Raw genomic sequence first — 72,089 nt, 5'->3', positions numbered from 1 at the left:
ACCAACTACACTATCTTTCCTTATATTTAGTGTTGCATTAATTCTATTGTGTATTTAGACAGAGACTTTATTTACCACTTTAGGCTGCATGCACACGGAGTTACGCCGGGCTTGTAAAAATCCTCATTCACAGCCGTACACGCGAGCGTAATTGAAGTGAATATGTGTCTGATGCATTTTACTCCAAAACAGAGTCTTGTGTGACACATTAACCATTTGCACAAGAAATTCAAGCTGCTTGCAACATGACAAGTGGGTGTGGCTTGCCGCTTAACCAGGATTTACTAATATTTAAGAAGTATGATAACGTTGGCAAAATTTCAAATAATTTGCTACATTTTTGCATAATCTCGCTCCACTAGGAGAGTAATGTTAGAAGGAAAGAAGAATCTGCAGTCATATGTAAAAATGCAGAAAATTGTATCAACATCTTGTGATATTTTGATAAACCGAAATATTGCATCCTCAATTTACAAGCCCCTTTTTCCTCTTTGAGTGCCCTGAGCAGATTTTGGTAGTGTAAAATCCTAAGTACCTCTAAAATGGCAGAATGTAGATGTGTAGAATTAGTGACGAGCCAAACAGTTTATGAGGAATATGACGGAGACATTCATTGACATCTGGAGATAACTACTTCACAGTAAATTAGGATTTATGTGGAGGTTGCTCGCAATGATTTAATGATTGTTGGTTCAGACAATTGCGAAGAGAATCAACAAACTTGACTCTATTTTTTATAGTACATTACCTTTGTTTTGGAATTAGACTCAAGGCTTCTAGGATTATAATGAAAAGTACACAAATTTCTGCTCAATTTAACTTGACAAAATTATTACCCTCGTAAAACATGTTTTATGATGGTAGTGGCATGAAATGTAAATATATCAAATGCACTTCCATTTACCACCTCTAGATGGCCCACTTACATCTTCAAAACACTCAAACTGCATGCTTTATCTACAGAAACATGGGGAAGGTGCAGCTCAGGATATTAGTATGTGGATCCTTGGGATATTAGTGAAGAAGGTGCTTGTAAGATTATTTACATAAGCTGTACATTTGGGGCAGCCTGTTTAAGTTACAGCAAAATTGTAGAGGTGAAAATATTTTCTTAAATAAAGGTAACTCCATTTAGTCTATGATAAGTGTTTGCATGTATAATTTTATGTCTATGGAGACAATAGAATTCATTCAACTCAACTCATTCCTATCCCTTTCCTGATTTCCTGCAAGTGCCATTGCACCACCAGAATCTGTACAAGTGTGGCTACTCACCTCTTATATTGGGAATTAGCAGAAGATCTGTGACTGGCCAGGGATCAAGTGGACAGTTTTAAAGGGATGTCTGTTCTTTTTGAACCCCACAGAGAGGGGTTAAAATAACATTCACTAGATACTCACCTTTCCCTTCGGCCACGGATCCAGCAGAGAGTCTCCATTATGGTCTTTTTTATCTCCTGGCATTTGAAAAGAGCATCATTGCCAGTGGCGTAACTAACGTTTTGTGTGCCCCTGTGAAATATTTTGTCCAAGATCCCCTACTTCATCCCTACAGCAAGTTCTTGATGGTGATGGTTATGAGTGCTAAGGAGCTTAATCCACCTTAGTGTGGTTTGGGTAACCTGTGGGTCTCCTTGGCTTATGGGCCAGATGGAAGCTGCAATCTTAATACTGATGCCGATGCCAGTGGTTATGGCTCCTGGGCTCCAATGAGACTGCACCCCCTCAAGTTACGCCCCTGATCATTGCTGAGATTGGCTGACCTGCTCCTATGCAAGCTAAAGGTCAGGAAGACTGGGGACTCAAGTAGGAACTCTCCACTAGATCCCTGGACAAGGTGAGTTTGGAAAGGACATTTAAGTATACAGTACACAGTCTCCCTATGGGGTAAAAAAGAACTGCAACACCACTTTAATCTTATAACCGCTTCCTTGCATACACCCATACAGGACTGGGACAAAGGGTAGTCGGACTAAGCAGTATCTAAAAGATAAAATTCAAGGAGAGGAGAACAAATTGTATTTGCTGTTAAATATTTTTGTACAGGCAAATGAAGATTAAGGTAAGAAATGTGGCAAAAGGAAATGGGGGGTATGTATTATAATAATAATAGTAATAATAATAATATTAATACATTTTATTTAAATAGCGCCAACATATTCCGCAGCGCTGTACAATTTGTAGGGTTCAAATACAGACAGAAAGATGCATTACAAAGAAAGTCATTTCATACAATGGGATTGAGGGCCCTGCTTGCAAGAGCTTACAATCTATGAGGTAGAAGGGGTGACACAAGAGGTATTATATATATATAAGAGCTCTAAGAATTGGCAAGAAAGGGAAAGGAGGTGCAATAAGGCAGTTATCATTGTGAAGTTAATTGTATGAGGGTTGTGAGGTACAGTATGAAATCCATACCTTGTGCTCCAAGAGAGCGTGTCTCCCTGTAATATATTGTGTTTATAGCCATAGACCTCTTTGTGTAGAAGAATCATACACAGACCATTTTGATTTAAAAAAAAAAAAAAAAGATCTGCTGGATTGGTTGTTTGGACAGCTCCAGTTCTGGATTGAGCTCTATTGTTTCCATGATACTGGGAAATTGTTAAAATTTTGCAGACAGTTGAAGAGTTTGCATTGGCTGCCATTGATGCTGTTGGGATATGTTTATTGTGTACCTATGCTAGCTCGCTGCATAGAAAGCACTGTACCATCACCAGAACTAATGTAGGTTAGCATGGTTAGATGATCATATGAACATCTGTCCTTCAACCTCTCCAGGGCTCCAGATACACATGGATGGATAGAAGATTAATATAGGCCATGATATGGTTAGACAAAATGGGTCAGATGCTAAGATGTTTTTAAGCACCACTGTTTCTGTACATGAGGAATACTATTCCTGATCACAATCATTTTAAGATGTATTTTCCAGTTTCTTCATGTGAAGTCTCCATCTCAAATTTTCAGTTTCCTTGACCTCAGTTCTAGAGTATGCAGAGACTTCTCTGATGTCACCCATATACCATACATAGAGAAGGAGCAAGTCATACTCCCTTATATCTTGGTATCAGATGTAGGAGCAATATGAAGGATGTTATAAATCAGCACTAGAGATGAGCGAACAGTAAAATGTTTGAGGTTCAATATTCGTTTCGAGTAGCCCCTCAATATTCGAGTACTTGAATCGAATATCGAACCCTATTATAGTCTATGGGGGGAAAATGCTCGTTTCAGGAGTAGGCAACGTTCGATCAAATTATACTTATCAAGTCCACGAGTGAGGGTCGGGCTGGATCCTCCGAGAAGTCTTCTACGTGCAGCGTCCCCGCGGTGTCTTCCGGCTCTGAATTCACGAATTCATGAAGCAGCAGTGTTTATGTGTGTCTATCTTCCTCTTCAGCAGCACTTTCCTCATCCTCTCCATAGACTTCTAGAGATGGCAGATGTGGCTGACAATCTATCTCATCTTTGCCTCTCAAAAGATGGATTTTATCAGTAAATTTAGAATAAGTGATTGATAAATTAGGCAAAGGAGTGAGAAGAAGGCTTTTGATAAATGGAGAAAGAAGCATTGTTCTGAATAATGTAGCAAAAAATTATTTAACAGACATTTACGCTATAAGCAGTCTACCTGTACAATTGTAGAGCCATAAGTAAGTTGAGGCAACAGCACTTTCTTATGTGTGTGAACCTAATGACTATTTGGCACTAAAACAGGTTCACACCAACGTTTGGCTCTCCGTCAATGGAAACCCACAGACATCCGCATATCCCATAAACCATAATGTGCAGCAGAAACTTCTATGGAGACTCCAACACAGATGTGAACCTAGTCTTATCGGTGGAACATTGCATTCTTACATGAGTCCGAGGAATCCGCTATGGCCAGTACCAATACCACAGATCTACATAGTATTATATTTATATACAAGCTGTTTTTCTGTAACAAAGCAGGGGATAACATCAATATGTAATGAAATTATAACTACAACCCCCCTTCCCGGTATCTCTCACCATCTTACAAACTGACTAGTCAATAGAAGTCTATTTGGTAGCAACTTAAGATTGGATACTTAATATGTGAGAATGTCTATGGAAGGAACAGGTGGAAAGTGTTATAAAGAAGCCAAGAAAAGAATCTAGTAAGATACCGTAGGTACAGGTACTTTTGCGTCTATACAAGACTGTACTAGTAGGTTTTGTACAAGTTTTCCAGTCAAACAATACCTGCGAACCCCACCGATCAATTCTCAGCAGCCGATATAAGGAGAACAAAGCTGAAAGCAGATAGCTTTATTCTTTGTGTGATTACTGTAGCTGAGCTGCTATACAAGTGAATGGGACCTGGGCTGTACGAACTCAGCATAGCTTCTATACTGAGAACAGGGCTATCCGTATAGCTGCTGCATTGTACAGCTGATCGGTGGGGGTCCCAAGTGGCGCACTCTCGCGCATCTGATATTGATATCCTATCCTAAGGAATAAAGTTTGTAAAGAAACCCCATTTAATATGTGTGTGTGTGTGCGGCTAAAGAGAGAAAATTAGATTGTGAGCCTCAATGGTTAATAAGGACTGATGTGAATGGTAAATCTTTGTACAACATTGTGGAATATGTTGGTATTATGTAAACAACAATAAGGAAATAAACGCAATCACATAATCTTTAAGTAACCTAATGCTAGCTGTACTTTATATCTGTATGATATAATGATATTACACTTATGGCAAACCACCTCTGTAGTTATTGTAGGTCGTCCCCTGAGAATTCGCACTTTAGGCTGCCATTTTATCACATGCCGTAGTATAAGTCTGAATCACAGCCCTGCAGCGCTTCAGACTGGAGAATTGTGACAATTTACATTTCCATTTACAGACCAATATTTCAATAATAGCTGTTTCAACAAACTAATCCCAATGTCATCCGTTGCTTTGGCAAAGAAAGAACAAACACACAAAGGAGGGCGAAGTCACACACAGAGAAAATGTATTGATTTTTGTCCAATCCGGGCCGCGTGAGTCACCAACTGTGGGTATATGGCTTTGTTATTCTGTCTGCCATGAAGCATTTCCAGGTGTAGTAAGTGCTGCGGGGTAACTGATGTCAGTGACAGCCATCATAATACTAGATGACAACAATTCCTCTAAATAATGAACAGGATATTTTCCTGAAAGAATTGCCATTTCTGTGCTTTATTTGTATGTAATCCGCAATCGCTGTTGGGAATTAGCCAGAACATTAATAATTCCAAGGTAATGATAAGCAAGTATTAGTATATGTATAGGATCTGTCATCATGGCGATATTATTATTATTATTATTATTATTATTATTATTATTATTATTATCATGTCTGGTTTCTGGTTCACCCTTTACTGAGACACTGGTAGTTATGATTTTATGGTCCGATAGATATCATTGTTGTCCTTTGCGCCTTTCACAAATGTATATTAGTAATGACTGAAATCCTTTCTATGGATGTCTTTCTGCAATATGGGTGTAAGTATTATCTCACTGACTGAAGCACATAAACCTGGCTGAAATCCCAAGTACAGCAGTCTCGCTGACCTTTGGCATGGCACGTTTATCTTCTGTGGCTCTTGAATACTCTTTAGGGCAGGGATTCATTGTGCCTGTAAATCAGTCCTGGGCGTCTTGTCAGCACCACACAAAAAGTTGAAAATGACTTGTAGAGAAAATTACATTAGCCGGTGTTTCAGAATCTCACTATGACTGTCATATAATGTACAAGTGACCTTGTGTGTCCTTGATCTCTGTGCTCCTTAAGACTGAGATGTGTCTCAAGCAGGAATCTTTCCCCCTATTTTAGTTTTTATAATATTTTCCACATCTGTAATATATACCGTAGTTGTATTTTGTTGCAATGTTTTTGTTTGTCTGATTTTCCTTATATTCTGCCCCATGACAATAGAGAATGCTCACCAATATGTACATACCATAGATACTTCTGCCTGTATAAGAACACCTTCTGGATGATACCTACCTGATGTACCGTCCTGCAACTTTATCACTAGGATCAATGCATGGAGGCAGAGATAGGAGAAAATATATAATAACAAGGTTACTTGCTGATTGCTACTTATGGGGTATCATGTTAGGACGGTATATAACCAATGTTAACTAATCTACCACATTGTATGCTCATATAGCATTTGGCAACATCATAATTGACGCTGACAGTGACTTTTCCTAAAATATCGCCCTTTACAGCCCTAGTATGGTTGTTGATCTAGGCCCAATGGTGACAAAACAAAGGTTCTACAAGTTAAGAACTGAAACTCATAACTGGAATGGCTGAAAACAGGTAGTCCATACTGAAAGTGTGATGCATCCATTATATAGCTACATAATGGGCAATAACAGAAAAGATGTAAAATCGCAAGGGCTGACTGCACTACTAAAGGGGAGTTCTCAAGGATATGAGCTAATAAAGACATCATTGGGGTTGGTGACATCACTGAAGCAAGGAAATAACAGGGACAATGACAACATAATGACTAATAGTGACATTGCCTGGCATTACACATGGGAGCCTGGTGAGAGGTAAGGCGACAAGACGTGTCAGTCCTACGAGCTGCATGCTGAGACTCAAAGCTTCCAGAGAATCATAATGTAATTTTGCACTAAGGTTGGCATATGAATGAGACTCATTAAAGGCTCCAGTAGGGGACGCTACAGGTGTGGTCAGAAGTGCTTTGGTAATGGCTAATTTCATCTTGGTTAGAGTTATCGTGGACATTGACTAGTGGGGACTTTTTAGACCACAAAGTGCATATGATGAATGATGTCATGTTGGAAGTGACATGTTACGAAAGAAGATGTCACATGAGTAATTAGAGATGAGCGAATTGAAGCTAACAAAGTGGCATTCGATCCGAATTTGAAAAAATATTCTATTTGCATTGAATCCGTATTTCTGCACGCTTCATGGTAACGAATCACATTTTTTCATAAAATGGCTGCTGCATGTTAGGACATGGGGCAAGGAACTCTGGGAATGCAGGATCACCCACAATGCCATGCGTGCAGCCAATCAGCAGCCAGCCCTGTGATGTCACAGCCCTTTAACCCCTTCGCCACATTGAAAGCACGTGTTAGCTGTAACTGACAGTTAACATCCTGCTCCATAACCCATGGCCAGAGCACAGCTTCAATTGTGGGTTTTAACCCCTCAGATGCTGCGGTCAAACATGACTTCAGTATCCAAGGGGTTCTGCCATGCTACATGTCCCCCTCAGGTCTCCCCTGTGGTGAGGTTGGGGGTTGACGATATGCATATTCTACAGCCCAGGATGGCTAGTGATCCTGGGCTGCTAGTAGCCCCCAGTACCTGGGTGATCCTGCCCAGAAGTGAAGATGTCAGCCTATGAGTCTGCTGAGTCCGACACAGTTGGAGTTTATCTAGTCCCCACCATTCCTGAACAATCAGTGCAGTTAGTTTTGGTGACTGTCAGGTGGGTAATGTCAGACAGGAGCAGGAAAGGGAGCATAATTCACAGCTCCAATCAGTGCGCTGTGTCAGGGCTCAGAATCACACCACTTGCCTGCTAATGCTGATGCTCACCTGACAGTAGAGTGTCTAAATGGCATATCAGGCACAAAAACTAACTGCACTGATCGGGGATGATGAGCACGAGAGAAAAAAAAACCAACTGAGCCGTCAATAACGTCATATATTATTTATTATGCTTACTTATATAGTGCTATCATATTCCGCAGTGCTTTACAGATATTGTCAGTCACTGTCCCATATAGGGCTCACAATCTACATTAGCTATCAGTATGTCTTTAGTGTGTGGGAGGAAACCGGAGTACCCGGTGGAAACCCACACAAACACAGGGAGAACATACAAACTCCTTGCAGATGTTGCCCTTGGCAGGATTTGAACCTAGAACTCAAGCACTGAGCCACAGTGCTGCTCGATGTATGGTATTTTTTTATCATACTTTGAGTTATACCATATATTGGATGAGTTTTTGCAATCGTGGATAATTGAGCAACATCACATGGCAAACCTATATCCTTACCTTGGCTTAGCAGAGGCACAAAATTAACTGTGCCATACTATGGAAACTTAATATATCCTAGTGTGATCATCCATGTAGCTATACCTATAGTGGCTAAATGGTCTTTTTTTTTTTTTTTTTTTTGTTCAAAATGGGCATTTAGAGCTATAGCCATAGGATATATCATAAATGCCTGATATATTAGTGAATGAAAGAGGGATGCACACGCACATATCTCCATTCAGCTGTATGGACCTTCGTACATTAGCCAAGCAGGTAGTCTTGACTATTTGTGGAAGTTCTGTACAAGAGAATGGAGAGACTTGTCCATGCACGGCCCTCTCTCATTCACATGCAGCCATGTATGGGGCCACTTCTCCAGATAGATCCCAGAGGTGGGTATTTATGGTATATTCTATGTTCAGTACAGTGCAAAAGGTTTAAGCAGTTGTGAAAAAGCCATAAATGTTGAGATGTGAATACCCCTTTAATAAAACAGTTCAGTAAGCTTACTAAACCAAGGACATGCGATGTGCACATTGCACTAATTCAGGATTGGATTCTACATCTGAGGACCTAGACTTTCTAAGGTAATATTACAGCATCAGATAAGTAAGGACAATGTCAGCTCTGCACTGTATGTACTGATCATAGAGATAAAAACCTTGATCTCAGCAGTATGGGCTTATTCAGTAACACACACAAAATATTTATAATCTTGATCATCTGTTACCAGTGGTTACATCTTAGAGAATAATTCTTTTTCTCCTTCTCCTTCTTCTCCTTCTTCTTCTTCTTTTCAGATTTGCTTTGTACTTTTATTTTATAGTTATATACAATGTAGTTGTTTTTGATTCTGAGATATTCATGTGTTATAAAATAATTCCTACATCTTACAGTTTTATTGCTAGCACATTATAAAGCCAATCATTGACTCATTATGTAACAGAATGTGAGGTCAAGATATTTATTCTGAAAACATTAAAGGGGTTGTCCCATCTTAAGGATCCTATCTATACTGGTAGCTTATGTAAATTGAAGACTTTTCCTAAATATATTGCTTTAGAAATGCTGCTGTGTTTGCCTGCTATGTGACCTTATTCCTTCCATTGTTTACACAGTGTTGCTATAACCACGGACCTGGGAGATAGGACAAGTGACATTACCTACTGCTCTTGCAGGCAGGACTATCATCTCAGCTAATTGCACTTTGCTGATAAAGCCTGGTCTGTTATCTCTCTCTCATAGATAACACTTCTGTACAATCATGTGTATATTATATGCTCTGCATAAGTATTGTGATACCTCAGTGTCTGTTCAGCAAGGGGAGGGGTGGGGAGAAATTGAGGAAGTAAGAAGAAGAGACAACAGACAGTCTGCTGAAACAAGGAGATGGGAAAACCCCTGTAAAGGGGTATTCCACAAATCCCTTTCCTGGTATAGTATCCTGCACTGCTGAATAAAGTTTTCAGATAGCACTTTTTTTTTTTTTTTTTTTTTTTTTAATTCGACATTTCTCCCTTTTCCCCCAGAAATCCCCATGGTACAATTACTTTGCGCCTACCTGGCTAGCAGTTAATTTTATCTAGCTTGAGCATGTTTGTTAATACCTAGTATTCCTCCATAACATAGTGGCTTAAAAAATAACAGTGGGGCCCCATAGAAAAACTTGTTATGGGGCACGACTCTCTCATCACTACCCTAAGAAGAGGGCCTTTCCCCACCTTCACCAATTCATGTTCTTAACATCTGTTAATAGGCACTGCTCCACTGATTCCAGCACAGTTGGAATTTTCTCTCACCCCCACCATTCCCGAGCAACAAGTGCAGGTAGTTTTGATGCCTGATGTACTATTTAACATAACGTAACATAACAGTACAGATAATTCATATAGTGATATCACAGTGCAAGGATAACACATATAGTCATGTCATAGCTAAGGAATAATGCACACAGTGATATCAATGACAATGTCCACTATGATTATAGCATGAGCATAAATCGCGGACAAAAAGATCACTGCTCCACAGTATTTTACAGGAGTGTCCAATGTTGAAGTACATTGGAGAGTACAAGGTGTTTCTAAAAAATGTCATTTCCAACAAGCAGATAGCAGCCATATAGGTAATGCAGAAGCACAGCCTACTTGACACTGAGAAGAGAAATACAGTCACATGAGGATCAGGAGACGGAATAGTAGCAGGAAATTACCTACTAAGTATTTTAGGCATGTTTGGGTAACTATATATATATATATATATATATATATATATATATATATATATATATATATGCGCTTATACTCCCATTGAAAACACCTGTAAGAAGATAGGATTGATGTAATTGTTAGATGTACAGTAAAGTAAGTGAGAAAAGTTAAGATTTTGGAGAAGTTCATCTCATATGTATGAGGCATTGGAGACAGAGTCAACCATGTTATAACTCCCTCTCTCTTTATTGCTAAGGAAGGTACGGTAAGAAGTGCAAGCATGGCTGAGCTGAAAGCGCATGTGATATCATGCAGAATAGCTGACAGCCAAACAAGCATTCAGTAGACAGCTGTGTAAAGTCTATGAGTGCCTTTAGACCATGGATGATACAAAGGCACAAGGAGTCCCTGAGACATGGTGATTGACTGTACCACATTAGGATATGTTCACACAGAGTTTTTTGCAAGCTGAAAAAATCTGCTTCAGGAATTAGAAAACTTTTTTTGATGCAGTTTTTAAATGAGGTGTTTTTTGATACTTTTTTTTTTATATGAGGTGTTTTTAGTTTTATTTGCTCCATCATACTGTATGGACCTGGAAACTTCTCTTCAAAATCTGTGTCAAAAACCGTGTAAAAAAAAGACTAAAAAGGCGTAACTTTTTTTCCGCCTCCCATTGACTTCAATGGGTGTTTCCAGGCGGAATCTGCCTGAACATAGATCATGTCACTTTTTTCTGCTAGCTGAATAAAAAAAAAAAAATGCTAGAGGAAAAAAACTGCTAGTGACTCCCATTCAAGAGATAATCTTCTGTAGGGCTAGTTCACACGAGGCAAGTTGGCAGCGAATTTTGAGGTGGAATCTGCCTCAAAATCCGCTTGCAAACAACTGTGTGAACTAGTCCTGAGTTAGAGGCACTGCTTTGTAGGGAGAAAACCTATAGAACTCCTAATGGATCATTGCATTATTTTATACATTTGTATGGAATAAGAGACAGAAATAGCTACAATAGGGTGTTATACACTTTTACTAGAATGTTAGTACTAAGACCTTAGGCCCGGTACACATGATGTTTGAGTATTATGTTCAGCTTCCATGCATGTTTGAGGAGTTTCCCTAAACCTGGGGTGCTCACACTTTTTCAGCATGTGAGCTACTTTAGAAACTGACCAAGGGATAAGATCTACTACCCACTTCTTGTGGGCGGGGGTGGGGCATGTGGGCGGGGCAGAGTGTGAGAGCAGGAGACAGCTCTCCGGTGTCTGCTTGTTCACAAAGCAGGCTGAGAATCATCTCCGGACACTTGCAGGCGGGGCCGCCGCAGCCCTGACTGCGAACGAGTGCAAGGCCCCGGCCTGCCAGTGTCCGGAGATGATTCTCAGCCTGCGCTGTCAACAAGCAGACACCGATCCCGCGATCGACCCATACGTCCTTCGCGATCGACCGGTAGATCGCGATCGACGTATTTGACACCCCTGCTCTAAACAGATTGCCTTATATAGATGCATATGTATGAAACTTCTTGTTATATGCCTGTATACTTTTCCATTTGCTGGTTGACTACATGTTTTAGTATTGCAATATCACAACTGTAATGTGAGTAGATCTTTATACAACTTTAGTCATTAGGTGAGGATAGTTGCAGATGTCAATCACACAATCAATTAATATGACATTTGGTGTCCGTTTAGTATCATTAGTTATATGATACACTAAAAAGGGTCAGAAAATCAATATTGTACAAGAAATTGTTAAATGTACAGTAATGCACAGCTATGATCTGTATTATATGCTATATTCTGTATCCTGCACTGACAAGATAAATGATACATGCACTGAGCATTAAGAGCCAGCATATAAATGTATTTTTTGCTTGGGCATGACCTATGGTTGAGCAATGTACTTAACCATATGTATGAATTATGTCTCTTGCTGTATGGAATGGTTCCAGAGGAGATTGGCGGTAAGTAATAGCAAGCATTTTATTTATCACATTTATGTATATTGCTTGACTCTGATAAGATCATGTATCTCGCTCCTCATACTTGTGCTGCTGTTTTGTCTGGCAAATGACCAGGAGTAGACTTGAGAAAAACTTTGGAACTTCATCTAGGTTTTAGCAAATTTACAGTGCTTGGTTCTATTTATGGTGATATAACAAATCAAGGCTTAAAGGAGTATTCCAACAACAGCAATTATATTTCATATAGAAATACAAAGTGGAGGAGAAAAGTCACATTACCGGTACTAGGGGACACAGTACTTAGAAATGTAGATTTTAGGGGGCATTCACACAAAGTAACATGGCGCTGATTCTTGCATGATAACTTGCGTAAGAATCAGCGCTGCAAAACAGAATCCCATTGAGTTCAATGGGTTCCGTTTACTGCTCGTAACACATTGAAATCAATGGGTTAAAAAACCTATCATTGATCAATGTGTTAAACAGAACCCATTGAACGCAATAGGATTCTGTTCTGCAGCGCTGATTCTTACGCGAGTTATCGTGCAAGAATCAGCGCTGCATTACTCTGCTGAATGCCCCTTAGTTGTTGGAGAGTTGGAGGCTTCTATGCAGCCATCAGAACCTTGCCTTGGTGATGTGTAGTGTCCTGAAATGGGGTTCAAAAATGGCTGGTGTGATTCAGGGTTGCCTGTCAACAAAAATATTAGACTTTATTTCACTGAATGCTAGAGCCAAAAAAAATTACCACTATGTAGAAAAACAGTTCATTCAGCACGAGCGTAGCTAGAATAAGATAGGATTTTCTGTGACTTGTAGACAATTGCACAAGACTGCCCATACCAGTGCTTGCAGTGGTCACATGAATAATGTACGTCATCACTGGGGGATTCACCGGGTAAGTATTGGTTCATTTGTTGTTTTATACCATTGCCTGCTCTCAGTTAGGTTTCTGAAAACCCTTGAAACCCATTTTTTAATGCACTTGGGATACATTTGTTATTAAGCCTGTTTTGTTATTATTTCAACTAAGGGTTTCTGCAGGCAACTTGTCACATTGAACATGCTGTCTGATCTGCGGGAAGAAGGTTACGGAACAAAAGGAGCTGCGCGGATTGATGTAGAGTTTTGTGGGAACATTTGCAACATTTCCTGAACACATAAAGATAGATGTCAATGTCATTTAGTAGATCCACCTACTGGTGGGCCAAAATGTGCAGAGCTTGAGATCAAGAAATGTCAAGTTATACATATCTTTTCCTCAAAATCATAGAATATAATGTATCAATCTACTCTGCTTGTCCTGCTCTACAACCTGCTATCTGCAGTTCGGACTGCGTTTGTTACATTTCTTCTTTATTTCTCAAATTGCAGACATAGACTGCACAAAATGGCATTTTAGTCAAACATTTTAGAAAGCATAACAATGATAAAACCAAGAAGGAGAAATCATGAATCTGTTTAGTTGCACCTACTTGCCAAAAATTAGTGAGAGGAATTTATTAAGACTGGTGTTCTGTATGCCTAGAAACCTGTACAGCAGTCTTAATGAAGTTATCAGCTGGTGCTAACTACACCTAAGGGTAAGTTCACACAGGTTTTTTTGGACCAGAACCTGAGGTGGAGGCCGCCTCAGGTTCCAGTCCAAAAACTGGGTAGCTGCAACTGTAAGCCGGTGCACTGCACCGGCATCCAGCCACGCACTCCGCTCTAGATTAGGCCCAATGAATGCCTAGTACGTAGGAGGGTATGTCTTTAGGCCAAATTGTGAGGTGACTCGGCCTGAAGAATGAGCATCTCGCTTCTTTTTTCCAGGAGCCGGAAGAAACGGCTCCCGGAAAAAAACTCCTGAGCGGTTCCCATTGATTTCAATGGGAGCCCTCTTTTTCGTCATGATTTTGAGGCGGATACAGCAGATACTTACCCTCAGAGTCCCCAGTCTCTTAATAATTCAGTTGCACTCCAGTGTGCCAGAATGGAAATCTACACCAGTAAAGAATTACATATACTGTATTTCCTATATAACTCACATGAGGCTTAAATAATAGTAAATTTGTCTGGACAGGGCATCCCTGCTCAGCCCACCTTGCTGAAACTCAGCTTGACCCACTTTCAGAGCACAGAAAAAGGAAAATGGCGCATCTTTGGTGCAAAAAGGTTATGCACCAAAGATGCAGCATAACTATACCCCATCTACAGCAGTTTTCTGGCGTAGGGTGAATAGTAAATTCCCCTATTCCTCCTATTGCAACGATTTGGATAGAATTGCTGAGGAGACAAGCACTAATGACTGATAGGAAACAGATGAGAAGTAGGTACAAGAGGGGCAACCTCCAAACCTAAGACACACTTAAGACACCAAACCTAAACCAGATGTAAGATGGAATGTTTGGTCCTAGATATCCAGTGTGAATTTCTTCAGACCTGTAGATTTGATCCACTTTATTTATCCGTTGTTCGAGTGAAAGGCTGTCCAGGGATAACTGGTGTTGAGGTATTACAAGTGACAGGTGTCTAATTTCTTCCAAAAGATCAACTCTCCATATTCAAGATGAATATTTTCCAGCCCTGGTCCATGACGTTATTTTCTATAGTGTAGATATGAGCATCTCGGATTCCATTCATTTGTTCCAGACATCTTATACTTTCTGGCCAAAGTCTTCAACTCCTCTCATAGAAATTATGATGTGTTACCCTGGTGTTATAATGCTGACAAAATGATGAATATCTACAACAATGAGTATACAGTAAAATCTCCCTAGCAACGTCACTGATGGATACAAACTGTGTCTAATACACTGACAACTAGCAAAATACTATAAGAAAACGTCAATGTGCTTTTCTGCTTCATTAGATGTGTGTCTACAAAGAAATCTATCCGGTTATTAGCTTTAGCGAGAAGGTGTTTCCAAGAAATGCTCACTGACAGCCATTGAACAAGGATATGCCACACTGATGAGAATATATGAGGGAAATAGTCAAATACCTTTTAGTGAAGAATTATATCCAGCCTCCGGCAATTGGGGAGAGCTGTCTATTAAAATCCGATAATTACGACAACGATATAACCAATGCAGCAAATCCAACAGCAGGATTGTGCAATGTGATGTTTCTACGGGAACAAGTTGAAGCTTTTAGCATTATCTTGTCACATTATTAAATGCTACAGGTTTTCCATTTGCCCTGTGAGAATATATTTGTATTTTGATTATAGGTTCTTCTTACATTTACTACGTTCCTGGAAGTTTATGTAAAACATCTGGAAGAAGACACATCAAAAGCTGCAGGAAAAGCTAAAGTTACTCGTTGTAAAAATAAGATTCCTGTGTCTTATACTAATGTAAAGTTTATCTACTTATGCTGTGTCATTCTGCTGGATTTCTCTACAATAATTAGAATAAAAAGAGGGAATGGGATCACAACCTCACAAAATAATCAATATTCTAAATATACCCCTGCTCCAGCGTTGCTTTCCATGGTTCTGGAGAGTGTTTGTGTTAGGAACCTAGTGCAATATACAGTCCTATGAAAAAGTTTGGGCACCCCTATTAATCTTAATCATTTTTAGTTCTAAATATTTTGGTGTTTATAACAGCCATTTCAGTTTGATATAGCTAATAACTGATGGACACAGTAATATTTCAGGATTGAAATGAGGTTTATTGTACTAACAGAAAATGTGCAATATGCATTAAACCAAAATTTGACTGGTGCAAAAGTATGGGCACCTCAACAGAAAAGTGACATTAATATTTAGTAGATCCTCCTTTTGCAAAGATAACAGCCTCTAGTCGCTTCCTGTAGCTTTTAATCAGTTCCTGGATCCTGGATAAAGGTATTTTGGACAAACAATTCAAGTTCAGTTAAGTTAGATGGTCGCCGAGCATGGACAGCCCGCTTCAAATCATCCCACAGATGTTCAATGATATTCAGGTCTGGGGACTGGGATGGCCATTCCAGAACATTGTAATTGTTCCTCTGCATGAATGCCTGAGTCGATTTGGAGCGGTGTTTTGGCTCCTTGTCTTGCTGAAATATCCATCCCCGGCGTAACTTCAACTTCGTCACTGATTCTTGAACATTATTCTCAAGAATCTGCTGATACTGAGTGAAATCCATGCGACTCTCAACTTTAACAAGATTCCCGATGCCGGCATTGGTCACACAGCCCCAAAGCATGATGGAACCTCCACCAAATTTTACAGTGGGTAGCATGTGTTTTTCTTGGAATGCTGTTTCTTTTTGGACGTCATGCATAACGCCTTTTTTTATAACCAAACAACTCATTTTTTGTTTCCAAAATGAAGCTGCCTTGTCCAAATGTGCTTTTTCATACCTCAGGCAACTCTATTTGTGGCGTACGTGCAGAAACGGCTTCTTTCTCATCACTCTCCCATACAGCTTCTATTTGAGCAAAGTGCGCTGTATAGTTGACCGATGCACAGTGACACCATCTGCAGCAAGATGATGCTGCAGCTCTTTGGAGGTGGTCTGTGGATTGTCCTTGACTGTTCTCACCATTCTTCTTCTCTGCCTTTCTGATATTTTTCTTGGCCTGCCACTTCTGGGCTTAACAAGAACTGTCCCTGTGGTCTTCCATTTCCTTACTATGTTCCTCACAGTGGAAACTGACAGGTTAAATCTCTGAGACAACTTTTTGTATCCTTCCCCTGAACAACTATGTTGAACAATCTTTGTTTTCAGATCATTTGAGAGTTGTTTTGAGTAGCCCATGATGCCACTCTTCAGAGGAGATTCAAATAGGAGATCAACTTGCAATTGGCCACTTTAAATACCTTTTCTTATGATTGGATACATCTGGCTATGAAGTTCAAAGCTCACTGAGGTTACAAAACCAATTTTGTGCTTCAGTAAGTCAGTAAAAAGTAGTTAGGGGAATTCAAATCAATAAAATGATAAGGGTGCCCATACTTTTGCACCGGTCAAATTTTGGTTTAATGCATATTGCACATTTTCTGTTAGTACAATAAACCTCATTTCAATCCTGAAATATTACTGTGTCCATCAGTTATTAGATATATCAAACTGAAATGGCTGTTGCAAACACCAAAAGATTTAGAACAAAAAATGATTAAGATTAATAGGGGTGCCCAAACTTTTTCATAGGACTGTATATAATAGACAGTCCCGGGCAACCAGACTTCCCTGCACACCAAGGCAAAACAGCACTGAGTATCCAAACTCTGCAATCCAGAGCAGAACCAGGCCCCAGAGGTCTTTGCTAGAGCTCCTAATGCTGGAGATGGACTGGTAAATCCTGGGACCCTGAATCACAGCCGCCTGTAGAGCGTCACCCCAAGTACAGTTGAACCAGAAAACCTGAAAACCACTCACCTAAGTGGGTGAAGAAACTGATGAAGCTGGTCAGCAGGGTTGAGTGCAGTAACAGATGATCACAAAGAGATGGCGGGAGCACCGCAGGGTAGTCATACAGACTAGGTCGGTATTCAGGAGGTCAAATAGTATCCAGGGCTAGTCAGGACGTAGTTGAACTAGCCGGGTCATACACCGGAGGTCACGAGATATCAGAACGTTCAGCAGAAGAGTAATCAGACAGGCCGGGTCATACACTGGAGGACACGAGGTACCAAGTCGCAGTTCAAGGAGAGGTAGTCTTCAGGCAAGCCGGGTCATATACTGGGCGGTCACGAGGTATCCGAATCATAGGTCAAGAACAGGTGATCTAGGAAGCAAGCAGGGTCATACACGGAGGCCAGAACAGGAACACAACAGAAAGGCAGGACAGGCAAAAACAAGAATGCAGGATGAGCTGATCCCCAGGAGAACTTAATAACCAGCGACAGGCCGGAGCCAGAATAAGGCCTAAATAGCCTGTCGCTGACCGTGACCCTAGAAGTGCTGGTTCTAGTCCCAGGAGGAGACCAAGAACCCCTGCAGACTAATAACACAGAGGGAAGAGCGGGCCGTCAGCCTTCGTGCACCACAGCGGAGGCTCCAGCCCAAGACCTAAAACTTTGTTTTTCCCATATACATGAATTGGTGAGGATCCCTGGAGTGTCAAGGTATTTGGCAGGTAAGTATCAACTGTCCTGCTATGCAATTCCCTACTTTTAGGGAATTTTTTTATTAACATGGAAATCCCATTAAATTTTTGCTGTATAGTTTTAGATAATGTGTTTAGATTTTGTTTTTACCCAGAGAACTTTGTTTTTTTGGATAAAGTTTGTGTACAGCCAAAGGCTACCAAAATGACTTAGATTTTGCATGTGTAAGTAAAGATATCTGGGAAATAACAGCTGGGCTCCAGGTGCTCATTACAAACATGGTCTGATCCTTACCAATCCATGACATCAGGAAAAAAACAAACACAATTTCTACTTTACTATGTTTATTCGAGCTGTGTATGGTCCATTTTTGACATTCGGACCTTGAAGAACCACAGTTTCTTTTGTCAGGGATCATCTTGTCTCAGTAAATAACAATTTAAGAACATTGCGGAAGTACCACATATAATAATGCCAGGGATCTCTCTTTGGAGAATTCCAGTCAAAACAGCCATAATGTTAAAGATATTCATTTAGGTCAGGAAAAAAATAGAAAAGAAATATTTAGCACAGAATTATACAGGACTGTCAAAAATGCTATATAATATTACTGGCAAAATTGGTGGGTTCAGTCAACTTTCATCTAAAGTATATGGACACCTACACATTAAATGGTGACCTTACTGACCTTACTGATATACTAATGATGAATATCAGGTTCTGAATGGTTAGTATGGCAGCAGTTTATTTCTATCTTACCAATTAAACCCAACGTGAATGATTATTTTTAATAGTATCTAAACTAGATATCGAAAATACAGTATATCTTTGATGTCTGGGTTGTCTAGTTATAAGTACAGAAACACGGATGATGTATTAAAATGTATTTTTGGTTACTAGTGCTTCCCTGTATTAACTGTGCCTCCAACTACAGAAAACTAACCAACACTAGAGATGAGTGAACAGTAAAATGTTCGAGGTTCGATATTCGTTTCGAGTAGCCCCTCAATATTCGACTACTCGAATCGAATATCAAACCCTATTATAGTCAATGGGGGGAAAATGCTCGTTTCAGGGGTAGGCAACATTCGATCAAATTATACTTACCAAGTCCACGAGTGAGGGTCGGGCTGGATCCTCCGAGAAGTCTTCTCCTTGCAGCATCCCCGCGGCATCTTCTGGCTCTGAATTCACTCTGCCAGGCATCGGATCTGGGCAGAGATGACTGTGCATGCCCGCACTACAAGCGGACATGCGCAGTCGACTCTGCCCTGGCCCGATGCCTGGCAGAGTGAATGAAGAGACGGAAGATGCCGCGGGGAAGCTGCACAGAGAAGACTTCTAAAGGTAGGAGAAGAACCAGCATTGATTGGCCGACTGTATAGCATTCTGCCAATCAATGCTGGTTCTGCATCGAACTTTTACATTCGAATAGTGAGTGATTCTCGAGTACGAGTATTTCGAATACCATAGTATTTGATCGAATACCTACTCGATCCAGTACTACTCGCTCATCTCTAACCAACACCCAATGTTCTTATATGGTAGATCTGATACAAGTAGCCTTTCAATGTCAAATTAATTGAAATATGGAATTCTGACTTTGAGAGATCTCAGATGTAGACCAATCAATCCATTCAGTCTTGTTCCACATTACAGATCACCAGTCTCTTGGCAACTACAGTTTTCATAGAGAGTTCTCTTCTAACCTTGGAAGGATCCACTGAAATTTTTTCTATAGAGTTTTCATAGAGAGTTCTCTTCTAACCTCGGAAGGATCCACTGAAACTTTTTCTATAAAAAATTTGAAGCATTAGTACCAAATACAGTATCTGTACCAAATACATTAGAGATGGTGCAGACCTAGTTTGGATGGAATTTGTTGTCAAAGGGATAACCTATTTGGTAGATCCTCTTTTTTAGTGTTCTTCCTTCAAGAACTGAGCAACACTAGATTTACGTACAGTACTTTGATATCTGAATGTCTAAGTTTTGGTTGGAATTTTGCTTTGAGTCATTTGTGATAAATAAACTGTGGCTACACTTGGTTTCCCTAAATTATCCATGGGCGGTATCTGTCAATGTGGTTCAGACTTCATTACAAAAGAGAGATAATCTGCAATACCAGACATGCGTATGGAAAGACGTGTGCTGTTTCTGGAAAAAATAGCTTTTCCAGTCCTGGGCAAGCCCACTATGACATTTCTAATCATTCGGTTTCATATAATATTTGTAATATACTTGTCATATTTGTCACATTGGTGGAGATTTGTTTTACTTACTCCGGTTGCACATATTGTTTTAGTAATATTTTTGGCTCTTGCATGTGATTGCTGTAACCACTAGAATTTATTATTCTTGATATGATTTTAGTATACTCTGCCTCCAGTTTACTTACTTGGATTTACTAGACTTCTCCCATACAGTAATGTAATCTGTAGCAATTTGTATTCAGCGTATCTATTGCATGTTCCATAAACCTGATAAACATTCATTTATTTATCAGACCACTGGGAGTTTTCCCCTTGCTGGTAATTAATGATTATGATTTGGATTCTTTGAAGAATGGCAGTAAATTACACAGCTAAGTGTTGCGAGTTTCAGCGCTCTTGCATATTTAGATTGGCGGAATATATAAATAACATGGCTAGAAATCCACTTAGCTGCCATTACTTCAGCACAAAGAAAAACGTTCAGGATCGGATGGTTGAGTGGTTTCGGGTCAAGTGTTAATACTATAGTTGTAGCTGTTGTGATAACATTATATTTGCAAAGTCTTATACGGTAGCTAGTAGCATGATCATGTTACATAACTGTCTTTAAAAATGAAATGTCTCAGCTACTGTAATAACAATAATAATATCATTTGTCTATATGGCTGCTCTTTTATGTAACGTTTATGCCCTTTGCACACATCTGTCATGTAGTCATGCTCTTTCTTAGTGATGAATTAAATACTTAAGATAAAATAACACATAGGTGTAACATAGTTCCATTAATGGTTTCCAATATACAGATTCATTTATTTAATCCAGAACATCGGAAAAAATACATAATTTGTTTCCAGATCAGAACTGCAAAATAATCTGGATTCCATTAGGAAATTCATCAAATAGAAAAATAAATTCTTAAAAAAAAAAAAAAGCATAGGGACCTGATGAAGTCCTCACCAGCTGTAAATATACAATCTTATAAATGATCTTTAGGTCCCTTGTAGATTTTATGTTTCTTCGGTCCACATATGCAATATGAGGACATGAGAATAAGGCCTTCCTAGATAGTTTTATATAGTTTTCTATGACCATCTGCAAATCTAGAATATTAGATAATCTAATTTTTTTTGCACATTCATTTGTTTTGGAGTAAAAGAATTTTAAAGTAGAAAAAAAAGATTGTAGCTGAATTTTTAAGCCCCTCGTAAATGTTGCAGACATCCGACATTATATGGGATTTAAATCATTATTGAGCCACTACTATTGTACAAATGGATTATAGTTCAAGGTTTTTTTTAGGACAACCAGTATGGTCATAAAAATATCAGAGGATTTCCTGTTCACAGATTAAGTTAAGAGACAAGAAAGACACAACTTGTATATTCTTAAGGACTAGAGATGTGCGAGTAGTACTCGATTGACTAGGTATTTGATCGAATACTACGGTATTCGAAATACTCGTACTCGATCGAGTACCACTCGCTATTCGAATGGAAAAGTTCGATACAGAACCAGCATTGATTGTCCGAGTGCTATACAGTCGGCCAATCAACGCTGGCTCTTCTCCTACCTTTAGAAGTCTTCTCCGTGCAGCTTCCCCGCGGCGTCTTCCGGCTCTGAATTCACTCTGCCCGGCATCGGGCCTGGGCAGAGCTGACTGCGCATGTCCGTTTGTAGTGCGGGCATGCGCAGTCGGCTCCGCCCAGGCCCGATGCCTGGCAGAGTGAATTCAGAGCCGGAAGATGCCGCGGGGATGCTGCAAGGAGAAGACTTCTCAGAGGATCCAGCCCGACCCTCACTCGTGGACTTGGTAAGTATAATTTGATCGAATGTTGCCTACCCCTGAAACGAGCATTTTCCCCCCATTGACTATAATAGGGTTCGATATTCGATTCGAGTAGTCGAATATTGAGGGGCTACTCGAAACGAATATCGAACCTCGAACATTTTACTGTTCGCTCATCTCTATTAAGGACAAATGTGTTAGTTATCTACTGTAATGGCAATCTACCATAGATTGCTTGTCAGGGATCGGAGCAATCCCCCAGCCACACAAGTATGTGTGATCCTGGATGTGCCCTTCGGAGTATGCCTCTGCTTCTACATTCACATCCACACTCAACTGTCACACTAGGCTACAAAAAGATGAAGCACCCCAATATCCGCACAGTTAGCTGCCATTACTTAAATTAGATAAATCCTTGCTATGTGCCAAAACCACTCACTCCTGTGCTCTTTGGCACCACACTGAATCTCTAGCACACTGGCACAAAAACAGTAACAAAGCTAAGCAGTATTTTCCTTCTACAGGATTGTGGGGACGTTTTATAGCCATAAACAATTTTACCACATTGTAAGATATAAAAAAGATGCAGTGCTTACAGTTACAAAAGAAAAAAATGTAATAAAAAGACAAAAATAAAAAAATAAAAGGGATTTACATAAAGAAACATTTTTCTAAGCCTGACTATAGAGATCTGCAAATAAGGCAGACAGACTACAAGCTTGGTTGTATCTCTAGGTATCTGACAGAGATTCATGTCCATGACCAAAATTGGTGGTCTCCCACTTGTGACAAAGACTGGCTAACTACATGCACCAAATCCACAGAAATATGACTTATTTTGTGAATATGCCATAATTCTGTACAGATACCTCATCTAGGGATGATATGCCAGGGAAGCTATGATGCTTTTACAAGATTAGGCATACCAAACATGTGAACTCTTAATCCCTTCAGTAGAAATGTCATTGAGACTGGTTTGGAAGGTTATCAGTCCATGCATTTGAAGTTATTGAAGTGTCAGTGTTTCTCAACCATATTTCTTTATTCAGGTGGTTATGAAACATGAGTTATGATATCCATGTTTTTGAAATTATGTTTTTCCTTTATTCCATATAGATTTTACAGTTTTCAGGCTGAGAAAAGTAATTGTGATGTCTGTTTTAACCCCTTTGCAAAGGCATTTGGCTTCTTGGCATTTACCTGTAATTGACTGTTTATAATTGAATTAACATTTTGGATGTAATTAATTACTTGCATCCTGGGATGTGTATTGTGGATTGAGCTAACATAGACAGAAGACACACTCAGGCTTAAAACCAAGCATAACTACAACAATGAACGTTATTCATGCCTAGACACGATACAGTGTATACACTATACATTACTATTATCTATTGTCTAATACTGTGGCCACTTTACTTGGGTTGTTTTTGTTTGGTATTACATATTCTTTGTTGATTAGAATCATCTTTCTGCGGCAATTATGTAATAATAATTAGTAACTACTATTCATATCACTGTAGACATAACAATGATCTTACGACGGAGGGGGGGGGGGGATAAACTGTCCTACTTGTCATTACACTATGATTTTAAAATAGCTTAAAAATAAGTAATAATGAATTAGCCCACTCAACGATGCTTACTATTAGTCTACTATTAGCGTTATACTGTTTCTCTTATTATCTAGTTCTGACCTTTACTTTTCTCTTTGACTATTCTTCTGGTTCTTACTTTGTACTTCGCTGTCCAATTGGTAATGACCCCTGGCTCTCTTGATTACCTATTGCTGTTTGTTTGTCTTGTCTGGGTTTTCTGTATTCACTTGTATTATAGGAAGGGACCGTTGCCCAGTTGTCCTTTATGGCCTAGGGAAGTTGAGGCAAGTAGGTAGGGACCGGGGGTGGGTCAAGTATTAGGACTCACTTTCTCCGTCACACTCCTTGAACTCAGGTTCCAGCAGCAGCTACTGGGGAATTGCTTAACTGGCAATTCTCTGAGAGCCTCTCTTTAAAACTGCATTAAAACATTATCCCTCCTGCTTCCACAAAATTTTCATACTACACATTACATACATTCTACATATTGGTGTTTTTTTTTTACACTTCCCCAGTTGCCACTTGGCATTGCACATGGTTATGTGTGCATCTGTTCAGCCATGGAAACCTAAACCATGAAGCAACTAAATATATTCCTGTACTAACAATGCTTGCAGAGGGAATTTACAACAAAGTAATGACTGTTTCAACCTCACTCCTGGAAACCTGGCCCAAAATCATGGAAAAACATTGTTATAAACATTTGTACAGACAATTTGAGAATCTAAAAAATACAGTAAATGTTGAAGCAATATACAAAGAGGTAAATTGAAGATCCAGAACCCTAGTGCGGAAGCTGTAATAGGGCCCTCCACCTACCATATAGTATTTGTAATACAAGTATTCTCTTATTTGGGATAAGGGAATTTCAGCGCTGTGTGCGAATGTTACCACTATACCCCTATTAACTCTAGTCCTTGTTACATACACAGTCCAGTCATATTATTGTGACCACCATCTACTTTTGACATCAACGTTAAATAACCAATCACAGAAGGCACATGTCAACAGCCTTCTGGGTGCACTCATTATTGTTGAAGTCACAATGGATCAACACAGGTATGCATCAATCCTTGCGGACCATGTTCACCCCTACATGTGAATTGTTTTTCCTCAGGATGATGGCATCTACCAGAAGGACAATGCAACATGTCATAAAGCTCACAGTGTACGTGCGTGGTTCGAGGAACACCAGGAGGAGTTTACCGTACTCCCTTGGCCTGCAAATTTCCCGGACTTGAACCTCGATCGGGTTGTTCGCGCCATGGATGCTCAACCGCGTAACCTAGCGCAGCTGGACACGGCACTGAGTCGGCATGGCTCAACATCCCATTGACCATCATCACAACATCCCCTCTCTTCCTGCACATCTTGCAATGGTCCGCTCTGCAAATGGTAGTTATTCTGGATTTTGACAGGTGGTCACATTAATGTGACTGGACTGTGTATATGTAAATTAGACTACTAATATGAACATGGCTCATAAACATCATATGCTCTCTACTGATGAGGGTCACATTTGGTTACATTTTTAGATAACGTTACAGGGGCATCTATGATTAGTATGGCATATATACAAGGAAACATAATGTAACACAATTAGAGATAATTCATTTTCCAGGTTTGATCATTCAATTTAATCACATAGATTTGGCTTCTGAAGAATTCTTGGGGAATAAAAGTTTCAATATTTTTCAATTCTCCAGTAAGAGCAGAAATTGTATATGGATGCAAAATACCGGTGAAAATGTAGCCCTGTTATCATAGTAACTTTCTATATCCATTTGCTTATTCATGCTTCATAAGCTAAAACATTGTATTTATTTATTGCATGTATTTTATCACCAATGATGGTGACTAATAGAATGTATTCCTTCAGTGTATACTATAATGTATCTCTTACTCTAGGTACATAGTCTTAATGATTGCCGCTCCTTTATACTTTTGCTTTAAGTGCTTTATTCGTTGAATGTTCCTTTTACTGGATACATTTAACAAAAGGAAGTTTCAGTTTTCCCATTTGGCATTTTATGTGGCTGTTTGTTCTTGGGACTTACAGTACACTGGGACTCAGTCAATAGGATCTACCCTGTAGGCACCAAAGAACTATAGAAAACTGAAGTATCATCAAAGTGAATTACACACAAGCACTTGAAGAGAAAAATACGTATTTTGTTACTATAAAGTGTCAGCTATTTTCTTTATAGCTCTGGTGATTGAAAATGTTGCACAACTGTAAACTCCTGCCCAGTGGAGTCAAGTCAAATAAATATATCACAAGCGGGTTATTGTTCTTACTTCTAAATGGGAAATGATCCTGGAACTCTTTTATTTATCCAACGTGCGAAGATAGAAAGAAATATAAATAGTAAGGATGGATAGAAGGATGGATCAGTTGTATAGATAGATAGATAGATAGATAGATAGATAGATAGATAGATAGATAGATAGATAGATAGATAGATAGATAGATAGATGGATAGCTAGATAGATAGGTAAGTAGGATAGGTAGATAGATAGATAGATAGATAGATAGATAGATAGATAGATAGATAGATAGATACATAGATAGATAGACAACCTCTTCAACATTATAGACTGAGACTGAAAGAGAAATGCATTATTCAGCTGCTGCAGAAACTCTTTGTTAAAAGAAGGGGAGCTTCATGTCATTCAGTTTTAATTATCAAACAGTTTTCCAGTAGCCTGGATGTATTGGATGTATGTAAGGATATATTATAGGATACATTTCCTCAACGGCTTCAGAATCTCTTTCAAAACAGAAGGATGTAGGGCTAGATGAGCAAGAATTAGGAATTGGGAATGCCATGGAAGCCAACAAAGTTATACAATAGTTGTACATCAGCATGTGACATTTATACAGATTATCTCTATATTTGTATCAAATAGACTCAAAGTATTAAACAGGGTCTTTCCTCACCTCCAGTTCTTGACATCTATTAATTGGCATGGCTCCATTGATTCCAGTGCAGTTAGTTTTGGTGCCTGACTTCCTATTCATGCTCTGTACTGTCAGGTGGGCGGTGTCAGGAGGGGGAGACAAGGGGGCTGATTCAGAGCTCCAAATAGAATCAGAGCCTGTTTTTGGCTGACACTGCCTACCTGACAGTACAGAGCCTAGATAGCACCAGCATCAAATCTAAAAGCACTTATTGCTTGGGAACAGTGGGGGCTAGAGGAAATGTTCAATTGTGCCAGAATCAGAGATGTAGAGCCTATTAAATGATGCAAAGAGCTACACAGCAGAGGTGGTGATTGGAGGAGACATAAATAGCAATGTATCGTTACTTACTGTGTCATTTTCTGTAAAAAAAAAAAAAAAAAAAGAACTGAAAAGTTCAGACTTTTTAATAGTTTATTTGTTAGTATTATTAATAGTGTTTATTATCCAATTAGCTAGACAAGAACAATGTTTCCTATAAGGACTTGTACACATGCTTGTACAGTCTCTCATGCTCATCTGGGGGTGACCACATGGCCAGTGATCAGGATCAGCTGTTCTGAAGCATCCAGGAGCCCTGGAGCCAGGACATGATTCAATGCTGTATTTTTAGTCATGCTGCATGAACTGAAAATTGCCACAGCATATCTGTGGTGTTACTAGGCTCCACCAGTCCCTGGTATGCATCCATTGAATAAATGCTACACATAAGCAGAAATAAGCTGAAAATCATTTTTTACACTTCATCACTTCCACATATGGCCAGAAAACATGGATTGTCAAAATAACACAGCTGGATGTCTCCACCAAACATACCCATACTGTGACCATGTCTTATTTCTTCTAGACAGCAGAAGAGATTGTTTTCCAGACAAGGAAAGATATAAATGGGAGAGTATCTGGAAATGAGAAGTCTATGGAGTGGATACACAGTATTAGTACATGTATACATTAATATTCATATGTATCAAATGTTTGAATGTGCTTTGCAAACTTGCCAATCCAATGTCAATTACATGGTAAATGATGGCATAATGCCTTTGTTCAAAGTACTGTAACCTTTAGATTTTTAGTGTTAAGTGTTCCATAATATATATTAAAGAAAAGTATTCATGGAAAAGAATATTGAATACTGTAAAAAATCCATGAAATAATTTTTCATACCTTACTGATTAAGACATTGGGGCAGGTAGAAAGATACTGGCATATTGTATGTCAGTCTTAATAAACGGCCTGACTATTGCAGGGACTGAGAGATTTAGGAAGAGGTTGTCATCTCTTCATGAATCAATAAAACATCCCTGCAGCAGAACGGAAGTATATGCTGGTTATGCATCCCCATCATGATGCTCACTCTGATCGACCTTCATTTGCTCATGGTGGTGGGTGAGTGGTGAATTGGGACTTGTGTCATATGCTGGACACAAGAAAGGGACTTGCACCAAATGGGCACCATTTCCAGGGAGTGGGACCAGTGTAATGTTCCATTGTGAACATCTCTTCATAGTTTTGTCCATATGGTCTCCAGACCAATTCCTGTTACTATTGCGTTCGAAACAAAAGCAGGACTCATTACTGAAGAGGACAGTCCTCCATTCCAGCCTCCATTGCCATCTTTCTCTGTACCATGATAGCCTTTGAGAATGATGGCATGAAGTCAGTGGAACCTTTCCAACAGCAGGCATTTTTCGATTTTCATTTTGTACTCACTGCCTTTCAAAACCAAAACTTTTTTTTCTGTTCACGGAACCATATGAGGGCTTTATTTTTACAGGACAAATTGAACGTCATATTGGTACCATTTAATATTTTATACAATGTACCTGGGAAAGCTGGGAAAAAATTCAGAATGGGTTGGAATTGGACAAAAGCTGCATTTGCGCAACTTTCTTATGGGCTTGATTTTTCTTTTCTTTTTCTTTTCTTTTCTTATGGTAGAGTTGGAAGGGACCTCAAGGGCCATCGGGTCCAACCCCCTGCGAGTGCAGGTTTTCCTAAATCATCCCAGCTATATGTTTATCCAGATTCCGCTTGAAGATTTCCATTGATGGAGCGCCCACCACCTCCCGTGGCAGCCTATTCCACTCTCTCACTACCCTCACTGTCAGAAAGTTTTTCCTAATGTCTAATCTGTATCTCTTTCCCTTTAGTTTCATCCCATTGCTTCTTGTACTTCCTTGTGCTAATGAGAATAGGGTAGATCCCTCTGCACTGTGACTACCTTTCAGATATTTGTAGACTGCTATTAAATCTCCCCTCAGCCTTCTCTTCTGCAAACTAAACAATCCCAATTCTTTTAGCCGCTCCTCATAGGACATGGTTTGCAGACCTTCCACCATTTTGGTTGCTCTTCTCTGGACTTGCTCCAATATATCGATGTCTTTCTTGAATTGAGGCGCCCAGAACTGTACACAGTATTCCAGGTGTGGTCTGACCAGGGAAGAGTACAGCGGAATAATGACCTCTCTTGATCTAGATTCAATGCTTGTCTTAATATATCCCAGAATTTTATTAGCCTTTTTTGCAGCAGCACCGCACTGTTGGCTCATGTTGAATTTGTGATCTACTATTATGCCCAAGTCCTTTTCCCCTATGCTATCACTTAGTTCTATTCCTCCCATACTATATATGTTTTTTACATTTCTGTTACCCAGATGTAGAATTTTGCATTTGTCCCTGTTAAATACCATTTTGTTGGCCTCAGCCCATTGTTCCAGTGTGTCTAAGTCCTTTTGAATACACTCTCTCTCCTCTCTAGTGTTGGCTATTTTTACAGTGTTCAGTATTCAAGCAGAATGATATGTCACCTGTATTCTATGGGTCACTACAACACTAAATTTTTTATATTTCTGTGCACGGAAGGTGTCTTTTATTACGGTACTCGCCATATGGAAAAAATTTGTATAAAAGTTTGTATACTAGTTGATTTTGGACATCAGGATACCTAAAGTTTGGGTGTTACATATTTTTATGTAGTTTTATATGTGTTTTGGGAAAAGGGGGTTGATTTAATTTTTTATTTCTGATAGAGTAATAAACCAAGATCTCATAGTTCAAGGATTCTGTACCTCTCAGGTAATAAATGGCACCTCAACGAACAGAAGGTATCGTACAATCCCACAACACTTGATCAGATTTTTGAGACTTTTCTTCCATTCTGGTTTTGATGCCCATCCCACGTGCCACAGATTGGAGCTAGGTGATTGAAAATGTGATCATCTGCTCTATGTGCATAACCTTACGGTTTGTCCTTTTTGGTGTTGCAATTTTATTGTTGACGAGTGTACAGAAGATTGTACTAATACAAATATATTCTTAAATATATTCTTGTCTAATCACAGAAATTGAAGAATTGCAATCTCAAATTAATATAAGAATATATGCTACTAAACCACTATTAGCAAAACATGCATATAGTTCTCAACGTGTTAGTTATTCCCTTGTCACAATACACTATAGGCATTTAGTTGAGTGCGTTTAGATTTTCTGCATATATACAATGGATGGAAGGAAACCCCTAGTTAAATTCTAGAACAAAAAGTCACAAGCATCAATTCAGGGATCAAGAATAAATATCTGTACCGCACAAAAGAAGATTGTTAAAAATAGCTAATTCCTTCCATGCAGGATGGTGGTTGGAGATGTTAAGAGAAAAACAGGTTTCATTCATGTTTTCTTTCTGTTGGTCAATGTAGACAGGAATTTTAGTCAAGGTCATGGGAAAGGGCAGTGCCCTAGATTTTCTTGCAGTCAGATCTGAGACACTCTATGAATCCCTTACAGAACATGAGTTGTTCTGGTAATAGTATCCTGTGCTTATGTAGAAGAAAACATGCTCTGGAATCTTCAGCAATATCCACAGATGGATAGCAATGGCTATGATGAGTGCCAGATGACATGACCAATCTTCAACAGATCGAAGGCAAAATTGCATGAAGTCCCAGAGCTAAAAAAGTTTTATTAATGTGCAAATCATTAAAGATTCCTTCCAAGACTGTGGGACAAAAAAGCACAAAAATATAGAGGAATGCCTTGTTTTTATTAAAAAGAATCCCGGGACATGAACAAAAGAGTTAAAATGTAGGAACATGAAGTCCAGGCAACGAGCACAAACTCAAACAGCGTTTTCATTTTTGTTGGCTGGAAATTATTTCTTAATTGCAATTTCTTTCTTTCTTTCTTTCTTTCTTTCTTTCTTTCTTTCTTTCTTTCTTTCTTTCTTTCTTTCTTTCTTTCTCTCTCTCTTTCTTTCTCTCTTTCTTTCTTTCTTTCTTTCTTTCTCTCTTTCTTTCTTTCTTTCTTTCTCTCTCTTTCTTTCTCTCTCTCTCTCTCTCTCTTTCTTTCTCTCTCTCTCTTTCTTTCTCTCTCTCTCTCTCTCTCTCTCTCTCTCTCTTCTTTCTTTCTTTCTTTCTCTCTCTCTCTTTCTTTCTTTCTCTCTCTCTCTTTCTCTTTCTTTCTTTCTCTCTTTCTTTCTCTCTTTCTCGCTCTCTTCCTTCCTTCCTTCCTTCCTTCCTTCCTTCCTTCCTTCCTTCCTCTTCCTTCTTTTCTCTATTCTCTTCTTAGGATATGTCGAGCCAAGAGGATTAGTAAGGAAGGATACATCAGTATAAACTGGCCTTTTTTTATTTTAATCCTAATCTGTAATGCTATGTTCACCTCTGCTCTTGTGTGTTGGAGGATCAGAACAATGGACACAGAGATCACTAAAATAAGGGACGCAGGATTTTTTCATCTGGCAATTTAGGTAAACACTACAATGGAGACTCTGACGCAGATATGAATGTAGCCAGACTTTTACCATATCGGTACAGCTGCATGGTAGGACCTCAGTTACATCTCCTCTCTTAATCTCAGGAAGGTTCTGTCCAGCTAAATCGAAATGTGCATGATAACTACAGGGTAGAACCATAAACACCAGCAGGGCATTGAATATTATGTATGCAGAGGGTCAATAAATAGAAAAAATCCATCCAAAATCTTTTCAGCGTCTGCCATTGAAAGATCTAAATCTTCACAGTTCCTACCATTCCACAAACAGAATATTCTTTTCTCAGAATACATTCATACATTTCATGTGTTTCATGTAAAGACATTTGTTAAACATTGAAACATCTTATACATGGTAGAATCCTTGTAGTTCTAGCATACAGTACTATGGCATTAGTTTATACTGATTTACTGACCATATCGATTTGTGCATATAATCCATAGAGGTTATCTCGGAGTGTTTTCACAATGACATGTTTGACTGAAAAGAGTCAGTTGTTCACAACTTCTCAGTAGCGTGACAGCGGCGCAGTCTGAGTGTTAACAGGAAATGTCAGGCAGATTTGTAGCACACTATGCAATAAATGTAACATGACCATAGTTATACAAGCTCATTTATAGCTATGGGGCATATTGCCTCGATATGAACCTGTCAGGGTAGGACATAACATTTTGAGGGGAAAGAAATATTTGTTCACTATTCGTATTTTTAAATTTTGTAATGAAATACTAATATTAATAATGTATTATATTTACTTTTGTATTATTATTGTAATGTATAATGCTCATTTAAAGCAGAACCCTATGCATGAATTGGGGTGCAGTGGAGAGAGGGGTTGGTTGCTAAGACGGGCCTGAGATATGTAGGAAATTTCTGACACTTCCTGACTGGCATTGATTAACCATTTTGGTACAAGCCCGTGCACCTAATTTAACAAGAAGCCAGAACCTTTTGTTAATTCAAGTGCGCCTTGCACCAGTTGAGGCCTTTAGTAGGTCTGTTAGTGTTATCAATGGGTTAAATAGTGCAGCCAAATACCTTTAGCAGTGATTTCTGGCTTTCTCTGGGGCCTCCTGGTATATTTACATGAGTAGCTTCCTGCTGTCTTAGCCTACAACTACCATGATGCGTTGCAGTTCACTAAGATCCCCCCTCTCGCTTCCTCTCTCACAACCCCTCCTGTTTCCCTAGCTAGTCCGCAGACTACTAGCCCTAGCTAGCTAGCAAGCTAACTAACTCAGTCCCCCAACCTCCTCTCCTCCCCATCATACTTACCTGTCTTCTCGTCCTGGAGATGACTATAGGGTGCCACTGTCCCCTCTTCTGCCCACACCTGGGAGTCGGAGTTGGCACCTGTGCAATAGAACATCGGCAAAAGCCAAACATGCGCAATAGAATGCGGTTTCTTTTTACTCCTGCAGGCGTTACATTACAGACACTGTAACACCAGTAGCATTGTAGCACCACCTGAGAACTTCTCAATAGACAGTGGTAGGTGGACCTTACAGTGCTGATGTTATATTACTGATTTGCCAAAGTTTCTGTAATGATTCGATCTGAATGAATTTGCGGTGAATCGTGTTAACCCCTTCACAAAATCCGCCCTAATAGTATGGCGCTTCCGGGAAGGACTTCCCCAAACTATGGCAGAAGTGTGGTGTGCACACAGAAACTCTGTGCTTTACGGGTGTCAGCTGTATGTAATGAGCTGATTCCCATGTTCTGACAGTTCAGGATATCTTGGCCTGAGGAAGACGCCCATTCTGCTTCGAAACGTGTGCCTACATTTCGCCTATTTTTCTACTGTCAATTGGAATCAATAAAGACTCAATTATTTGGTTTTACTTTTGCATGCAATTGGCTTCTGTTTTATTGCCACACAGTAGTGCTCTATAGATATCCCGGGTTTTTATTTTTTATTTTCTTGTTCAGCTGTATGTAATGGCTGACACTGTGCTCTAACACCCCTGATCGAAGCAGCTGAACGCTGCTTCTGTTTGCTTCTGCTGGCGTTCTGCTTTCCCCTATGTCACACCCCTTAGCAGGTTAAAAGCAAAAAGTGTTTAAAACATTTGATAAATGTAATGTAATGAGTGTAGACACATATTTAGCAGCACATCTTTTCAATAGCTGCATGACCCCTCTGTATTATAACTGTATGTATTCCAGAAGCTACAGCAGTGGTCTTTAGTTGTCTATGGACTGCAGCTATCATGTCATACTGTAAATATACATTGTCCTTCCTTACTTTTTTGATTGGCTGGAAATGTCAGATACGTCCAGCTTTTCATGTTCTGGGATATTGTGTCATAAAGTGATATGCTATATATGTCTATATGTGGCTACCAGGAAGTGATGTTGTGAACTGTAGTCTTTCACGTGTCTTGTCAGCATACCCCTATATTGTACTGTGTTGGGTTTATGAGAAATTGGAGTCTTAACCATATGTAAGCTAAGTTATGGCTGAACACACGTGAGCATATCTTCAGTTCTTTGCATAGTGAAAGGCACGGGTGGTGGGGGATTCTCTCGCACTTTGATTGACTCCCAGAGGGAGCCAAGAGATGATGAAGAGAAAACCGTCGGAATGGCCCGGTGACAGAAAATATAATAATTGGTCTCAGACCGCTTCTCTTTTCCAAGGTCTAGAGCACAAACAGCTGAACTTGTAGACACTTTTACTGCACATGTAAGAGGACTGACGTTGTTTCAAGGTATATTTTAACAGCGATTGCCCAGGATACTTGGAAATATAGAGCCTAATTCATGAGGGTCATCTAGCTGTAATTTAGTAGATAATTATTTAACAGAACATGGTCTGGAGTAATATTCTGGAGCTGATAACATGACAGGGAGTCTAGAGAGAGGCCTTTATTAACATCGTAGTACAGTAAGCTGACATACTGTTCTTGCACTCTGAACCTGACCTTTTGCTTACTGGCACAGTTTCCAAAAAAACAAAAAAAAAACAAACATATGGGACAGGTGCAAAAAGTCACTGACAAACAAACTGCTTGACAGGAGCATGCATACTGTATTACGATCGCAAGATTGTGGCTAATAAAATTACTTAAAGGGGCTCTATCATTGGGGAAAGTCATTTTTAACTAATCACATCCTTGCATAGCTTTTAGTATGTAGATTGCCTCAGTGGTTTCTGAATAAGTCCATTTTAATTCATATGCTAAATAAACTGGGTGCACGATGCATCGTGCACCCTCTTTGCTATTGTTTCCTATGAGTTTATACAGCACAGGCTGCTGCTGCTGATGACTCAGCTTCCTGTTTGCACACTCAGATAGGAGAGAATAGCAGAGACGGGTGCTGCTGGGAACTTCCTGTGCTGGCTGGAAGCTCATTAGCATATGAATAAAAACGGACTTATTCAAAAACCGAGGCAATTTACATCCTAAAGGTACGTATGGAATAGCATTTCTAAAGCCTATGCAAGGATGTGATTAGTTAAAAATGACTTTTCCCAATAATAGAGCCCCTTTAAAGAACACTTCAAGTAGCGTCTACCATACAGAGCAACCACAAATGAATAAGCGAGTTCATCTTAGGATACAGTCACATGTGCAAGGATTAATAGTAACATTCGTCTGTTATTATTTCTCCCCTTTTATGATCCACACCTGATTTTTAGCTTCAGGAACGTAACAAAACCTGCGTAGCATGAACACACCCTAGGAAATGCCTCAGCACCTGAAAAGTAGACCAGACACTATCTGGATTTTTTAATTGAATGGAAAATATATTGAATAAAATAGATAAGTCTTAAAATATATTATTTAAAGCAAACTTGTCACATAAAACTGCCATTCATACTGTTGGCAATATGGGAGCTGAGTAGATTTATGTATAGATTTATGGGAAAAGATTTAGAAAAACCTGTAATTTATCTATAGATTGACCGTTACTCCTCTATGACTGTGCATACTGAGAAAGTTGTCTGATAGGGCCGCCCCCTTGACTGCTCAGCATAAAAAGAGCAGAGAGTTCATTGAATAAGTGACAGGTTATACTGAATCTTTCACACAGAATTATTGTATACATCTGCAGAGTTCTTTCTGTTCTATAACATGCTACCTACAGATTGAACCGCATTTTCCATGTGATAGGTTCCTTTTAAAACTTTTCACTATAATGCACACCTGTGCATGTTCCTTTGTACACTGACTATATAGAATGCCATTCTGCAGCTTGCTATCTAGTGTAATACATGCAAGCAGCAGAAGCCAAATAGTTAAAACTTAAACAAAAAACAATTACAAAAATTTATTTTAACACATATGTTATTCAATATAAAAAGATCCAAAGATATCTATAGTCTTTAAGTGCAAAAACTTACCCCTCGTTCACATCTGTGTTTGGATTCCATTTGGGGGAGTCCACATGGGGACCCCCCGAACAGAATACCAAACGCATTTGCAAGTGGTGTGAAATGAAAGCACGTGGATCCCCATAGACTATAATGGGGTCCATGTGCTTGCCGCCAGATCTCCACAAGGAACATGCGGACAGGAAAGTAGTTCACAATCTACTTTCCTGTCTGCATGATTCATGCGGAGATCTCGCGGCAGGCACATGGACCCCATTATAGTCTAGGACAGTGATTTTCAACCAGTGTGCCGCGACACATGGTCGGGTGTGCCGCGGGGAAAGTTCCCCAATTACACTTACCTTTCTCCTCGTTCCCTTCATTCTTCTCGCCGCTCTCTCTCTCTCTCTCCGTAGTCTGGCTACGTCATCACATCGCGTCTCTAACTGTTAGCAAGACCGCGGAGAGAGAGAGACCAGCGAGGGAACGAGGAGAAAGGTAAGTGTAATGTGTACACTGTCTGCACAGATGGAGGGGACATGAATCTGGGGACAGACATGGAGAGGACATGAATCTGGGGACAGACATGGAGAGGACATGAATCTGGGGACAGACATGGAGAAGACATGAATCTGGGGCAGACATGGAGAGGACATGATTCTGGGGACAGACATGGAGAGGACATGAATCTGGGGGCAGAGATGGAGGGGACATGAATCTGGGGACAGAGATGGAGGGGACATGAATCTGGGGGCAGACATGGAGAGGACATGAATCTGGGGACAGACATGGAGAGGACATGAATCTGGGGGCAGAGATGGAGGGGACATGAATCTGGGGGCAGAGATGGAGGGGACATGAATCTGGGGGCAGAGATGGAGGGGACATGAAACTGGGGGCAGAGATGGAGGGGACATGAATCTGGGGGCAGACATGGAGAGGACATGATTCTGGGGACAGACATGGAGAGGACATGAATCTGGGGGCAGAGATGGAGGGGACATGAATTTGGGGGCAGAGATGGAGGGGACATGAATCTTGGGGCAGAGATGGAGGGGACATGAATCTGGGGACAGAGATGGAGGGGACATGAATCTGGGGACAGAGATGGAGGGGACATGAATCTGGGGGCAGACATGGAGAGGACATGAATCTGGGGACAGATAATGAATGATAATGAAATTTTGTGTACATCGAAACAGGCCCAGGTTTCACACTGAGTGAGTATAAATACATTTAGAATCTATATTATTAACTATATGTATAATATGTACTGTTTTAGTGTCATTTTGTGCCATTTTGGTCGGTAGTGTGCCCCGGGATTTTTTAAGTGTAAAAAGTGTGCCGCGGCTCAAAAAAGGTTGAAAATCACTGGTCTAGGAGATCCGTGTGCTTTCACTGCACAGCACTTGCAAATGCGTTTGGTAGTCCGTTCGAAGGGTCCCCATTCGGACTCCCCGAATGGATTAACAAAAGCAGATGTGAACAAGGGGTTAGATGTATAGATTGCAGTGTATTTCATATTTATCAGAGTAAAGCATTTTCAGTAATCATTATTGAATCCATTCAGATACCTATAGATATGCATTACTTATTTTATTTTTATTACAGTATTCATGTTATCTAGACACAATAGTCAACCAATGTCCACGATGAATATATTCAGCCTATCAATTTAGTAGAAGCTACATCATTGAGGCATGAGGTATGAAACAGCTGCCTCCAATGTGAGTAAACTTCCCTCTAAATAGTCATAAGTAATCCATCTGTTCTTAGTGAATAATGTTCTTCTGAATGGAAATGTTTTCCGTGCCAAGAAAGTATGCTTAAGTGTGATGGAATCTCATGAAAGCTTAATAAGGACCTATGATGATGAGTTTTGGTATGTCAGCTCGGCACTTTTCTGATGGCCACGTTCTCCATAGATAACTCAACCTACATGAAATTGTTAACAAGTAAAATATTCAAGTGTGAAAGTGTTTAAAGTTTGATGAAGGTCACACAGATGCTTGGAAGTACAAGACTGGCTACAAACTGCAAACTTAATGCAAAGAAATGAAAGATTAATTGGATGAGCTAATCTATCTTTCATACAATTCCCTGAAGTATGTCTACCCCACAAAATGTTACCCGGTGTTTAACATGTCAGAGCCGTAACCAGTTCTTAAACATTCTGCAAAAATAGCACTTAGCGCCTAAACAAAAAATGACTTCTAAAGATGAATTAATTTCACTTGCATTACAAATGAGGCGAAATTCACACTTTAGGGCTTTGCGAATGCTTGGTGAAACTACATGAGTTACGTAGGTCTCTTTAGATCCTTGTGCGTAGAAAGGACAATACAAAACGCTCACAAATTACAGAAATCTCACAAAGTACAGAACTGTGCTTGGTATTTAGTGAAGAGCCAACAGCACTCACCTGAATGCTTCAGTCTCCCTAAATAGCTGATCTGTGGAGGTCCTGAGTGGACATACGACCACTAATCAAATATTGATAACCTAAGGACTAAAGAAACCTATTGCATTGAGCATGTGTGTACTAGAACCGGAGTAGCTGAGCTGCCCCATAAACTGAATCCAATTTTTATTGGGGTTAACAAGATATATCATACAAATAACATCAAAAGTATACAACAGAAATAATATTAAATAATTTTGCTTTACAACACAGTTGATTTTATAAAAACGTATTCAACGAGATTCCCCTGTATTTCAGCATATAAATGTGGAATTAGGAACCATATGACGTATTGTGCTTCTAATATCTTCTGTCCATATGTATAATTCAGTAATCAGAATAATATATAGTTCCTGTGCCAGAGTATTAATTATTAAATACTATACATGATTACTTTATGTACTGTACATTAATAAAAAATGACTATCACTTCCAAAATGGGGCAAAAGCTAACAAAAAATATTGTGCATAAACCCGTATCAGGATTCGGTGGATTCATGTCTTTAAAGCAATGATAGTTCTTGACATTACAGATACGTCTCTTCTTCTACTGTTCCAGTCATCGAATTAAAACTATCTTGGTATAGATAACATATGTATTATATAATGATTAAAGATGAGCGAGTAGTACTCGATCGAGTAGGTATTCGATCGAATATTACGCTATTCAAAATACTCGTACTCGATCGAGTACCACTCGCTGTTCGAATGTAAAAGTTCGATGCAGAACCAGCATTGATTGGCCGAATGCTATACAGTCGGCCAATCAACGCTGGTTCTTCTCCTACCTTTAGTCTCTCCTACCTTTAGAAGTCTTCTCCGTGCAGCTTCCCCGCGGCGTCTTCCGGCTCTTCATTCACTCTGCCAGGCATCGGGCCTGGGCAGAGCCGACTGCGCATGTCCGCTTGTAGTGCGGGCATGCGAAGTCGGCTCTGCCCAGGCCCGATGCCTGGCAGAGTGAATGAAGAGCCGGAAGACGCCGCGGGGACGCTGCAAGGAGAAGACTGCACGGAGGATCCAGCCCGACCCTCACTCGTGGACTTGGTAAGTATAATTTGATCGAACGTTGCCTACCCCTGAAACGAGCATTTTCCCCCCATAGACTATAATAGGGTTCGATATTCGATTCGAGTAGTCGAATATTGAGGGGCTACTCGAAACAAATATCGAACCTCAGACATTTTACTGTTCGCTCATCTCTAATAATGATGTTACCAAGATACAAGGAAGTGAACAAAACAAAATAGAGTTAGAATATAAATCACTGTGGTATCAGGGGGGTATAATTTGGCAGACATATTGGGGCAATGTCACGGTTGTGTCAATGCCTGAGCAACCGTATGCTGAATGCTGCTTGCACCTCTATGGAACATGGGTAGGAAAACTTTCCCTGGCGCTACAATGGCTGACTAGGCCCTGCCTGGGGGTGTTGGTCAGCTGTACCCAAGCTAAGCTTGGCCCCGACAACTTCTGGCTCTCTAACGCGGAGACCTAAGAGACAGATGGGGGATAGCTAAAGAGGCCAGGGACTGGGATACTAAAGGCGGTCACCCCTAACGAAGAATAGGTGCAGCTGCAAACAGTAACAAAAAGGAAGGGACGTACTGGAAAAAAGACAGATGCAGCACAACCATAAACACACAGCAGGAGATTGAGGAGAGGAACAGTGGTGTAGTGAGGAAAGGGAATCACAGGACAGGGGTAAAATAAACCTGAAGCCCTTAAACAAAAACTCACTAATACCAAAACTGTGTCCGGCAACCAGAAAATGTAGGACAGGGGTTGAGAAGAAATGTTGAGGGTTAAACAGACTCTCACACAGAACAGACTCACACCACTTCCAGATCAGCTCCTGAGACCGTACAACTTTCACAAAACTCCTACTGAGTAGGGTTGAGCCGATCTTGACTTTTCAGGATCGATTTTAAAATCCAATTTCCGATCATTTTTCATTCGAACCCGATCTCGATCCCAATTCCGATCCCAATGCAAGTCAATGGGATTTTTTATTAATCGGAGATCAGATTTTAAAAGCAAACCTATTCACTATACAGCATGGAATCTAACAATTGAACGCTTTAATTGTTAGAATCCACGCTGTGTAGTGAATCACTAAGTAGCCAGAGGATTTTTTTTTTAATCCTCTGGCTACTTAGTCCCCCTGGTGTCCACTTACCTCCAGAGATGGCTGCTCCAGTGTTCTTCTTCGCCTCGCTGCTGCTCAACGCTGCTCTTCTCGCCTTGCTGCCCCTGCCTCCCAGGTTAGGAGAGTGTGGGAGGGTTAGGAGAGTGTGGGTGGGTACTGGGAGGGGAGATGTCACGTTAAGGCTGTGTGCCGGCTGCTTCCATTCATTCCTATGGAACCGCAGCAGAGCCTTCACACTGAGTATACACTCCACTCTGAATGAGCGGAGCGTATACTCAGTGTGAAGGCTAAGCAAAGCATTGTGGGAAATAGTACCGATCTCGATCCCACCTAAAAAGATCGCTCAGCCCTACTACTGAGCCAAGAATCCTGGTTGGTAACAACGAAAACCGGCCAGGAATGAACAGACAGCCTGCCTTAAATAGAGTTTAGCAACACCTGAATGGATAATGCAAATGAACACACTGCAGGCAATCAAGAAGCACATGCAAAAGAAAGACAGAGACCAAACACAAACAGGCAAATAGTCACAAGGTAAAGACTCAACTAGGAAAACCACAAGACCCCGATTCAAATCCTGACAGGCAAATATCATGGATTTTCTATGCAGTGAACCTGTATCCATCCACATACTGTGTTGCTGATAATGGAACAGCTGAGCTTAGACAGGTTTCCCAGTTTTATCAGATGCACAGTAACGTCATAACATTTGTCTGAAAGGAACAATTTGGATATTTTTTTTGGACATAAGTTGCACTGTATGTGAATATAAAGTTACTCCCTTTTTTACAGAAACTTTGCAAGTCATGGAAAAAGAATTTGGGCTTAGATACAGTGATATGAGATCCACCCAAATGTCACTTCTTTTTGTGCAAGAACCTTGAAGGAATCAATAAACTTGCCTCATCGAGCTGGGAACGATATCAAGTAGAAAGAAAGTTATAAGTAGAGAAGACAGAATAAAAGGAAATAAAAAGGAAATAAAAAGGAACAGGAAGAAGACAAAATCTGTTGCCCCTTCAGCGCTAAAGCAGCCTGCCCACTCCTCATTCATTTCAACACCAATGTTTCCGATGCCCAAATGTCCAGAGCCAAATTTCACACTTCTTTGAATGCCACATTCAAGAACATAACTACAGGGGTACAGCAGTAGTATTCGCTATTGAGTTCTAGACCTTGAGGTGGCCGCATAGCACTGAAAATATACCTCTATTCCAAATGATGCAGAGGTTCCCCCTTACAGACTCTGCATTAGGAGCTTCAAGCTCTGCCTCTGACCACAATCAGAAGGTACCTTTTTTTTATTTAACACTTTGGCCAATTTTTTTTTTAAGACTGTGAGCCCTACATAGAGCTTACAATGTACATTTTTTTCCTATCAGCATCTCTTTGGGATGGAAATCCGCACAAACAAAGGGAAAACATACAAGCTCCTTGCAGATGGGTTTTTGCCCTTGGCAGGATTTGAACCCAGGACTCCAGCGCTGCAAGGCTGTAGTTCTAAACACTGAGCCACCATGTGACCCTGCCAATTTCTTTTTTTGTAGGCACAGTTAGGGTTGTAGTTTGGCATCAAGACAAAACCAGTATCTTAAAATTTTTATATTTAGGTGAAATTAAAGAAAAAAACATTTCTTGCTTTTTGTAATTTAAAGGGGTTGGGTCGATAAGCACACTTATCTCTTTGGACGGATTCAGATGGGGTTTTTGGTCCAGAATTTGACGCAGAGGCCACCTCAGATTCCAGGCCAAAAAACAGGTAGCCACGACTGAATGCCGGTGCAGTGCACCGACATCCAGTAACGGCACTCCTCTCCAGATTAGGAGGGAGTGTCTTCAGGTGGACGTCCGTGGCAGAATCTGCCTGAAGAAAGAGCACGTTGCTTCTTTTTTTGCGAGCAAACACAACGCTCACGGAAAAAAGTAATGCCCAGCTCCCATTGATTCTGTGTCAAAATCCTGACCAAAAAAACCCGTCTGAGAATGGGGGACCAAAAGTTCTCCTAAAGCCTCCTTGGGAATGCAGCATCAATGCATTTCTTGTGGATAGTCGATGTGTCCTCAACCCCACAGCACCTTTATTATAATAAGTAAAAACAGACAAATTGTGTTCACAAAATACTCTGCATTTTCCAATGTATAACAGTACCAGATATGTGCACTTTGTAACAGTATTGCTCTAATACACGAGAAGAAAGGTCAGCATTTATTTCTTTAGCTAATATATGGGATTGAAAACGGGGCACATAACTTAATTTGTCTGGATTTGATATATCATATATTCTGTGATTTGGACTCATTATTATATGCATCCATGATGTCCATTTAACATGCATCTATATCTCATAAAATGGTCCCTGAAAGTGTTGGTGGGTTGTACTAATACAATTTTTTTTTTTTTTTTTAAATGTGTATACCTTTTTTTTATACATATTACCCCTCGTTCACATCTGCGTTGGTATTCCGTCCGGGGGAGTCCGCATGGGGACCTCCCGAATGGAATACCAAACGCAATTGCAATTGTGAAGTAAAAGCACACGGACCCCGTAGACTATAATGGGGTCCGTGTGCTTGCCACGCGCTGCCCGCACAAATCATGCGGATAGGAAAGTAGAATGTGAACTACTTTCCTGTCTGCATGTTCTGTGTGGAGATCTGGCGGTAAGCACATGGACCCTATTATAGTCTATGGGGATCCGTTTGCTTTTATTGCACAGGGCCTGCAATTGCATTTGGTATCCGGTTTGGGTGTGGGGGGGTCCCCATGCGGACATCCCCGAATGGAATACAAACACAGATATGAACCAACCCTTATTAAATATTTAGTTTTTACTTTTAATATTTTAAATGCCTCCCCATCCCTTGTCTGTATGTAGGTCAATCTATAGATCATGTCCTCTAAGCTTGCTCCAGTCACCCATCAGACTGCTGGAAGCCCATGATATCATCGAGCTTCCATAGTTTTCCATGACAAACACTAACTTCAGGCTGAGCTATATGGCAACAAATATGTGAATGCAGATATGTGGCAAAATATGGAAATGTAAGTCTTTATAACCGTGAAAGCATCTGGAAAGACAACCCAACCAATAAGGTATGCAAGTTCATTATATGGTCACTATGTGTAAACGCGGCCATATAGCCTGTCTTAATAAAGTCCTTATAATTACTAAGTTTTGTGGATTTCATCCAAAATTCATCTTTTTACTTTCCAAATGGTAAAATGAGAATGAATATAAATAAATATATTATCTAGACATAATTAGTAGATCACAGACAGCAAAAATATTCAACATCAGAATAGAAAGTCAGCATTGCCTGAATGATCCGACAAGAATGACAATGTAAGAATATGGCACAGTCAATGTCAGTTGATTTGTGCAAAGTTGGCTAAATAATTTACGAGCGCTGTCATATGAGACCAATCATAGTACAGCATATTTCTCTGCATGTCTCCTAATCATGAGTACCAGCCAAGATGTATGTCTGTAGCGACATAAAAGGAGCGTACATGATCTCTGTCACTGGAGCTTCAAGGGCCTGCAATGTGAACAGTGTGTAATTAGCCATAATCAGACTAGTTCACAAGAGCAGGGTCCGTGCCTGTGCGCTCCGCATGGCAGATGCCTTATTAGGCAACCCCGAAAAAAATACAAATGGAATAATTCAATAAAAATACAGCTACACAGTAATAATATTCTTAGATTTTGGGTTGTATTTTCAACCAGAATTTTTTCTACAGGATTCCTAAATTCTACTGTATTTATCAGCATTCAAATGTCAGAGTTAGGTCCACCAAGATTTACACCTTAAGTTGTGAGGCTTACGTAACCAGTCTGGTTAACAGAAGCATAGAGATGTTGAGACAAGAATATAGGAGAAATATTGTATACAAAAGATATACATATATTGCCCAGAATCCTAGTTGCCCATAGTATGTTGTATGTTTTTTCAAGCTGCATTAGAAGTCCTATTGAAGCCAGAGGCGAAGTTCCTACTGTATGTCATTTTTCATTTGTTATATATGTTTACGCTACATATAGTACACATTATTCCAGTTTTTTTCACTTGCAAAGTTGACATATAGTCAAGATGACTCATGTGCCCAGCAGTGTAACTGTTACAAATACACATTCAGTCTTAGAATATAAATCATGTTCTAGGCATTGTATTACCCCTACACATATGCACTACATTAAGGGTGAATGCAAAAGCAGCTTTTCTAGAGTTGAGGCAAAATGACAGTATCATGCCCTTCATGGGTGTAGGTTATGTGAGAAAACATGGAATAATGTTAATATGGATTATTTGTTACACAAATGTCATGCGAACGCTACTAGGGAAACTACAAGTGACAATACAAATAATGCTTCCTAAAGTTATCACGTGCATGAGATAAAAGCTCTGCATTCCAGCAGCTTGGAGTTTATAGGAATGTCATCCAATAGTTACATAATATAGAAAGATTGTTAAGAAGCTCCAACTTCTACTTCTATATTCTATTACAATAAATTAAAGGGTTAGAAAGAATCAACTTTATTTCCAGAAACAATGCATCTGAGGTCTGTGTCACAGATAGAATGTAAATCCGGATAGAAGATTCCACTGGGCTGTATCCCACCCAAACAAATCTACTATTCTTACCTTGAATAAAAACAACCAACTTGATGAAAAAAGGTATATCCACTTACTTTATTGAACGTATTATCATATACCAATTAAAGAATGACTCCGAAAATGAGTGACTAAGAAAGCAAATCATTCTGTTGAAAGCCTCTATGTGAGTCCTATAAAATATAAAACATGTAATGATGCTGACATGACCCCTTAGGCCTTATCAGTGGTCTCTTACATCAGGCAGAAGCACAGAAGAGAACGGTGTGGCTCCGGAGCGCAGGTGAGTAACATTATTTTTTATGCTTGATCACCTCCGCTGGGGCTGCGCTTATCATACTGTGGGGTTTGAAGAGACCCGACAGTATAATGCTATCAGTTGCGGTGAGGACTCAGGCTGCCATGCCAGGGAAATAAGCATTGCGTGCCTCTCTTGGCACAGGTGGCGGGGATTGACGACCCTTGCTATAGCATATGGCAAACCTGGGGAGCCCCCTGTACCTAGTGCAGGTGGTGGATGACAGAAGGACACTGTCCGTGGTGAGCTTCATGCTGGAGATCAAATCCCACCCCATGTATGGGACCTTGATGGGACTTGGCAGCACTGTAAGTGATCTTCTGCTCCACCCCAAGTGTGATAAGGAGCGCCATCGCAAGTCCTTCCTTCCAACTGCGACCAGGCTGTATAATCTACATCAGTCTTCAAGTCACCTTCCTCCAGGTGGGTGCAGCTCGTTTTAACTACTGCATCTAGTTGGTAGGCAAATGAAAATTTCTTGTTCTGTTCTGATCTCCACTGGTTTGGCTTGTAGACTGCTTGAGAATCACATGATCTGGATGAATTCTTCTATCTACTAGTAGTAAACAATGTGGGTTCCTTATGATTCACTGCAAGCAGAGATTTTGAGCCATGCACAGAATTCATGAAAAAATATAATAAAAAATTGTATAGCTTTTCATCACACAAAAAATAAGCTTTATCCGGTTCTCCAATCTCTCCCTCGATGTCCCACTCACTCCTTACTTTGATACCTAAACCAGGTAAGGATCCTCACATTTGCCGTCCAATCGCTCTGTTGAACACTGATCTGAAACTCTTCACCAAAAATTTAGCCAATAGATTGAACTCTTGGCTTCCTCTCCTTGTCCATAAAGACCAGGTGGGTTTTGTCCCCTGTCGTGAAGGTTGTGATAATACCCGAAGGGCAGTGGACCTGGTAGAGATAGCTAATCATTCCTCCACTCTGGCTCTTCTCCTAAGTCTTGACGCTGAGAAGGCCTTTGACCATCTAAACTGGACATTTATGCAGGCCACCTTGGATGCCTTCGGGTTCTCAGGGACTTTTCTCACAGCTATCCGGATGCTCTATTCCTCACACTCGGTGGCGGTTAAACTCCCCCACGCTTCCTCACCCAGCTTCCCTATCCGTAATGGTACATGCCATGGATGCCCCCTCCCCCCACTAATTTTTGCCTGGTGCATCGAGCCATTGGTGGCCAAGATCCGTCAAGATCCCGACCTTAAAGATATACTGGTTCGGGACAAGGAGTTTAAGGTATCTCTCTTTGCTGATGACGTCCTTCTAACCCTCTCCTCCCCATACCACTCTCCCTAATCTAATGCGCTTGCTTAACACCTTTAGCAACTTCTCGGGCTATAGGGTGAACCCCTCCAAGACCAAAGCCCTCTCCCTTAATATCCCAACAATTGACCTTGCACTCCTCCAGGCTAATTTTGACTTCCAATGGCGCTCTTCTTCCGTTCGCTACTTGGGGGTCCAAATTACTGCCTCCTTTTCTACCCTCTCCTTGGCAAACTACTCGCGCTTATTCCGTAACCTTAGAGCCCTTCTTGATAGGTGGCAATCTCTGCCCATATCTTTGTTAGGTAGGATTACCATGGTCAAGATGACCCTTCTCCCAAAACTTTTATATTACTTTGAGACCCTACCCGTCGCGGTCCCACAAGCTGATCTTTGCAGTCTGCAGAGGGATGTCTTTCGGTTTATTTGGCAAGCTAAGCGTCACCGCATCCCTCATTCGATTGTACTGGCAGTGAGTGTGGGGGTTTGGCTGCCCCGAACCTGCTGCACCATTACTAGAATTCCCTCCTGCGTTGTATCCCATTTTGGGCTAGTGCACTGGCTTACACCAGGTGGATGGAGATCAAAAAGCTCTGGTTGGCTCCTATGCACCCTAACGCTTTTCTTTGGGTTGCCTCCCCCCACACTTCCCTCTCCTTATTTACTGGGACCCATTCTCTTCACTTACTCCACCTGGTTGACTTGTAAGGCCCAGTTCTCCCTAATGTCCTCGAGATCGTCGATGGTATCCATCCTTTATAACCTACTCCTCTTTCTCAGTCTGTCCTCCTATATGGTTAGGGTGTGGTCCAAAGCGAGTATATTCCATATAGCTGATATGGTGGACCCCGTGTCGTTGGAGCTCAGGCCCTTTGATTATTTTGTGGCTAACGTAAGTCTTCCTAGGGCCGAATGGTTCCACTACTCTCAGGTTGCACACTTCGTCTGATCTCTCCATGGCTCCCCCAAGGTATCTCTCCCTACGGCCTTTGAGAGGATCTGCCATGCAGGCATCTCTGCCAAGGGCATTATTTCCTCAGTTTACCAGCTCCTCTCTTGTCAGGCGATTGGCTCCCCCATTCGGCATCGTTATATGTCCAAGTGGGAGGAAGCGTTGGATGCGCCTATTTCCCTGGGTAAGTGGCAGATTGTTTGGTCCCGAGCTCAGAAATCCTCTCAGTAAATAACTTTCAGGGAAACACAATTTAAACTTTTGATGCATTGGTACCATACACCAGCCCTTCTTCATGCTTTGAATCCTGCACTTCCTATGGGGTTCTGGCACTGTAATGCTGCTGTGGGCATTCTGTACCACATTTTTTGGACCTGCCTCCTTATCCTGGGCTTCTGGCAGGAGGTTCGAGTATTAACAGATTCCCTTTTCTTACAAGGGGTCCCTCTAGATCCCCTTACTTATATTCTGAATCTCCCCCCTAGGCATTTTGGTAGCAAGACCTCCAGGCTATTCCTCCAGCTCTGCACCGCCTCATTGCTAAGCATTGGAAGAGCCCTAATCCCCCCTCTGGTACAGAACTCCTGGCCCACATTAAGGATGTACGGAGCCTTGAATTTCTGACTGCCAGCCTTAACAACACTTTGGATGATTTCCACTCCATTTGGTCCCCTACGTGGCCTGTGACTTAGTACCCTCCTTCCCTTTCCCCCCGTCCTTTCCCCTTTTATCTCTGTGTGTCTGTCCTCCCAAGTACTTTTGTCTCTTGCTGTGCCTTTTCATCTCGCCTTTTTGCTTGATATGAGTTATGGGATTGGCGGTATAGCCTCTCCCTCATTTTCGTTTCTCTTGTTGGAATTATTTTATTTCTTTTTATGTTAAAATCTTCAATAAAAATTACAGTTATAAAAAAAAAAGCTTTATTTGATGAAGCTAAAATATCTCTTTTATTACAGACCAGCACTGTACTAGTTAGGAGACACATTGATAACAAACATTATATTTCAGAAATCCTTAATTTTCCTTGCTGTTATGCTGTCTAGTGCAAAAAAGTTTTCACAGTAAAGACCCAATGCTATCTGATACATACAGCCTTGTCAGTAGTGTAACAATACAGGCCACCAGATAAGTCCTGGTCAAAGAACAAGAAACAATTGCCATCACACTGACACCAGCCATGAAATTGCTCTGGTAAGGAGTAAGTATGTGAATGGAACACAAAGACCATGACAGTATAGTTTCCTACTGTTGGTAATTTAGTGGAACAGCACTGGTGTTTTTAGGTTTGTTTAATAAAAATGTTGACCCTTCCAATTTTATATTTCAGAATTTAATTTAGAAGTGATATAAAATGGAGTTTATCCTGGATATGTTATCAACTCTTCTACTCCTGTTTTCTGATTCTACTTGGTGGAATATATATTACTGAATGGAAGTCTCTGGACTTTTCTCATGCTGCACCTGATCTCTGGAATGCAATACCTTTGACAATCTGATTAATTCCCAACATCCACAATTCATCCCAATGCATAAATTTACTCTTATTTATATTTGCTTGCTTATATAGTGCAAAAATATTCCACAGCGCTTCACATGTATTGTTCTTTTACTTTTATAGTTTAGCACAGCCACATCCATTTAGTGAACTGTGTACTCCATACTTCATGCACCCTAACACACTTCATATGCTATGTGTGCATGCACTAATAATGTCTACATGCCTGGAACTTTTTGTATAAAAGACAGTTGACCCCCTGACAATTTTCATATATCCACCAACCATAGTGAACAGAACCCCATGACTCTTGCAAGGATTTATGTTCTTACAGTTATTTTCAACAGTAGACAATCACAGCATTGGTACTCTAACTGCTCTCAGACTATACAGATCCACAGCAAGCTGCAATACACTATGTCTGGAAATATTTTTATTGCAACCAAACTGTAGTAGTTTGCACTACAGTAGCTTTTTTGTGGGATCAGTCCAGTGGGGCTAGATCTTGTCTCCATTTCACTTATTATACTACCTTGGACCACTGTTGTACAAGGTACAAACCAAAAAATCTTAAAAAAATAGCAGCCTAACATCATTAAAGGGATTCTACCATTTAAAAAAAAATTTTCTGGTTGCCAAGTAGGAATAGCCTTAAGAAAGACTATTCTTCTCCTACCTTTAGATGTCTTCTCCGCGCCACCATTCCATAGAAATCCCGGTTTTTGTCGGTATGCAAATGAGTTCTATAGCAGTCACGTATACGGACCGCGTTACGCTGCGTATACGCGCTGCGTATATGCCGCGTAAACGCACTCAACCCATTGAAATACATTGCAATTAACTTTACAACCGTAAAAATACAGGTGTAAAACGAAACCAAAGAAATCCATTGCAATCTATGAACAGTGATTTTACGCCTGTATTTTTACAAGCCCGGCGTTACTCCGTGTGAAGGCTCCTATAGAGTATTTTCTTCTGAAATACTGGGGAAAATGAGACATTCTAGATATTGTTCTGATGAAAACATACTTTCATTAAAAAATTGATTGGAGAGGGAAAACCAAGTAAATCATAGGCTGCTTAGCTAAAATGACCTAAAATACTTTAAGGTGGCAACCAATACTTGAAAGATGTGGGCGGACGCAGAAAACTGTTGTTTGAATGGATCGAAGAAAAGCAAAAATGGCAGAGCCTCAGCCAAGGAAGATCTGAAGTTACCTACACTTAGAAGACACCAGTATTTCTGAAAGAAAGAAATCCCTGCAGACAATGTAGACCCCTCCTTGCAGTTGTCACTGTATGGCAAGGTGACAACACCACACAATTATGGGCAGGGACAATATATGTCTTTTATGGCCTACTCGGATAATATTTTGAGCTGCAGCTGTGTACACTACTGAAACAACGCCAGGTACTAGTAGTGACTAATCCAAATTTTTGGAGGTCTAATTCAGCATCTTCTAAAACCAGTCAGAACCAATACCCCCATCCCCATTTCCTTTTCAATAGACATCTTTCTATGCTTTACACCTCATTTTCCATGATTTTTAAACATTTGCAACAGTGTCTGTGTCTCTTCTGTGTCTCTTCTGACATGTGGGTGGGTCTTGTCGAAAAGGGACGGTGTTTATTATACAAAACTAGTCAATGTGGTAAAATTCTGAATAATACACCAAAATTCTAAATAGTGTGCCATCATTTAGCAATTTTTGCAACTGTCAAACTTGCACTGTCTGAATGTTAGACAATTTTAATTTATTTGCCCAATTGTGTTATTATTTTACAATCAGCTTTAAGCTCACGAGTAAAATATGTTGCCTCTTGAGGCCCCTTGAGGAGGCCATCAAACTTGTCAGTGGGGACAACTGCAGCATCAGTGCAACGAACCATATTAAACTTTTAGACAGAATCGACCAAATCTGAACAAAATGAATTTTGAAAAGATCGCTGACAGGACAGCACGTGACAAGACAAATAATTACAGGGTGCAAGGCAGAAAGTGACAGTGGGCCTTCCTCCTCTTGTGGGCATAATATTGGTGCTTGCATTTTTATTTATTTCTCTAGCATTATATATATATATATATATATATATATATATATATATATATATATACACATAAAATAAATAGCATTGCAATGACACATTATCTACGGAACGAACATGGAAATCTGCTTTCTGTTGTAGATCCCACCCCATAATCCTATTCTCTGCTCCTGGGGATAATAATTTTTAGGACATGAGATCACTAACAGCACATAATATATTTTTACACCAGCTCCTTCTCATCCACGTGAAGTGATGATTCTAATAGGATCCCAGCAGCATATTTAGCCTTGATATACCAGGTTAATCAGGCTAAAAGACAGTTAACTAGGTTCCCAAGAGGGCACTTGGTTGCATTAAAAAAAATGCCATAGTTCATCATCAGAACTCCTGAGAGCAGACACAGAGGCCATAGCTAGAAAGCAGAATAATGGAGAGCATTGCATCCCCCCCCCCCCCACCACCACCAAAAAAAAATAAAGTAATACATTCGGCTTCACAATAGCAGTTGAGACATTCCAAAGCTTTTCTGATCTTTAATCCTTCTTTCCTTATTAGAATAGCAAAGGATCCCTCCTCTTATTCTAATAAATAGCGAGCGGAGCAAGGCATTCAATACGCTGATCCTTTGATCAGCACAATCTGTCAGCCCTTCTTATTTTTTTTCCTACCAGCCCTTGTTCAGAGCTAAAAGTAGAAGCAATGCAACTGAAAGAAATTCCCTAGGTGTCCTGCAAATCATCAATCGTTTTTTTTTTCCTTCTCACAGAGAAGCCCACACTCTCTGTCTACTAAATTCCCTCCCTCCTTTCCTTTCTCTCCAATCCTACTTTCATTTGATACACAATACAACGTGTCTGTCTGACCTAGTGGGACCTAGCTGTCTGAGAATCTACCACTACGTGCAGACAGGGGTAACCTTGGTTTCCAAAAAGGTTCCCCTTGTTTTCTGATGCCATGCTGAGGAAGAAGCACGGCGGTTAATCCATCAAAAAATGAATCTTCGGATGTTAACGTAAAGCATTATGTTATAGGCCCTTATAATATCAAGGTTATATTTTCGTCATCTAAGTGGAAAAGTCCTAAGTTACGGCGCTCAGGGAGAACAGAACAACAGTTAGGTAGCTGAAACAGTTTGCTAAATGCACGGCTTTCAGACAATTTGTCCCTTTTTGGGCAAAATTTGACGTTTTGATAACACACCTCATCTGTCAGCAGAAGCGCGTGGTTGCTTATGATGAGCCGAGGTACAATTTAGCAAATAAAATCATTGCAATGACAAATATTCACGTGGGAATCAAAATATTTGATGTATTAGAAAGTATCAAGCAAACAGTAAGATGCAGCTTAATAAAATAATACAAAATGACATATGGTTAAGCAGTGCGGATGTAGTAAAGATGAGTTTGCATAATAATATCTCAGTGCGATTAGCTGTGGCTTTACATAGGGAATGAAGGGTGCAGTCGCAAACAAGGAAACGACAAGTTCAGCTCTGCTGCATCTGTATACAGGCTGCTGCGGCCACGCGTTTCGGTTTTGTGATTGTGCTAAAATGTGTACGCCTTTAAGACAGAGGGTGACTGAATACACAGCCTTGTGCTTGGCTGCTAAATGTCAAACTGCAGTGGAAAGAAATACAGCATTGCAGTGGTGGTGCTCAGAGGCACCAGCTAGGAAAGCAGGAGCTATTAAGTGGAAAATTCCTGCAGAGGACGTGTTTCTATTTCCAATGTGAAGAAAGGGGCTGTTGTTTAAAGCTGACAGGTTTGTGGAACATACAGAAAAACACAAGGAAGATGAGAAAATGACCTCATTGAACTCTGAGAGCTTATGCAAACAAATATCCGCAGCAAGCATACCGCATTTGTGTAGTCCTTGCGTCCAAACAACCACCTGACTTGGATGCGCCACATGGAGCTCTGTGGCTTGCTCTGTGTTTTTTTCGCCCTCATTTAACATGTTTTCGGGAAAGGTGGAATCACTGTGAAGTAAATAAAACAGCATAGGCTTCTACTGTAACAAAATTTTCCATGTGTGTTTTTTTCACTTTGGCTGAAGTGTACTATTATACGAGCTCTCCCTCATTCTACGTGTGGTGCGGAGGGTAAATGATTCACAGCTCGCTGATGGTTCAGACCTTAAAATGCAAATTCCTGATACAGATTACAGAACTCTATTTATTGATTTGTGTTTTCCCTGAAAGCTTCCAGGCCTAAGTGATTTAATCCCTGGCATTACAACAAAATATAGACTGATTTATTCGAGTCACTGTAGGAAGGATCTGCGGGGGAACAAAAGAGAGAATGATGATAACAAGAGGTTTACACCCCTCTAAAAATGCCTTACATTTGAAGTTTTTTCATAACATTTTTACAAATGGTTTTGAGGGTTATTTTTTATTGCATAATTTTTCTTATGTTTTAAGGAATCCTTTGGAAAAAAGTCAGAAATTAACACTCACTCAACAATAATACCGAAACCAAAATGCTGGGCAGGTTTACTATTGTTTTACCTTCACATGTTACATTGCATATTTAAAGGGATTCAATCATTATAATGCAATTTTTTTTATCCCTAACATATAGGAATACCCTTAAGAATGGCTATTCTTCTCCTACCTTTAGACGTCTTCTCCACACTACCGTTCGGTAGAAATCCCAGTTTTCTTCTGTTGGCAAATGAGTTCTCTCGCAGCACTGGGGGCGGTCCCCAGCGCTCAAACAGCACTGGGGGCATCCTCAATGCTGCAAGAGAACTCTCCAGTGATGCCTCTATCTTCTTCTGGAACGGCCTCTCCCTGCGTCTTCTTCTGGCACTGGCTTCAAACCTCTAGGCATGCGCAGTCGACTCTGCTGTCGGGCCTTGGCAGAGCCGACTGCGCATGCCCGCGGCAATTTTCCTGTGGCCGCTTACACAGTAAACTGATTTAAGCTGCCATTTTCTTGTGACTGTTTACACAGTAAACAGGGGTAAATGGCCAGAAGAGCGCACGGCCAGCACTGCTACACCAGAGATAAAGCAGAGCTGAATGTGCAGCAGGGTTCAGCGCACACTCAGCTCGGCTGCATCTCCGGTGTAGGCGAGCTGAGCGCACGGCCAGCACTGCTACATCTCAGCATAGGAATGCATTGACCAGCGTTGATTGTCCGAATGCCATACAGAGTACAGCATTCAGCCAACCAACGCTGGTTCTGCCGGAGGAGGCGGAGTCTAAGATCGGTTCACAGCAGTCTCCATTCTGGTCTGATCTTAGACTCCGCCTCCTCACAGACGAGCCTCCGGCAGAACCAGCGTTGATTGGCCAAATGCTGTACTCTGTATGGCATTCGGCCAATCAGCACTGGTCAATGGATTCCTATGGGAAAAAGTCAGCTCCCGCATATCGCAAGCTGACAGGGATCCCGACGTAATACAGTGACTTGGGCTTGTTAGATGCCCCCAGACATGCTTCCCCTGCTGTCCCAGTTACATTCCAGGGTTTTGGCATCATTTCCTGGGGTGTTATAGTGGACTTGGTGACCCTCCTGAGTCGAAGAGTGGGATCCCTGAAACGAAGCATTTTTTTCTCCATAGACTATAATGGGGTTCGTTCGAATAGTCGAATATTGAGGGGCTATTTGAAACGAATATTGAATATTTTACTGTTCACTCATCTCTACACATTACCAATTTTATGAAGGTCCGTTTTAATAGGTGATCAAAAAATAGGATATGTGCTTTTTTTTGCCTTTTTTCATGGATCCCTAAATAAACTAAAATCTATGGGGGATCCATGAAAACAAGTGTCCTAACAAGGTTAGGTTCACATATGCGCCTGGTCTCCGCTTGGAGAATCCATTCCCCATTCCGCTTTTCTCTTCACATTTTTCACCCTTTTCGTAAACCCACCGGTCCCCATTATAATATAAGGGGGCATTCTCATGGAGTAATGTGGCGTAGAACACATTGAAATCAATGGGTTAAAAAGCCTCCCATTGATTTCAATGTGTTCCGTACAGAAAACAGAACCCATTGAAGTCAATGGGAGTCTTTTTATCAGCGCTGATTCTGCCGTGAGTTATTGTGGCAGAATCAGCGCCACTTTACTCCATGTGAATGCCCCCTAAGTGGTCTGCATGTTTCTAAAGGTAAATGCTTTTTTAAGTGGATTAGTTTTCCGTTTGGGGGTCCCCAAAATAAATAAGGTTTGAGAAGAATATTCTGAATTATATTCTGATGTATTTGGACAAAATGGGCTGTAAAATACTAACCATGCTAGGATATGGCTTTGATCAATAATAATACATGAAAATAATTTGGTCAATAATTGTTTCGGATACAACAAGAGAACAACACATGGTTATTCTCCATATCACATAACTGGAAAACAAAATGTGTGCTGTTTTTTATCTAGAGTAGTAAAGTGCTCGCTGGATACAAAAACAACACGAAATGCAGCACATCTTATAAAAAATACAACAACCCTCTCTATGTGACTGATAGCTCCGTACAATCTGGTGAAGGTTTTATGTTCCAAATAAATTATATATATTGTATAATGTTATAGTATGTTACCTGCAGCCGCCTTAGTCCTTGGCTCTGCTGTAAAAACTGATTAAGATTTGGGCATAGGCTTGTGGGTTCATGGGTGATAAAAGATTTGTTATTTCGGAGTCATGTCTACAGCATGTACATATGTGTGATATTACAGGTTCAGAAATGAGAAGGAATATAGATATGTGTATATCTGAAATAGTGTAGGAAAATGAGACTGAACACCATTGGGCACCGGGAGTGGGGTGACTGGTTAAATTCTGACTACTGCTATACACAACATATTGTTGCTGATATAATTTAGAGATAATAGAAGGGACAAACCTAATAATACATTACTTGTACTGTTGTAGGCCCCACATTGCTGCTACTGGAAAAAATGCAGCATTTTACAGCATCAGAAATGTGAATGAGATTTCAGGAATCTTATCCACACATAGCAGAAAAAAAGAGCTGCGTAAAGGCTGCGTTTTCAAATACTTTTTTGTAATGTTAATTTAAGCTGCCCAAAATTTTTTGGAAAATATGAAAAGAAAACCCATTTGGTCGACCCTCTGTGCCATTGTGGCACATAATACCATGTGGAAGGGCCACTGTGGCATATTATACTATGTGGACTGACCATTGCCACCGCTAGACATTATATTGTGTGGTGGAGCCACTGTGGGAAATTATACTGTATAGGGGCATTACACTGGAGGGAAGTCGACTATGGGACATTGTTCTGTTCCCCTTCGTTCATATCTGCGTTGGTATTCCATTCAGGGAAGTCTACATGGGAACCTGCTGAACGGAATACCAACGCAATTGCAAGCGCTGTGCAGTGAAAGCACATGGACCACATTGACTATAATGGGGTCCGTGTGCTTGCCGCGCTGCCCGCACGAATCATGCGGACAGGAAAGCAGATTGTGAACTACTTTCCTGTCTGTATGATCCCTGCGGAGATCCGGCGGCAAGCACACGGACCCCATTATAGTCTATGGGGTCCATGTGCTGTCACCGGTACACCGCTTGCAGTTGCATTCAGAATTTTTCCATTAGAGAGGGTCCTCATTAGGACTCCCCTGGGCGGAATACGAATGCTGATGTGAATGAGGCCTTACAGGGATCTTTGATGTGAATTGGAGGGGCCAGCATTCAGAACAGCCCGAGGCCCATGGTACCCTTAATTCACCCCTGATTTTTGCATTGTACTTATTAAAGCTTTTTCCTCTTGAATGATAGCTTGTGCTATATATAGTAAAATAACAAGTACATGTGTAATGTGACTGCGTTCCCCATATAGTGAGTGTGTTAGCCCAGACTCTGATGGGGTTGTCTAAGCCCTACCACATAGCAGCTAATTGCGAGGATTATGGCGCGCTGACGCTCTCAGACTACACTCCTGCGGCTTCGCAGAAACAACACTTTTAAACATTCCAGTTATGGTTTCCATGGTAACTCCCGTAACAACAGCTTGGCAAAACTGTGTGTTTCTGTTTTCTTAACCCTTCAGGTCACTGAATGAATGAATGAATACTTCCTCCAGGAAATATTTCCAGCCAGCAAATAGATAGACTTGAGCTTGGCCAGTCAACGTGGATCTCCCCTTGAGTGAAAAATCACTTTGCAGTAGCAGAATGGATTTATCTCCTGTCTGAGGAATATACATGACTATTCTGAACACTATTACATTTCAGTGGACAAGTTTAAGAGCAATTTATTTTGTAGGGGCAAGGCAAATGGAATCTATCACATACCGATATCTGGCTTGTTATGACAAATCCAGGCTTCCCTCTTGTTGGGATTGGATGACAAGAGTATTTAATGGTCTGAAAGATGGAAACATTCCTGATGTCAGTAGCTGGAGAGGTGTTGCCTCCTAGGAAAGCCTGGGGATTTGATAGTGATGTGATGCTTTCAACACTCTAAGGAGGCCGTGTGGTAAACAACTACATCAAAATTCCTTGCTGGGAATTTTTTAGAAAAATGCAAACTTATTTGTCGTAATTTTAATAGTACGGACACTGAAATATATAGAATACATCGATAGCGTAACACTACAAACACAGTCGAGTTCACATATAAAACTAAGCAGGACGAAAGAAGCATTCACCATATTTTATCTTCTTTATTCTTCTAAGTTCACATGGTGTAACGTGCTGCATGATGTGGCATGTATACGGCGTGTGAGACTTTGAGCACTGTGTACGCTCCCATTGATTTCAATGGGAGCCTGGATCGTATACGCCATGTTATTTTGCGGCCGCAAAATCAGGCCACAAAATAACGCGGCGTTTACAAGACTAACTCCCATTGAAATCAATGGGAGCGTATACGGCGCTCAAAATCTCACACGGCGTATACGTGCCAGGTCACGCGGCACATTACTCCGTGTGAACTCCCCCTTAAGGTTTGAACTATGACTTGGTTTACACAGATTTTCTCTCTGAGGACTTTCTGCTTAATCCCTTCCCGACGCCCGCCGTACTATTATGGAGGATGCCGGGTGTTTAACTATGGCGGCCATCCGGGAGCCAGGTGGCCGTCATAGCTGTCCGGTGTCTGTTGTTTCATACAGCAGACACCATGCGATAATGCCCACGGTCTATCATTAGAATTCCCTTTTTTAACTAAGTATACATAAGATTAACCTTCACCATCATGTGTTCATGCAAAAGCGCAAACGGCACATGTCCGTCAGCTATTTTCCTGTGACCGATGCACATGTACAGCTGGCACAGTCGGCCATTTTCCTGTGGTCAAACGGGAGAGGCTACAGGAAAATAGCCGACGGACATGCACAGTCGGCACTTTTGGAAGGTGACGTTGGAGAAGAGGCAGTCCGGAGAAGAAGATGGAGGTGTCACTGGAGAGGTTTTGAACTGTTTTAGTGCAGGGGAACACCACCAGTGCTGTCTGAAAACTCATTTACATATGGAAGAAAGAAGATATTTCTCAGAATATCCTATTCTGAGAAATATCTTCTTTCTTTCATATGTAAAAGAGAATAATAATAGTAAGAGAAGAATAGCCTTTCTTAAGTACTTAGTTAAAAAAAAGTGAATTGTAATGATACAATCCCTTTGAATTATACCTATACGGAAACCGGCAGCGTTGCTGTAGGTATAAGTTACATGCTGCAATTTATAAAAATGCAATGGTTTTTGAAATTGTAGCATGTCCATTGAGGATATTTTTCTTCAATGTGTGGATGGGATAGCCAGTGGCAAAATCTCCATATTTACGTTCTGTGGACCTTACACAACATAACCCTGTTAATACAACCTGTAAGGTATTGCACGGAGATCAAACAGGCTCCGTAGGCCTTAGTATACAATCACACAGGATTACTATACCATAAAGGGCTTTTCAAAAGCGTATTTGTGACATCTATGTACTGCCCATGTGTTCAGTAGATAACATCCAGACAGCACAAAGTCCTATCATAGTCGATGAGGCTCACGCATTGTTCTGTGTTTTTTTACATGGTTCAGTGGTGTTGCTTCCAAAATTTGCCCGTTTCCAGTCAGTAAAGATGCAATTTGGAGTGGCTGAGTTAAGCCTAAGATGGTGGATTATACAACATGATGCAGGGAAAGGTATGAGGAAAAAAACACAGCTCTACGTGCAAAAAATATATATGTCTGCGGCAATTGAAATATCGCACTCACGTAAATTCTGGAGGAGGTTGAGTTTGCCCGGAAGATTCCCTTTCGGCTAGGGTGATTGCAATCCACACGTTCAGAAGTAAAATTCCAGCAAAGACATAGCTCCTTGGTTAAAACTTAGCGTTTATTGATTGTAGACGAAATTCATAAAATCATATTCATGTGTGTGATAAGACACACTAAGTACATACAATCGATGGAACAGCAGCTGACGCGTTTCGAACACCGACAGTGTTCTTGGTCATAGCACTTAGTCAGCTATGACTAAGAACACTGTCAGTGTTCGAAACGCGTCAGCTGCTGTTCCATCGATTGTATGTACTTAGTGTGTCTTATCACACACATGAATATGATTTTATGAATTTCGTCTACAATCAATAAACGCTAAGTTTTAACCAAGGAGCTATGTCTTTGCTGGAATTTTACTTCTGAACATGTAAGATGGTGGATTGCCTTTTTCTGGTTCTATCATGGGTTGGTCATGCTGGCAGCTGCAGGCTCAGGGGTGGGACAGTAAAGGGGGTCCACTATTGTAGAAGATGATAGTTATGTTTTTCCCAGAGCACATTCTTCTGGTGATCTCCTGGGTGGTAGATGGTGTTATGTGGAATTCCCTTGATGTTGAGTGCAATAAAGAAACAGGAGACTCTGAGGCAGTTAAAGGATTTTCCTGAGAACATAACAATAATTAAATTTGTAGACAAGTTCAACAATTTCAAACATTTAAAAATGTTTTCAGCGTTTTTAAATATTTTCTGTAATCAACTTATTGGTGAAAATTTTTCTATCAATGGATACGCCATTACAACAGGAGATTTCTATGGTCTGGGATTTGTCAGGAATCCAGCCATGATATCCTTATTGTGGACTGGTTATCAGGAATAGACGCTTCCCCGCGTCTTCCGGCTCTTTATTCACTCTGCCAGGCATCGGGCCTGGGCAGATCCGACTGCGCATGTCTGCTTGCAGTGAGGGCATGTGCAGTTGGCTCTGCCCAGGCCCGATGCCTGGCAGAGTGAATGAAGAGCCAGAAGATGCCGCGGGGATGCTGCAAGGAGAAGACTGCTCGGAGGATCCAGCCCGACCCTCACTCGTGGACTTGGTAAGTATAATTTGATCGAACATTGCCTACCCCTGAAACAAGCATTTTCCCCCCATAGACTATGATAGGGTTCGATATTCGATTCGAGTAGTCGAATATTGAGGGGCAACTCGAAACTAATATCGAACCTCGAACATTTTACTGTTCGCTCATCTCTAGTTACAAGTGGTGAGGGACTTGCACTCGCTCTTCACTCTCACTTATCCTTACTTGTGGTTATTCTGCTGTAACTCCAGGTTAGTAGCCACGTTCCTACTTGGGTAGCTTTCTTGGCCTTTATACTTCATGTACCTTCCTTGGGCTATAAAATCCAATCTACTATATGAATGGTCAGGGCACCGGAAACAGGGATACAAGTCTTCCCTTTGTAGCAGTGGAGGTCTGTTTTTGAGGCTCAGGGGTTGGGGCAGCTTGTCTCATGTAGTCTGGAATTACTATCACAAACTCACAATCGGTTTGTCGCTATGTACTTTGGGGTTGTTTATTTATTATTTTAGCTCCAAACAGCCTTGTAGAAAAAGTGCATAGAAAATGCGACTCTGGTTCGTAGATGTCAAGCAGCCTGGATTGCATCAACCTATCTTAAAGACACAATTAATTACTGTAATCCTATGCAAAGTACTAATATACTGCATAAAATATGTTCAACAACATTATTCCAAGTAAACAGCAATACTTTCCACAGGTAATGTTCCGGTCGGACAATATACATATGTTTGTTATGGATCTGTTGCTAGGGGTAGTGAAACCAGAAATACTGCCAGATGAGAAAAATGGATTATGTATGGAAGTAAAAAATAAAAGGGAACATGGAACACGGAGGCATTCATCATGGACAGTCACACGGTTGAAAAACAATCTATTCTCCTTAGTCAACTACTCTGCGCACTGTTAAGTCAGAGGTACTGTATCCCATTATATACCAGCCAAACATAAAGCATTGTGTGTCAAAAGAACGCTGGACCAGATTTCTGGTATATATTGCATGAAAAGTAACTCATCTTTTGCGCAAGTCAGATTTTTGTGCAAAAATTTTGCGACCTCCTTGTTATACTGGCTTCACTGCAAATTATAAAACATTTTGAATTGGAGATATGGAAACGTGATTAACACAGCGGAGCAACAATGTCTCCACAGCTCCACAGTCAAGCCTTGCAGAGTTGCTCTGTGCTGTTTCCAGCTTTGCAGAATGCAGCTTTTTTTGTTGCACATTTTGCTGAAGTTTTTTTTGAGCCAAAAGCCAAGAATGGACTGAACAGAAGGTAGAAGCAGTGGTGTAACTACCGTGGTAGCAGCAGTAGCAGCTGCCACAGGGCCCGGGCCATTAGGGGGCCCGGTGACAGCCGCTACCGCTGCGGTTTTTTTAAATAGGCTGTTACGGGCCCTATTCACTTGCCGATCCTGGCTGGGCCGGGATCGGTAAGTGACACCACGGGCCCCACAGGGGCTATCATTATACTCAGGGGTCTTTGCAGACCCCCGAGTATAATGGCCAGCGGATCGGGAGAGGTAATAAACATAAAAAACTGTTACCTCTCCGCGATCCTGCCAGGCCTCCGTCCTACTGTTGTCTGACGTCTCTGACGTCACATGAACCCGGCATGCTTCCCGGGTCATGTGACGTCCGACGTCATTAATGAAAGACGCGAGCGGTGGTCAGCACAGGAGGACAGCACAGCACAGGAGCCGGGGAACAGGTAAGAAGCAACAGTGGGTTTTTTTTTTTATGTTTTTATTCCCCGGGTCTCCGATTATTATACTCTGGGGTCTGAAAATAATTGTTTATGGGTGTCCACAGAGGGACACTATTGGGGTTAATACTGTGTGCAGGGGCCACTATGGGGGATAATACTGTGTGCAGGGGCCACTATTGGGGATAATACTGTGTGCAGGGGCCACTATGGGGGATAATACTGTGTGCAGGGGCCACTATTGGGGTTAATACTGTGTGCAGGGGCCACTATTGGGGTTAATACTGTGTGCAGGGGACACTATTGGGGTTAATACTGTGTGCAGGGGCCAGTAAGGGACATAATAGAGTGCGGAGGAGGGGGTCGGTCGAGGTCGAGGTCTTCGCGTCAGTTGGGATGGGGGGGGGCCATGTCAAAAGTTCGCCACGGGGCCCCGCCATTCCTAGTTACGCCACTGGGTAGAAGTATAAGAACTTTTTGTTATATTTTTCATTCCTTTCAAAGCCACTCTTGGCCCCTTTTTTTTTTTTTTTTAAAAGCAACAAAATCTGCAATAAAAAAAGCTTCATTTCTGCAACGTGGGGCCTTAGCCTTAGTGTTCATCTGTTTATATGCTCTTGTGATAATTTACATTATTGGGTACTATTAGGCAATGTTAAAAGAAAAAAGTTCATATGCTATTCTGTAGCTTTCCTTTTGGCTCAACACAGGGGCGGATCCAGGGCCGGGCGAGCCGGGCAATCGCCCGGGGCCCCACGCCTAGCGGGGCCCCGCGGCAGGGCCCGTACCTAACAAAACTCGGGTCGGTCGGCAGGGCAAATTGCAGGGGCCCCCTGTCGGTCCTCTATCAATAGCTGCAGCTCCCTGCACACAGTGTGCTGCACACATATACTTTCCCTATTAGGAAGTATATGTCGGAAGCACACTGTGTACCTGCAGCATCGGCTAATAGACAGCAGCCAGCCAGGGAGCTGCAGCTATGGATAGAGGACGCTCCCTCCTCACCCCCCTTCTCTGGCTGCCCTCTGTCAACCAATGAGAGGGTGAGGAGAGCCGAGGAGGCGGAGCTTGTCGCTCTACAGAAGATCCCTGCCGTCCTGCATCTTACACATGAGAGGGAGAAGTTCAGCAAAGTGAAAGTAAAGACAGAACACCCAGGTACAGGCTGGAGGGGGAGGGGGGTTTCTATCCCTATTAATGTCAGGCATTTGGAGTTATTCATTTAGTTTTGGTAACTCCATGTGCCTCATATTAATAGCAGTTAACCCTATCATGTCCCTCACATTAACCCCCTGTGTACTTCACCATAAGGGTTACTGATGTGTGAGATATATGGGGGTAATAATAATGAAGATACTTCATTATTACCTCCATGTCTCTAACATATCAGTAACTCTTATGTGAGGCACACAGGGGGTTAATATGAAGGACATGATAGGGTTAATTGCTGTGTCCGTGACATTCTGCATTCATTTAAAGGGGCTCTATCAGCAAAATTATGCTAATAGAGCCCCACATATGCGTGAATAGCCTTTAAAAAGGCTATTCAGGCCCCGTAAATGTGATATTAAACCCCACTTCCATTTTTAAATAAAAGCATTAAAACATATATGCTAATCGTACCTGAACGTGTATCGGGGGCGGGGATGCACGATGCTACGTCATCTTCGGGCACGCCTACCTCTTCTGTCTTCTTGTAGTTACGCCCTCTGGTTTCGTGTCTTCTTCCGTCTTCTTGTCTTCAAATCCCACACCTGCATAATATCTCTTCCCTCCGGAGCACTACTGCGCAGGCTCACTTGCCAGTCCCCGTAGAACTACACAAGCGTACTGCATGCTTGTGAACTGCCATTAAGTAAAATGGCGAGTGAGCCTACGCAGTAGCAATCCGGAGGGAAGCACTACTACGCAGGCGCGAGATTTGAAGACCTCAAGCCGGAAAAAGACCCATAGGAAGCCGGCAGAAGAGACGGGACCAGAGGGCGTCGCTCCAAGAAGACAGAAGAGGCAGGCGTGCCAGAAGATGACGCGGCATCGTGCATCACCGCCCCCAGTGCATGTTCAGTAAGATTTGCATATATGTTATTATGCTTTTATTTAAAAACGGGACTGGGGGTTAATATAACATTTACGGTGCCTGAATAGCCTTTTTAAAGGCTATTCACACACATGTGGGGCTCTATTAGCATAATTTTGCTGATAGAACCCCTTCAAATGGACATGGGGTGCATTGTTTTACACTCCGTGCCTGTCCTAAAGATGTCCGACTTTTCAAGCGGACAGAAAAAACCTACATGTCGGGTTTTTGTAAGTAGGGCCCCGCCACAGTCAATTGCCCAGGGCCCCGCAAAGCCTGGATCCGCCACTGGCTCAACATGTACCTAGGCGAGTGTCCAGAGATGATCATCTTTGAAAAACAGTACAATTTTGTGATACTTTATTGGGAGTTTTTGTTATATGTCTAAATGAGGCCACCCAGTGCTTGAAATGTGGGTGCAGACTGTGCAGGGTATATGGAATTTATTGCAGAAATTGGAATAAAAGGGCAATGCTTCAGTATGTGGTTGTTTACATTGTTGCCATGCCATGCTTGTGGGGACATAGAGCATGAGGCCCAAGGGTTCATAGTTTATGTTATGCTGCCAAGCAGTTCCAGGTGTTGCTTCGGCATCGGTCACAGTCCATTACTATACCTAATATTACAGACGTATCTGAGGTCACTATGATTTGTCCAGTGTCATTATGCAGTTGGAGAAGTAACATATTATGTATTACTTCTATATGGATGGCTAATTATTTAATGTATTAATGGCATACAGAAGTGCCAGCCTATTTTCTTAACAATATAGCAATTTCATTCTCATGTTTCCACATAACCTGAATTCTTCGAATTCTTTCAAAGTCTCCACGCTGTCAGCTCTACATTGCTCAGATAGTAGGAGGGAAATGCTTCTGCTATCACCAAACAGTGACAAGATCAAAGCATTTCTGCTGCTACAGATCACAAAAGTGATAGTTTTAGGCTGCGTAAACATAGACTCATGCATAGATGGTGCAGATTGTGTAATTGCTTTTTATATTAACATCAGTCTCTATGGTGATTTCAGCAATATAACCAAGACTTCTGTATTACAGCTCTGTATAACACCTGGGTGCAGAAAACTGTAAAACAGCACCCCTAAAGGTCTATACATCTGCCTGCGATTTTATGTAGATCTTGATCAAATGCAGTATTATTAAAAGAGGACCTGTCTCCAGTTCTGAAAAACCTAGTGGTATGCATCATCTGATAGGCCCCTAAAAATGGAGTGTTTTAGTGTTTTGTTTATTCAAATCCATTCAGCCATTCCAAAGATATAAGCCTTGTTACAGTTGATGAAAATTAGGGTGTAGTAGCCGAGTCTTCTCTGTATGTCATGTAGTGTTACCGCCCAATTGGCTAGTATACCCTAATTTGCATTTACACAAACAGGCCTTATATCTTTGGAATGGCTGAATGGATTTGGTTAAACATAATGGCAAGTTGCTCAGGGTGTCGGTGCTTATCGGATGACGTATTTCATTGGGCATTTCAGACATTGTGATTTGTGACAGGTACAACATTGATTCTAGAAATGACTATCTCTGTAATACGGTACCATAGAGCAGCAGAGGTACCCACTACTATAATCCAGATTCACAGGAGCTCTGTATATCTCCCAATAAACTCCATGTATATAGCTCTGTTACTGCGCTGAGACTGCTGAGGCTTCTGATGATTGGAGGTGAAAAGTTTCTTTTGCTGATGACTTCTCTGAAATGCTGTAGCTTCAGGTTGTTTCTAAAAGAGTATATCCGTAAAGACCAAAAGTTCAGATGGCTTGTGGATTAAGAACTGAAGCTGAGGAAGAAAGCCTGCGGAGAGGGGAAGTAAATCCCCGAACGCAGATGTGAACCGAGCCTAAGAGTGCATTCACACTACCAATATTTAATGTCCATTGCTCTCACCAATGACGGTTGCTGATGGAGCCCTCTCCATCTGCTGTCTGTCAGTGTTCACTTCCATGTGAAAACATAACAGAAGATTTCTCCTGCCATCATTTTTACTTTTCTGATGGATAAAAAGTTGCAACTGCAGGACATTTTGTTTTGTTACTAAAGTAAGCAAACATGGGAGAATAAAGTAACCGTCAATGGGAACCGGACACAGTTGGAGGGGCTCTATCCTCATCCATCACTGTACTACTATTAATGCTCTTTGCTCTCATCCTACGATGAATAAGAGTAACGGTCTGTAATGTGAACTTCCTTTATTCAGGTCACTGAACCCCTGGTGCATGGATGGATCCACTTTTCCAGTGTCTGTAAATATGAACAAATGCAAGGTCCAACCAGAAGTCCTGTTGAAATTCCATCCTGTTTAATTCAATGGACCTTAAATTTTTTAGCACAAAAATGAACATTCAGCATGACACTCAGTTAAAATGTTGGATTGCTGAAAATCTCATAATGCAGGTTTCAGACAGATTTGTAGATGATTACAGGTATGGTCTCATTAGACACTGGGTCTTTCACCAAAAAGGCAAAAAATTGCATCCCATGCTGCCATGCTCTCATAGGCTATGTTTGGGTAGTGTGCCTCTTGGTGAGACAACATTGATGGTTTTAGACATGCCTCTACAATGCATTCAATAATATTTTGCTCTGTTAACAGACTGCTGAGGGGCGCATTATCGGACTGATAGAAGTAGGATCATTATTTTGACAAACTGTCTACCTCCTAGGCTGTTTTGACCTAGCTGTTAGGAGATGTGATTACGTGAGGGAACACACATATGGTGAACAGACTCCAGACAGCCCAGACAGACCACCAGTAGAGGGGATTATTTGATCATCCGACAAGAATAAGCAGTTCCCACAGTTTCCCTGTCCACCACCAAGACACAAGTGGCACCATTTCCAGGCACTTAGCTTAAGGAAATCTGGTGTCATGGCATTCATGATATGTCCTACCATTGATAGACAACCACTATCTCTTTTGTTTGCAGTGGTTTAGTGAATGAGAAAGCTGGACTGGTACAAAATGGAACCATACCATCTTTAGTGACTAATCCAGTTCTGTTTGGCATTTGACAACAGGCGCGTTTGAGTTTGTAGGCCTTATGGTGAGCACTTCAATCCTGCTTTTGATGTGGAGTGACACACTGCCCAAAATGTTGATGTGATAATCTGGGGAGTCATCAGATACAACAGCCGGTCACCCCTAGGGACACAAACAGCTCAGGGATATATGCAGGTCATCCTGAGACCACATGTGTTGCCACTCATGGCAGGGCTCCTAGCTGGCATTTATTCAGCAGGATAATGCTCATCCATACCAGGAATGTCTCTGTCAATTAAACATACATAGATTGGCGGGTATGCCAGCTTCGGCAACCTATGATTGTGTACCTACAGGTCCAGTTGCACTATATATTGGCAGAATACCATAAAAAAATCTATATGTCTCCATGCCCAACCATATTTAATCTGGTATACTGGTAGCAGGTGAACCAACAGTATACCAGGCTTAAACTTATCCTTTTGCTCTGATATTGTAATAACTTACATATATCAGCATTACATTCATGCATATAATGCTTTATTCACTTCCAACATCTTCTTCTTTATGTTTTATTTATTTTTCTCAGACAGTGCATATTGCATTGTGCCAAGTTGGTTATACAAATGAAAGGGTTTATGCAGAGAAAAATAAAGCTTAGCAGTGCATTCTCTACAATGGATTAGCTTAATTGCCAATAAGTAGGAAGATTCCCCAGATCCCTGATGATTAGGTTTCAAGAGTAAAACAGGGGGCAGAAGTCCCTATCTTCAGCTTACCCTGCTGCCATTTCTATGATGTCACAGACTCTGTTGTAGTCCGGCTGCATGTATATAGAGCAGAAAGAAGTTGGTCATATGATCAAAAGTCAGACCATCAGCAGAGGAAGTAGAAGAACAAGACTTCTGTCAAACCCCACAGCACTCTGCAATGCTATAAAGTGGTACAATTTTGCTACTATTGGCAAACAGCCTAATATGTATGGGACAACCCAATGGAGAATTGGGCATGTCATGCTAACATGTCTCATCCTTTATACTCATAGAAGGGTCTACATACCTTTTGTGCATAGCGAAGAAAACTCTCTTGTATGATTTTTGTCTTCACAAGAATAGGACTATGATCAATGTGATTGCTTCCGATTCTGCACATTGTACTAGTGTGGCTATGGCTCCAAATATCAGCTGATCAGTAGGGCTGCCACATCTTGGACATCCACTAATCTGCTATTGATGACCTATTCTAAGAATAGGTTTTCAACATTGAAATTCTGGACAATTTAGTTTTCCGTTATATTAAATGATAGAAAATATTTTAGTAGCTAAACATATGAAATATTAAATTACTTTCAGCCTTCTCACACCAACTCCATTACTGTATGGTAAATGCAGCTGTGCCTTGTTATTTTGCTCTTCCTTCCTATAATGGGAGGCTACACTTATTAGTGACCATATCAGATTCATTATCATCAAAAGTGGAAAGAGCAAGTGAGTGAAGAAGTGTGACATTCCAGAGGAGAGTAAGGCGCTGCTTGAGAAAGAGAAGTGCTGACAAGGATACTACAATTAGGCAAAAACGACTGCTGACATATAAAAAGTGTTCAGTGAGGAAACCATAAGCATTAATTATGTCTTCACCACTGCCGCTGCTGAAATGCTTCCTAATACTTTACAGCTGACAAACTAGTGCATGATGTATTTGAAGTTGGGCTATGCTGCAAATGATCTCTTCCGTCTTTCTCCCTCTATATTTTTTATTAAGAGTTGTCAGCGGAGGCTTCGCCAGTTTATCCAGAGTGTTTTAAAAGGCAGACAAGGTCAAAAGTCCATTAAGCACTTTAATATACTGAAGTGTCCTCCACTATGAAAGTAGAAGTTCTTTCCTATCTAGTTCTATAATCCATGTTCCAAACCCCAAATGGCTTATATAATGGTGTGCTCGTAAATACTCATCTTATAGAGGCATGCACATGATAATGCTTTCTGTATTTACGTACATATTTTAGTTCTCCTGTTCTTCTTTGTTCAGTAGAAATACCGTAATGCTACATATTTTAGGCCTCTTTAAATAAAAGTGTTAGGATCCTGGAACCTGATGTGACAATAACGGACTGTTAGTCCTGGGCAACCAGAATCCCCAAACACCAAGGCCAAAAACAGACGTGAGTGTACATCACTCTCCCAACCAGAGCGGAACCAGGCCCCATAGGTCTTCACCAGAGCTCCTGATGGTGGAGTTGAACTTGGTAAAATCCGGGACCCAGAACCGCAACTGGCCAGAGAGCGCCGCTCACTCAGCGAACCCCAAATAGCAGAGGACCCAGAAAACCCAATAACACTAACCTCAGCAGATGAGAGGATGGAGAAGCTAGTCAATAGAAGGTAGCGGAAGCACAACAGGAAGGTCATACACGTCAAGTCGGTACACTGGAGGTCTTGCAAGTTATCAGAAATAGTCAAAACAAAGTAAGTGTGTAGTCAGGAGAGCCGGGTCATACATAAGAGATCACGGAGTAGCCAAACAGAGTTCAAGCAGGAGTAGTCATGAAACAAGCTAAGGTCATCCACAGGAGGTCAGAAGAGAGATAGTCTGGAAGGCAAGCCGAGGACATACACAGGAACACAACGGAGGCACAGGAGGTACAAGGGTCAGAAACAGGACAAAGCACAAGAGGGAAGCTGTCACCAGGATTAACTGAATAACCAGTGGTGGGCCAGAGCTAGAATGAAGCCTAAATAGCCTCCGACCCCCTGATCCCGGAAGTGCCGGTCCCGACCCCAAGAAGAGACTGGAATGCGGACCTGACCCCAGTCTAATGCGGAGGTTCCGGTCCTCCATCACAGAGGACTGGAAGCGCCACTCCGGCACTGAAGACAAACCGGGCCAGCAGCCTCCACGCAGTACAGCGGAGGCTCCGGCCCGGTCTGACAAAAAGATACATACGTGCCAATCTACACCATCCTATAATGTTGCAAAATATTCCTGTGATTATGATATATCTGCTCCATAGCTTGATCTTCTATAGGCAATGAGGTTTTATTGTTTCATTTCCTCCAATTGTTTGCATGGTTTCATTCTAAAGAAATGCACATGAGGAGTTCTACTACTTATGGTCATTATTAGAGATGAGCGAACAGTGTTCTATCGAACACATGTTCGATCGGATATCAGGCTGTTCGATGTGTTCGATTCGAATCGAACATCACGTGGCAAACTCCAAAAAAATTTGATTCCCCTCCCACCTTCCCTGACGCTTTTTTTGCACCAATAACAGCGCAGGGGAGGTGGGACAGGAACTACGACACCGGAGGCATTGAAAAAAATCGGAAAAAGTCATTGGCTGCCGAAATCAGGTGACCTCCATTTTAGACGAATAGTGGATTTCAAATCCGGGTCATATGAGAATGTGAACTTTGTGACTATGAGACAGGGATAGCTGTACAGGCAGGGATAGCTAGGGATAACCTTTATTTAGGTAGGAATGTTATTAAAAATAACTTTTTGGGGCTCTATCGGGTGTGTAATTGTGATTTTTGTGAGATAAACTTTTTCCCATAGGAATGCATTGGACAGCGCTGATTGGCCAGAGTACGGAATTCGACCAATCAGCGCTGGCTCTGCTGGAGGAGGCGGAGTCTAAGATCGCTCCACACCAGTCTCCATTCAGGTCCGACCTTAGACTCCGCCTCCTCCGGCAGAGCCATCGCTGATTGGCCGAAGGCTGGCCAATGCATTCCTATGGGTATGCAGAGACTCAGCAGTGTTGAGCCAGTTCTGCTCAACTACACCGTGTGCCGGTCAGCACATCAGATGTAGCAGAGCCGAGGGTGCACTAGAACCCTTATGCACACTCGGCTCTGCTACATCAGATGTAGCAGAGCCGAGGGTGCACTGGAACCCCTGTGCACACTCAGCTCACGCTAATAGAATGCATTGGCCAGCGCTGATTGGCCAATGCATTCTATTAGCCTGATGAAGCAGAGCTGAATGTGTGTGGTTAGCTCAACTACTCCACCGGCGTAGTTGAGCTAAGCACACACATTCAGCTCTACTTCATCGGGCTAATAGAATGCATTGGCCAGCGCTGATTGGCCAGAGTATGGAATTCGACCAATCAGCGCTGGCTCTGCTGGAGGAGGTGGAGTCTAATATCGCTCCACACCAGTCTCCATTCGGGTCCGACCTTAGACTCCGCCTCCTCCGGCAGAGCCAGCGCTGATTGGCCGAAGGCTGGCCAATGCATTCCTATGGGTATGCAGAGACTTAGCAGTGTTGAGCCAGTTCTGCTCAACTACACCGTGTGCCGGTCAGCCCATCAGATGTAGCAGAGCTGAGGGTGCACTAGAACCCTTATGCACACTCGGCTCTGCTACATCAGATGTAGCAGAGCCGAGGGTGCACTAGAACCCTTATGCACACTCTCTCTGTTACATCTGATGTAGCAGAGTCGAGTGTGCATAAGGGTTCTAGTGCAAACTCGGCTCTGCTACATCTGATGTAGCAGAGCCGAGTGTGCATAAGGGTTCTAGTGCACCCTCGGCTCTGCTACATCTGATGGGCTGACCGGCACACGATGTAGTTGAGCAGAACTGGCTCAACACTGCTAAGTCTCTGCATACCCATAGGAATGCATTGGTCAGCCTTCGACCAATCAGTGCTGGCTCTGCCGGAGGAGGCGGAGTCTAAGGTCGGACCCGAATGGAGACTGGTGTGGAGCGATCTTAGACTCCGCCTCCTCCAGCAGAGCCAGCGCTGATTGGTCGAATTCCGTACTCTGGCCAATCAGCGCTGGTCAATGCATTCTATTAGCCCGATGAAGTAGAGCTGAATGTGTGTGCTTAGCTCAACTACGCC

Source organism: Leptodactylus fuscus, chromosome 3, assembly GCF_031893055.1.
Source record: "Leptodactylus fuscus isolate aLepFus1 chromosome 3, aLepFus1.hap2, whole genome shotgun sequence".
In the NCBI taxonomy this organism is placed as follows: Eukaryota; Metazoa; Chordata; class Amphibia; order Anura; family Leptodactylidae; genus Leptodactylus; species Leptodactylus fuscus.
The sequence above is the reverse complement of the archived record's forward strand: the minus strand, read 5'-3'. Positions refer to the sequence as shown.